Source organism: Malus domestica, chromosome 15, assembly GCF_042453785.1.
Source record: "Malus domestica chromosome 15, GDT2T_hap1".
In the NCBI taxonomy this organism is placed as follows: Eukaryota; Viridiplantae; Streptophyta; class Magnoliopsida; order Rosales; family Rosaceae; genus Malus; species Malus domestica.
Window position 1 is genome coordinate 14,544,029 of NC_091675.1, and position 60,948 is coordinate 14,604,976.

General features: G+C 39.4%; 2 protein-coding genes and 1 pseudogene across 2 annotated transcripts; 1 reads left to right on the plus strand and 2 right to left on the minus strand.

Moving 5' to 3' along the window:
- Nucleotides 1-35,573: 35,573 nt before the first annotated feature.
- On the minus strand, nt 35,574-36,938 carry LOC103415780 (heat stress transcription factor C-1-like). The gene is made up of 2 exons (XM_008354066.4): nt 36,614-36,938; nt 35,574-36,514 (listed from the first exon to the last, which is right to left on the minus strand). The coding sequence occupies exons 1-2, from the start codon at nt 36,824-36,826 to the stop codon at nt 35,699-35,701; spliced, it is 1,029 nt and encodes a 342-aa protein (XP_008352288.3). The 5' UTR covers nt 36,827-36,938; the 3' UTR covers nt 35,574-35,698.
- A 10,884-nt stretch (nt 36,939-47,822) lies between these two features.
- LOC103400586 (kinesin-like protein KIN-13B) lies at nt 47,823-51,690 on the minus strand (annotated as a pseudogene).
- Nucleotides 51,691-54,904: 3,214 nt separating this feature from the next.
- Nucleotides 54,905-57,771, plus strand: LOC103400552 (uncharacterized). Its single transcript, XM_008339202.4, has 6 exons — nt 54,905-55,113; nt 55,226-55,295; nt 55,397-55,502; nt 55,895-55,993; nt 56,240-56,377; nt 56,481-57,771. The coding sequence occupies exons 1-6, from the start codon at nt 54,987-54,989 to the stop codon at nt 57,642-57,644; spliced, it is 1,704 nt and encodes a 567-aa protein (XP_008337424.3). The 5' UTR covers nt 54,905-54,986; the 3' UTR covers nt 57,645-57,771.
- Nucleotides 57,772-60,948: the final 3,177 nt, after the last annotated feature.

Genomic DNA, 60,948 nt, shown 5'->3' on the forward strand with positions numbered 1-60,948 from the left:
TAAAACACTAAAACAAACCAAAAGACTCAAAACTGCCCAGAAGCACTCAAAACTGCCTTAAAAACACAATCTGGGCAGTTTTGAACACAAAACACAATTTGGACGAAAATAGGTTATAACTTGACTCAAGACACTTAAAAACACAAACTAAATTGATTTCTAACTAAGACGACTCAACAAAATAAAGGGGGATTTGGTTTTGACGAAAATTGAAAACAAACATAAACTTTGTAAACTAAACAGATTTTAAAACGAATTTGATAAAAGTGAATGGATGGAAAGCTAGCTAAGGGGTTCTTCTCCACACATGTCACACTTGCATACAAAACGATTTCCAATTGCTTCTCAATAAACCATGAATTCCCAACGCCCCAGATTAACCGTGAATGCACTAATTAACCCTCAGATTTTCCTAAAGTTATCGAATTGGATGAATTGCATACGACAACCCAAAGCATTCCTCACAAGTTCCCTGCATGAATTGCATAACAAAGATACAAGCAAAGATCATTAAGTTTTATGAAAATCATAAGCATTGGCGAGACACTTGTTACTATGAATTGCATGAAATTTATGCCAAGAATTTAGTTAACACGATTGTGATCAACAACCTTTATTACTTTTGAATATAAGTTCGTAACGATTAGGTGAAATTCCCTTATATCCTAGCATCAAACTTATGCATAAAAATTAAGTGTGCATTCTCAACCAACACACACAAATCAGTTTTAATTCATATAGATAAGTAAATTGAATTCACAACTTATGAAACGCAATTAGAAGTAATCAAATCATATAGCAAGCATAAACATGGTTTCGAATCCCCCCCTAGCCAAGGGGGGTTTAGTTTCTCATACGCACAAAGCAAAGATAAATAAGTTTAAACATTGAAATCCAAGGAAAGAAAACACCTAGATACTCCAACTTGGACAACAAGTGCATCCACGAAGTTCCTCCTTCCTCCTTGCTGCGGCAGAGAGTTTGTGGACAGGTTTTGGGTTATTAAATGGTCTAGAATGGATGGGGAAGAGTGTGGTAGTGGTTTGGGTTGATGGTTGGTGCGGCAAGGGATGATTTTTGGCTGGAATTAGAGAGAATGGTGGTGGAAGGCTGCGGCAAAGAGTGGGTGTCTGTTTCTGGCGTGAATGATGTATATGGGAGGTGGTAATTCAGCCAAGGGGTGAATGAGAGTATATATAGGCACTTAAAACCCTAGGGTAATCAGATATGGACTTGGATAACCCAAATCCACAAGGAAAAAGGCTTAGAAATCAGAATTCACAAGGAAAAAGGCCTAGGGGGTGCGGCAGATAAGGATAGGGTAGGATAAAGCTTCTAGAAAGCCTTGCAAGGCAAGAAAATAGGTTCTAGAAAGGGGGAAGTGCGGCAAGGATTAGGGGGAAAAGGATAAGGCTTCTAGAAACCCAAAACCAAGAGGAAATAAACCCTAACCCACGGCAAGGATAAGGAAATGCTCTCCAACCTTTCTTTGTGTCTTCCAGCGCTTAGGAACCTTCTAATGTCGTTGAAACTTAAGGCCATTTAGGTTTAGGAAAGATCAACCCAAAATAGCAACTTTTAGGCTTAAATTTCCTACTTCAAGTAGGAAACCTAGTTTGAGTAGGAATCTTCATTCTTCTAGGAATCCATCTTCAACTAGGAATCCCTTGTTAATTAGGAATCCTTCTTCAATTAGGACTCCTTCTTCAATTAGGACTCCTTAGACTAGGAATCCTCAAATCTTCAAATCTTCAATTTCGTCCAAACCTTTTGTTCCAAGCATGTGCTATTCAATCCAAGCTCACTTTTGCTCCAAAAAGCTCCAATTTGCATCTTTTTGTATAATATGCCCTTAAAACCTGAAAACACATGAAAATAGCTTAAAAGACTACTTTAACTAAGAAAACATAACGAAAATGCATAAGAACTAGCTAACTAAGGCGCATAAATATGCTTCTATCATGAAGATCCAAGTTGGCTTCGTCTAGGCTGGTCTTTATGACTTTGTCATGTATAGAAAGGGTTTCCTTGGGCACATGCAGGTGTTGTTGCTTGACCGAAGTGTTGTAACATGATCGTGCACTAAGTTGATCTCTTCTGATGTAACCATTGCCATAGAGGGTTGGAAATTTCATCAACAACATATGGGTGGATACCATAGCCTTGAGATCATTGATGCCTGTGCATCCGAAGATGACATTGTATGCCATTGGGCAATCAACCACCAGGAAGTTAGTGGTAATGGTAGTTGTGTAAGGGCATGTACCAATGGTGAAAGGTAAATGTATGCTCCCCAAAGGTTGCACGATATCACCGGAGAAGCTTATCAGAGGGGAAATTGAGCGGTTTAGCTACATTAAGTGCCCTGAAAGCTTCAGCAAACATGATATTGACCGAAGCCTCCATGTCTACCAGGATTTGTCATACTTCAAAGTTGGCTATGTGAGCTTCCACGATCAGTGGGTCGTTGTGAGGTTAGATGATACCTCTTTCTTCATCAGGGTAGAAACATATTGGATCCCAGTTAGGCTTTTGATACTTACCTTCCCTGATGTCTTCCACGTGAAACACTTGGTGGCCAGACCTTAAAGCTCGTTCACTATATTTCATGGCCCTGTTGGAAGATTTAGATATGGGTGTGCCACCACTTATGGAATATATCACATTTACCTGGCGTTGGTTACGGTTACCCCTTAGAGGGTGAAGGAGGAATTGATCAATTTTTCCTTCACGTGCCAAAGCTTCAATATGATCATGAAGGGTGATACACTTCTCGCCGTCATGGCCGGTATGCTAGTGATAGCAGCAAAACGTGCCCGTGTTCTTCGTGGGCTTGTAATCCGGGTGCCTCGGCTTTGGCTTTGGTATCAATTGTGCTATGCTGGGGTAAATGGCCAAGCATGTGGTGTTCCAATGTGTGTATGCCTCATACCTTGGGGTAGGGGTTGTCCTGACACGTGCTTGACCCACTATGTTGACTGCCTGGGGTCGGGGATTATCATGGCGATACTCTTGGTTATCACGGTAGTGTCCCTTACACTTTTTACTAAAATAAGACTAGTGAGGATGGAAATCTTTCCTTTTGCCCTGAGATTGATATGTCTGTTGACTTGGCAAAGTATTAAGTAAGGCAGGGGGAGGCACCGCTGCCGTTTGGAAGGTCGAGGTCTTCTCATTTGGTTGGATCTGGCTTCCACTCCCTACTTGCTAATAATGGGTGGTTGTGGGGGGTTTCCCTTAACATGTCCTTGCCTCGGCGGAGGCATGGTTGTAAGCATGTGCCATCACCTCAGAGTAAGTCTTCCAAGTCATCTGCAGAATGCAAGCGATCGGTCTGGAAGATGTGTTTAGAGACAAACAGTTTCCTTAGTTCTTCAAATGAGTCTACTGTCCCAGGTGGAAGATGGCAATACCAGTTTAGAGCTCCGCCAGAGAGGATGGAGGGGAAGAAAAGACATCACTCTTCGTCGGTGTGCATCCGATATGCCATGGTGGACTCAAAGAGGTTAAGGTGTTCAATTGGGTCCTCATTTCCAGTATAGAGTTGTAAACCAAGCTTTTGTTTTGTCTTCGCTTGAAGGGGGTGTCAAGGATCCTCCTTGTGAGAGGGCCAGGCCTGGGTTGGTTCCAGTCAGGTATCTCGGGCTGACGTTCGACCTTCAACTTGTTTACTTCCTCAATGAGCTGTAGGATAAGGGAGTTTTGAGTGGAGTCATGTACCACTAGGATTTTCTTTCGTAAGTCTCCATATGTACCTTCATGTTCCTCTAGGACATGTCGTTTCTTCCCTAGATTGGTAACTAGCCTGGGTCGTAGGAGGGAACCGAGTCTTTTAGAAACCCTTGGGTCATTGATCTTTGAGCATATGTGGAGGGGATTCTCTTGACGTTGCTTTAGGAAGTCTCTGCAGTCACGATAAACTGCTTTCGATCCTTCCAACCCTTCTGCAAGGAGGTGTCTTCCTCCACTTCTCCTGCTTCGGGTCGAAGCAGCTGGGTTGAGACAAGTCTCATGTTGATCAATGTTTTGATGATTAGCTCGCTCCTCATCAGGGATACCCATGTCGAATGAAGGTGACCTTCCGTGTTGGGGGGCACACAGATGATGGTTGATATCCACAAGGGCAACAAGCTCGCGTGTTTGAGTACGCATAGTTTCGTGGAGCGTCTCAAAGAGCTTCTCATACTGCTCTTGGAGGACCTCATTCTTCATTGCTATTTTTTTGTTTTGAGCTTCTAGCTCGTCGACTTTAGCTTGAAGAGCAACCCTATTTCCTTCATTCTTTCGTTGCTTCACACTAGGTGCAAGAGGGGTGTCATTCTGTGTGCTGTGGCTTCCTTCGCTCCCCATGTTGGAGAGGGATGCCTAGTTAAAAGAGAGTGTACGAATGGTGGAAACCAGCTTGACAAAGCTGAAAAGAGTGGGAATAAGTGTCGTTCCCACAGACGACGCCAAATGTTGATGCACAAAATCAGTGGGGACTTTGGTACAACAGAAAGTGTTAAGTTTGTGACCTTCGCTAGATTGCTCCAGTCATTAGTGTGGATAAGTATGTAAATGGATAGAGACATGGAAGCAAACACAAGATGTATGTGGTTCACCCAGATTGGCTACGTCCACGGAGTAAAGGAATTCTCATTAATTGTGAAGGGCACACACAAGTACATAGGTTCAAGCTCTCCTTTAGTGAGTACTAGTGAATGATTTAGTACAAATGATATTAAGAAATATTGTGAGAGAATGATCTCTATTTATAGAAGAGAGTTCAAGTTTCATTCTGACATTGACACGTGTCGTGTTATGATTGGCTTCTGATGTTAACACGTGTCGCGCTATGATTGACTTCTGATGTCGACACGTGTCGTGCTGTGATTGGCCTCCTGGTTGGAGGGAAACTCTTCTGGGTCCTTGACGGTATAATGCTGACCGGTGCTCAGTAGTTTCGGGATTGGTCAAGTATGGTAAAAAACATCTTTCATTATCGTGGCGTAATAATTAAAGAGAAATGTTTTATATACTGAACAATTCATCACATGCAATTTTTTTTATTTTTTTATTTTTTTATCAATACAACAACATCAACATTCAAATATAAAAAACAAAGCTCACTAGCAAGTAAGAAAAATTGTAATACTAAGGGCATCTCTAAAAGAGATGTTAAAACTGCCACATAAACATATAATAGTAAAAAATGGCAATAAACTCTCTCTAACGATCCTTCAATTTCTTACGTGGACTTGAGTCAATTGAAGACAAAGTCTTCTACCGTCAAATTAGTTTATTCTTTATTAATAAGTGTGATGCAATTCATAATAAATGTTGTTTTGTGTTCTAAGTATTTGATAGGTTGTCCTAATAATTGATGACACACCCCGACCGAGGTTGAGACGTGTTGGCCGTCATGTGAGAGTGACGTAGCCAAAATGCGCAACAAAAGTGATAATAAAAGAAATGCGAATAAATAAAACCTAAAACCAAACTTATCTAAACTAAGATCATATAAGTGGGTGCAGGTGACCAAGCAAGTTATACAAATATCAAAGCATAGGTAAACGAAAGTGCAGTCAAACCAACTAAGTACTAATTATAGAAACAGGGAAAAGATCCCTACTTATTTATAGAGATGTCAGAACCACCGTGAATGTCCTCGTGAGCCACCAAAGATGACCAACTACCTAAAACCTGGAGGGGCGCAAAACAGAAAACGTGAGCGGGTAAAAACAAAGCTTTTGAAAACACAGTTGTCTTTATGAACATACTAACCTCTCACTGTAAAACCCGTATAATTTCCCAGAAAATAATAACACATAGGTGCATAAAGGTAATGCTTAGAAGCAGTGAAAATAGAAGTATGCCATCTCAAGATGTTTAACCATAAAATGTGTAAGCCAGGTGATACGAATCAATGTAAAATAATATGCCAACCAAAGTCAAGTAATGTTACTTGCACGGTTGAATCTATAGCTCATCAAATATGCCTGCACACGAGTCGAAACCACATATTATGGTTTGTACGACAGGGTTGGGTGTAGATAAGTACGCTCAAGTGCTACGATTACGTAAAGGATATGTGAATAATCGCGGGTCACCTATAAGTCGAAACCACCTATTATGGTATGTACCACAGGGTTGTGCACCAAACTTGGATCCAAGGTGAGCGTGCAGTGCAGAAGGTGAACATCACGTGAAGGACTGTGCCCTGGCCACTAGCGGGAGCACTAACATCGAGGTGTAGGATAATGAGCTCAAAATGCATCAACGTATAACCACACATAACGCAACCAATACCATCATGATGTACTCACCTGAAGCTTACCTGAGCCTTCGCAGTCTCATCCAATACTATGCATAACTATACTAGTGCAATACTAACACATAATGCACACATGACATGGCATTTAAAACATACGTTCATTTAAAATAGTTTCTGGGAATCATAAGCATATATATATATATATATATATATATATATATATATATATATATATAACAAAAGCTCACTCACTGGTAAGTAGCAGGATCGTAGCCCCTAAGTCTCGCCTGACCACGCTCGTCCTCTGGATACGTCTCACCTATATGCGAAATAACTAATTTTATATTAATTTTAAAGCACATACACAAACCCTAGGAATAACTTCTCATAGGTTGCTCAGATGAGGTGTTTGAATATACCAACGTGACCTACTCAACAACATGAACACCCCCGATATTTTTAGATTAATTTCTTGACGTCTCTTGCACCCTCATGTGCCGGCCAAGGCACGGCCACACGCGCCGGCCACGAATCCCTAATGGCGTTAGAGAATATTTCGTTAAATAGTATAATATTCCGTTTAAAACTAACGGAGTTGCCTGATGCTGCCAGTATATTCCGTCAAAGTTGACGAAATATTCTTCTTCTTCTCCAATGGCTTCGCAGGAATCCGCCGCCGCCCGCCGTCTATGTCGACAGTTTCTGGAAAAAATCTTAAAACTTTTATATGGATTTGAAGCTCTCAACTAGAAGAACACAATCTTACCTACTTGAGATCCTAAAACTGATGGAAAATGGTCGGAATAAGGGTTGGAATAACCGGCCAACTTGCAACTCCACGTTCAAACTGCTCCAAAACTAATCTAGGGTCCCTATAAAGTTGATTAGGACCCACCTTGAGCCTTTAAACCTTAGAAAAAGACTACGATCATGATGTAGAAAAATACACCTCGCCGAAGCTCACGAGTTCTCGAATTCCTGACGTTTATTCCTTGACCTAAGAGTGCCAATGAGTTCGTGGGGTCGAGGTGAGTGCGATGGTAGTGATTTCCAGTTCGATCCGTGATGTTTTGATGATGATTGTGAGGTAAGGGTGGCTCAGGTGTACATAATGAGAAGAAAGAAGAAGAAGAAGGTCCGAGAGAAGAGAGAGAGTGAGGGTGTGTGCGTGCGTGCGTGATTGGGCAAAAGGAAAAAGGAGAGAGATTTTTAATTTAATTGGGCCAAAGAAATTAGGAACTAAGGTAATTGTTGGGTAAGGTATAGCCAACCCATAAAAATATATTTCTACCCATTTACATACTCGTTTGTTCGTAACTTCTTCGTTATGAATCTGATTCGGCCTTAGGTCACATTAACACACTCATGGCGTCGAGTACGATTTAACTATAACGGTAGAAATAATAATTTAAAACTACATATGTACATCCACGTCACTAAACCACGAGGGCATTGCCCTTACTTTACACACTCGGGTAGAAAAATATATAATAATTTGGGACGGTCATCACAATCTACCCCTTTAAGAAAATTTTGTCCTCAAAATTTCTACACATCAACAACTATAAAATAGACGTGGATACAAATATCGCATACGCTCCTCAGTTTCCCAAGTGGATTCCTCGACTGAATGATTCCTCTAGAAAACTTTCACCATGCGCACAGTCTTATTCTGAAGGACCTTATCTTTCCAATCCAAGATCGTCACTAGTTCCTCATCATAAGTCAAATCTGGGTTTATTTCTAGTGGTTGAGGAGGGATCACATGCGATGGATCAGAGACATAGTGATGAAGCATAGATATGTGAAAAACGTCATGCACCTTTGATAGCTCTGGAGGTAGCTCAAGCCTGTAGGCAACTTCACCAACTCACTCAGTGATCTGATACGATCTAATATATCGAGGACTCAACTTACCTTTCTTATCGAGCCGTACCACACCTTTCCAGTGTGATAGCTTCAAGAATACCTAATATCCAACTTTATATACTCTATCAGTGGCATGCTTATCGGCAATACTCTTCTGTCGATCTTGGGCCGCTTTCTGATAAGCTCATATTTATATATTTTTTACATAAAATTCACTTGTCTTTTCTTAGTTAGTTCCTTATATTTTTGAGCTATTTACTATGTTTTTGTGTTTTGTGTGATTTATCAAGCAAAGAAAAGAAAAGTAGCACAAGTGAATTATTAAGTAACAAATTCGTCAAAACTGCCTGTTCAGATTAGCTGACTTTGAAAGCATGTTACGAACAGCTTAGAATGAATGAGAAAATGTGCCTTATATGCGTGGAAAGCTACAGATGTCTACTTTCTGGAGCAATTTACGGATTGTTACTATCATTTTTCAAGAAGAAGTTATGGGCATTGTAACACTAAAAGGTTCAGAAACATGGACAGCACATACACAAAGAGAAAGGCAAGGCATGGACAGTTTGATATGGGCAGAAAATGGGTTGTTTTGTGGTTGAAATGATGAAGCATGTGTGTGTGTAAATGTAAAGGAGAAACATGGCAGAAAATGTGTGTGTTTTGTGGTTGAAATGATGCAAAGAACATGTGTGTGTTCAAGTGTAATGGCAAAGCAAAGAAACATGGCAGCAAACCCACATGCAAAGTGGAAGAAAAGCACAAGGCATGGGCATAAAATTGGTGTGTTTTGTGGTTGAAATGATGAAGCATGTGTGTATAAATGTAAAGGGGAAACATGACAACTCATACCCACACAAGCTGCACATGCAAAGGAAATGGAGTGGTCCTCTCTCAAGCCTATAAATACCACCTCCCATATTCATCAAAGAGAACAGATTTTCTCCTTGCTTTGGCCGAAACTTCCCACCACCATTCTCTCTAATTTCAGCCAAAAACCACCCCTAGCCACACCACCCATCAATCCTAAACCTTTCCATACCATTCCCCATCCATTCTACACCATAAAAACCACCTAAAACCGTCCAAAACCTCTAGTGCCGCTGCTTGAAAGGAAGGAAAGAGAAGGAACATCTTGTGCCATGCCTATGCCCAAGACTTGGGAGTGTTGGAGCGTTTCTAGGTGTTTTCTATCTTTGATTTCAATGTTTAAATTAAGTTATCTTTGTGTAATTGCAAGTATGAGGAACTAAACCCCCCCTTGGCTAGGGGGGATTCAAAACCATGTTTATGCTTGCTATATGATTTGATTACTTCCAATTGCGTTTCATGAATTGTGAATTTAATTTACTTATCTCTATGAATTAAAACTAATTTGTGTATGTTGGTTGAGAGTGCACGCTTAATTTTCATGCATAAGTTTGATGCTAGGATATAAGGAAGTTTCACCTAATCGTTATGAACTTATATTCATAAGTAGTAAAGGTTGTTGATCACAATCGTGTTAAGTAAATTCTTGGCATAAGTTTCATGCAATTCATAGTAACGAGTGCCTCGTCAATGCTTATGTTTTTCATAGAACTTAATGATTATTGCGTGTATCTCTATTATGCAATTCATGTAGGGAACTTGTAGGGAATGTTTTGGGTTGTCGTATGCAATCATCCAACCTAATAACTTGTGGAAAAACTGAGGGTTAATTAGTGCAATTCACGGTTAATTTGGGGCGTTGAGTATTCATGGTTTGTCGAAGAGCAATTGGAAATCATTTTGTATGCAAGTATAACATGTGTGGAGAAGAACCCCTTAGCTAGCTTCTCATCCATTCAATTTGATCAATCTCGTTTTAAAACCTATTTTGTTTTACAAAGTTCTTATTTTGTTTTCAAATTCGTCTAAAATCAATCCCCCTTTATTTTGTTGAGTCATATTAGTTAGAAATCAATTTAGTTTGTGTTTTTAAGTGTCTTGAGTCAAGTTATAACATATTTTCGTTCAAATTCTTCCTTAGTGTTCAAAACTGCCCAGATTGTGTTTTTAAGGCAGTTTTGAGTGTTTAGGTGCTGTTTTGAGTCTTTTGGTTTGTTTTAGTGTTTTAAAGTATAGTTTTGCATTCTTTGAGTCTAGTTTAGTGTTTTAAACTTTGTTTTTACGTTTTCAAGTCAGTTTCCAAGTGATTTAGCAATCCCTCCTAATCCCCGGCCTAGAACGATCCCTACTTACATACTTTACTACAATTGATAAAAGAGGGTTTAATTTGTGTGCTTATATATTTCGCATCACTTTCAGATTAGCTTTAATCATCTGAATATTTTAAGTAGTCTTATCCACAATCTCAGGGCCCATTAGCACTCTCTCGCCAACTTCAAACCAACATAAAGGAGTACGACATGGTTTACCATAGAGTGTCTCAAAATGTGACATGCCAATGCTAGAATGATAGTTGTTATTATAAGCAAATTCGATCAAAGCTAAACGCTTATGCCAAGCATCTCCAAATTGCAAAACCGAAGATCTCAGCATATCTTCTAGCGTCTGAATATTTCTCTCAGATTGCCCATCCGTCTGAGGGTGATAAGATGTGCTGTAAAGCAATCTCGAACCGAGAGCTTCATGGAAAACTACTCAAAATTTAGAAGTGAACCTAGGGTCTCGATCAGAAACGATACTCACTAGGACACCATGATATTTAACAATTTCTAAAATAAACCGTTCTGCCAACTGATGCAATGAATATTTTTCTCGAACAGGTATGAAGTATGCTAACTTGGTGAGTCGATCCACTATCACCCAAATACCATCATAACCATTCTGTGTACGTGGTAACTTGTACACGAAATCCATAGTAATATCTTCCCAGTTCCACTGTGGTACGGGAAGTGGCTGTAATAACCCAAAAGGTTTCTTCCTCTCTACCTTGACTTGTTGACAAACTACAAAGTAACTCACATATTCATCAATCTTTCTTTTCATACCAAGCCAGTAATAGAAAGGTCGAATAGTGTGATACATCTTGGTACTTCCAGGATGCATCGCATATGCTGAAATATGCGCCTCATCAAGAATATCTTTTTTTAATTCTTTGACATTAGGCACATACATTTGGTCGCCCTGCATCAGCATACTATCGGAATTCGGTATCCTGAGGTCTTTCTTTTTCCCTTTCTGAAACTGCCTGAATTAATTCCTGTGATTCCTCATAATTCATCTGAGCCTCGAGCACACGATCTATCAAGATTGGTTTTGACTCGAAAACTAGCAAGTAGGGCTTTTTCCTGATCTTCCACTTCTAAATAAAATCTAGTAGATCTCAATTCAGTGAGGAGAGGAATACGACATGCATGAAAAGCATTAATTTGCCCGTGTGATTTTCTGCTAAGTGCATCTGTCACTGTGTTTGCACGACCGGGATGATATTCAATCGTGCAATTGTAATCACTAAGCAATTTTATCCATCTCCATTGTCAAAGGTTAAGATCTTTCTGGGTGAAAAGGTACTTGAGGCATTTATGATCGATAAAAATCTTGCACTTTTCCCCATAAAGATAATGCCTCCAAATCTTCAAAGCAAAAACAATGGTTGCCAACTCAAGATCATGAGTAGGATAATTCATCTCATGGGGCTTCAATTGTCGCAAAGCATAAGCAATCACCCTGCCATGATGCATTAACACACAACCCAATCCATTCAAGGATGCATCACTATAAATCTCAAAATTGCCACTATCATCTGGAAATGTCAAAACAGGTGCATGAGTGAGACAATACTTCATCCCAGTCAAACTTAACTTCCTTCCTAGTTAACCTTGTTAATGGTAGAGCTATAACTGAGAAATCTTTCACAAAACGTCGATAATAACTGGCTAGGCCTAGAAAACTCCGTACTTCCGTGATAGTACGAAGTTGTTGCCAGTTCTCTACTGCAGCTTCCTTCTAAGGGTCCACAAGAATACCTTGAGCTGAAATCACATGTCCTAAAAAATGACACTTGATCCAACCAGAATTGACATTTACTAAATTTAGCATATAGTCGATGCTCCCTTAACTTCTTCAGAACCAAAGTGAGATGTCTAGTATGCTCCGCCCTAGATTTAGAATATACCAAAATATCGTTGATGAAAACAATAACGAACATGTTGAGATATGGGCGAAATACTCGATTCATCAGGTCCATAAAGGCTGCTGGAGCATTCGTTAACCCGAATGGCATTACAAGAAACTCGTAATGACCGTAACGAGTCCGAAACACTATCTTTGGAACATCCTTAAACTTAATCTTCAACTGATAATACCCAGATCTCAAATCAATCTTTGAAAACACACAAGCACCCTGAAACTGATCAAACAGGTCATCAATGCGAGGTAACGGATAATGGTTTTTAATCGTTACTCGGTTCAACTATCAATAATCAATACACAGCCTCAAAGTTTCGTCTTTCTTTCACATAAAAAGAACTGGAGCTCCCCATGGTGAAGTACTAGATTGAATGAAACCATTATCAACAAGTTCTTGTAACTGAGTTTTCAACTCTCTCAATTCTGCATAAGCCATTTGATAAGAGGTTAAAGAAATAGGATAAGTACCTAAAATCAAATCTATAGTGAATTCCATATCATGATCTGGTGGTAGTCCAGGTAAATCATCTGGAAAAACATCAAGGAAATGTCTAACTACCCTAACATCCTCCACACGAGTAGAAGTATCCTGGTTCAGCACCACATGAGCTAGAGAGCCCTGAGATCATTTCCTCAACAGTTTATTTGCTCTCACGGTCGAGATAACACCATGTCTCAATCCATAACGTTCGCCTACAAAAGTAACCACATGTAAGCTGGGCTGATGGAAAGTGACAACCTTCTCATAACAGTCCAACTTGGCACAATTGTAATGTAACCAATCCATGCCCAGAATAACATCAAAATCAACTATATTTAGAGGAACAAGATTAGCTGGCATGATGACATCCTCAACGATAACAGGACATCCTTAATACTCCCAACTAACATAATAAGTCTCGCCTCTAGGCATCGAAACTCCAATTCATAACCGAGGGGTGTGAGGTGTGGTTGAGTCATTTGAGCACACATATAAGAAATAATAAATGCGTGGCACCTGAATCAATTAATATTCTAGCAAAATAACCAAGAATATTTAACGTACCCATAATCAAATCAGGGTTGCTCTGAGCATCTTGCAGAGTGATATGATGAACACGGCCATGTGCTTGTTATCGGCCTTCACGACCTATGTTTCCTTGATTACCTCGTCCCTGACTAGGCTGATTAGGTTGCATTGACAAACCAGCATTACTAGAAGCAACATCAAGGTTATGAGATGGTCCTCCAGCGTACCACTGTGATCCATCGCCCTGATACAGTGTATATGGTGCATAACCCCCCTGATATAGTAGATAACCACCCTGGTAATATGGATCTGTTGGATATGGATAGGCTCCCCCAGAATACGAAGCTACATCCCTTTGATAGTGGTAAAGACCACCTCAACCTATCGAAGTATAGCTACTAGTCCCCTAAATCTGCTGAAGAAGTACAGCTGGTGGTAAAACAGGAGCCTGGGGCTTTTGTTGATTTTGCGGACACTCGTGAGCTTGATGCCCCATCTGGCCACAAGTGAAACATCCACTGTTACCTCGTCTACATTCCCCAAAATGATGATTATTACACATACGGCAAAGTGGAGCACCATAACTATTAGGATTCCTCTACCTCTGAAATTGGGAACTTCCTGTGAACCTACCGCCCCTCTGCGGCGTAGCAGAATTCGAACCACCACTGGATGAACTATAACTAGCACCACCTCGCTTAAAGTTCTGTGTTTTACGAGGACCGTATGATGACTGGCCTTTATCTTTACTAGTATTATTTTTCTTCCTCTTCATCACTATCATCTAGAGCATTCTCGGAGTCCTCAACCCTAAGTAGAACCTCGATGAACTCCTGATATGTAGAACAAGGAATCGTAGGCTCTATAGAACGCCACTTCTTCGAGTACCCCACTTAAAACGTCGAAGCATCTCAACAGGATTTACAACAATCTCTAGACAATATCGGGACAAATCAGTGAACCTCCGATGATACTCAGTAGCTAACCTATTCCCTCGCTTCAGATGCGAGAATTCTTCCCTCTTACGATCCAAATACTCCGGAGGTATAAATCTCTTCTAAAATAAATGCTTAAAAACCTCCCAATTTGCGGCATCGTCCGCTAACAACTAGAAAGATTCCTGTCTCCACCATAATGCAGCCTCCTCACCCAAAAACCAAGTGGTCGTATCGACCCATCTGTCCTCATGAAGGTTTCACTATCGCTGCATCACTCAAAAGGTTTTCTCAACATGATTGATCCAATGCTCAGCTCCATCGGACCCCTCAGTACTGATGAAATTATTCAACTTTAAGTTATATGCAGTCTTCAAGAGGGGTCATCTGGGGTGGATGAAGTGAGGGCTGAATAGCATTAGCAATAGCTTCACCAAGTGGTGCAATATCTGGAAAATTAGACTCAGATGAAGTATGTGGTTCTCTACTAGACGGCATGGTTCTGACGTCAAAGATCAAAATGATTAGAACACCAATAAAAGACATAGGACTGCCAAACCTTAGCTCTTATACCAAACTAACGCACCCTGACCGAAGTCGAGACGTGATAGCCGACATGTGAGAGTGACGTAGCCAAAATGCACAACAGAAGTGATAATAAAAGAAATGCGAATAAATAAAACCTAAAACCAAACTTATCTAAACTAAGATAATATAAGTGAGTGAAGGTGACCAAGCAAGTTATACAAATATTAGAGCATAGGTAAACGAAAGTGCAGTCAAACCAACTAAGTACTAATTATAGAAACAGGGAAAAGATCCCTACTTATTTATAGAGATGTCAAAACTGCCGTGAATGTCCTCGTGAGCCACCAAAGATGACCAATTACCTAGACAATGGAGGGACGCAAAATAGAAAACGTGAGTGGGCAAAAACAAAGTTTTTGAAAACACAGTTATCTTTATGAACATACTAACCCCTCATAGTAAAACCCATATAATTTTCCAAAAAATAATAACACATAGGTACATAAAGGTAATGATTAGAAGTAGTGAAAACAGAGGTATGCCATGTCAAGATGTTCAACCATAAAATGTGTAAGCCAGGTGATACGAATCAATGTAAAATAGTAAGCCAGCGGGAGTCACCTACTGTGACAAGTACGGCTGAATCTATAGCTCATCAAGTATGCCTGCACACGAGTCGAAGCCACCTATTATGGTCTCTACGACAAGGCTGGGTGTAGATAAGTACGATCACGTGAAGGCTATGTGAATAATTACGGGTCACCTACAAGTTGGAACCACCTATTGTGGTATGTACGACAAGGATGTGCACCAAACTTGGATCTAAGGTGAGCGTGCGGTGCGGGAGGTGAACATCACGTGAGAGACTATGCCCTGGCCACGGGCGGAAGCACTAACACCAGGGTGCAGGATAATGAGCTCAAAATGCATCAACGTATAACCACACACAACGCAACCAATACCATCATGATATACTCACCTGAAGTTTACCTGAACCTCCGCAGTCTCATCCAATACTATGCATAGCTATACTAATGCAATACTAACACATAATGCACAAATGACATGGCATTTAAAACTTACATTCATTTAAAATAGTTTCTGGGAATCATAAGCATATATACATATATATATGTTTGCACCATACTTGACCAACCCCGAAACTACTAAGCACCAGTCAACATTATACGTCCAAGGACCCACAAGAGTCTCCCTCCAACTAGGAGGCCAATCACAACGCGACACATGTCAACATAGAGGTCAATCATAACGTAACATGTGTCGACATCAGAGGCCAATCACAGTACGACACGTGTCAATGTCAGAATGAAACTCGAAACTTTCTTTTATAAATAGAGATCATTCTTTCACAATATTTCCTAATGTCATTTGTACTAAATCATTCACTAGTACTCACTAGAGGAGAGCTTGAACCTATGTACTTGTGTAAACCCTTCATAATTAATGAGAACTCCTCTACTCCGTGGGCGTAGCCAATCTGGGTGAACCACGTATATCTTATGTTTGCTTTCCTGTCCCTATCCATTTACATACTTATCCACACTAGTGACCAAAGCAATCTAGCGAAGGTCGCAAACTTAACACTTTCTATTGTACCAAAATCCTCATCGATTTTATGCATCAACAATTGGCGTCGTCTGTGGGATCGACACTTATTCCCACTCTCTTCAGCTTTGTTAAGCTAGTTTCCACCATTCATACACTCTTTTTTGGCCAGGCATCCCTTTCCAACATGGGGGGCGAAGGAAGCCACAACACACAGAATGACACCCATCTTGCACCTAGTGCAAATCAACGAAAAAAAGAACAAAAGAAGTTTGCTCTTCAGGCTAAAGTCGATGAGCTGGAGGCTAAGAACAACAAGATAGCGATGAACAATGAGATCCTCTAAGAGCAATATGAAAAGGTCTTCGAGATGCTCCACGAGGCTAGGTATACTAAAACACACGAGCTCATCACCCTTGTGGAAGTCAACCATCAACTGGGTGCACCCCAACACGGAGGGTCATTTGCCCTCGACATGGGTATTCCTGTTGAGGAGCGAGCTACTCATCGAAATGGTGACCAACATGAGACTTCTCTCAACCCAGCTGCTTCGACCCGAAGTAGAAGGAGTGGAGGAAAGCACCTCCTTCCAGAAGGAGTGGAAGGATCGAAAGCCGTCTTTCGCGATTGTCGAGACTTCCTCAAGCAACGTCGAGACAATCCCATCCATGTAAGCTCGAAGATCAATGAAGGGTCTCTGAAAGACTCGGTCCCCTTCCATGTCCCAGACCGACTACCAATTTGGGGAAGGGGCAACAAATCCTAGAGAAACACGAAGGTATAGGGGACTCAGAGATCTTCCAACAGACATACCTTAAAAGTCAGTACGGCGAGTCTAGAGAAAAATCACATGCTCTTGATCAAACCTTCATACTTCCAAGAGGAGATGGAGATTTACGAAAGAAAGCTCCAGTGGTACAGGACTCTACTTAGGACCCTCTTGTCCTACAGCTCCTTAAGGAAGTAAACAAGTTGAAGGCCGAATGACAAGCTGAGATACCTGATTGGAACCAACTTAGGCCTGGCCCTTTTACAAGGAGGATCCTTGATATCCCCTCCAAGTAAAGACAAATCAGAAGCTTGGCTTGTAACTCTATACTGGAAAGGAGGACCCGATTGAACACCTTAACCTCTTTGAGTCCACCATGGCATACCGGATGCACACCGATGAAGGGCGATGTCTTCTCTTCCCATCCACCTTCTCTGGCGGAGCTCTAAACTGGTATTGTCGTCTTCCACCTAAGACGGTAAAATCATTTGAGGAATTAAGGAAACTGTTTGTTTCTCAACACATTTTCCAGACTGATCGCTTACACTCTGCGGATAACTTGTACAGTATTCGCCAAAAGCCAGACAAGTCATTACGTATGTATGCTAGCCGTTTCAGCAATGAGTATTCCCGATGTGCCGAGGTAGACGACAAGACTGCCCTCAAAGCCTTCACGGCAAGCCTACGTGATTGTTTCTTCAAGTACATGATCAATGCCAACACTTGAAAGACTTACTCTGAGGTGATGGCACAGGCTTACAACCATGCCTCCGCTGAGGCAATGACATATCAAGGGAAACCCCCCACAGCCACCCCTTATCAGCAAGTAGGGAGTGGAAGCCAGATCCAACCAAATGAGAAGACCTCAACCTTCCAAACGGCAGCGGTGCCTCCCCCTGCCTTACTTAATACTTCGCCAAGTCAACAGACATATCAATCTCAGGGCAAAAGGAAAGATTTCCATCCTCACCAGTCTTATTTTAGTAAAAGGAGCAAGGGACACTATCGCGATAACCAAGGGTATCACCAGAATAATGCTCGCCCCTAGGCAGTCAACACAGTAGGCCAAGCACGTGTCAGGACAGGCCCTACCCCAAGGTATGAAACATACACACCTTTGAACGCCACATGCGTGGCCATTTACCCAAGCATAACACACCTAATACCAAAGCCAATGCCGAGGCAGTCGGGTTACAAGCCTATGAAGAACACGGGCACGTTTTGTTGCTACCACGAGTACAACGGCCATGACGGCGAGAAGTGTATCACCCTTCGTGATCATATTGAAGCTTTGGCGCGTGAAGGAAAAATTGATCGATTCCTCATTCACCCTTCAAGGGATAACCGTAACCAATGCCAAGTGAATGTGATATATTTTATAAGCGGCGGCACACCCATATCTGAATCTTCCAATAGGGCCATGAAAAACAACGAACGAGCTTTAAGACATCAGAGGAGGCAAGTATCAAAAGCCTAATTGGGATCCAATATGTTTCTACCCTGAGAAAGAAATAGGTATCATCTACCCTCACAACGACCCACTGATCGTAGAGTCTCACATAGCCAACTTTGAAGTACGACAAATCCTAGTAAACACGGGGGCTTCGGTCAATATCATGTTTGCTGAAGCTTTTAGGGCACTTAATGTAGCTGAACATTTGCTTGATCGCTCGATTTCTCCTCTAATAAGCTTATCCGGTGATATCGTGCAACCTATAGGGAGCATACACTTACCTTTCACCATTGGTACATGGGCGCTTACACAGCTACCATTACCACTAACTTCCTGGTAGTTGATTGCCCAACGGCAAACAATGTCATCTTTGGACGCATAAGCATCAATGATCTCAAGGCAATGGTATCCACACATATGTTGTTGATGAAATTTCCAACCCCTTATGGCAATGGTTACATCAGAAGAGATCAACTTAGTGAACGGTCATGTTACAACACTTCGGTCAAGCAACAACACATGCATGTGCCCAAGGAAACCTTTTCTATACATGACCAAGTCATAAAGACCAGCATGGACGAAGCCAACTTGGATCTTCACTGTGGCAATAGTCAACCCGACGATCCTCGTGATGACTCTTTCACCCAGCAAGCACAACCCGCTGAAGATTGGCACCACCCATTCAGTTGGCATTGATCTTTTTTTTGCAAGAGAACACTGAGGTCTTCGTCTAGTCATACGAGGACATGTCAAACATCTCTCCCGATATCATATGTCATCGCTTGAGTATTGACCCCAAGACCAAGCCGATGAGACAGAAGCAAAGATCTTATGATGCTGAATGATACGAATCAATGAAGGCAGAAGTTGAAAAACTCAAAGGCATAGACTTCGTCCGCGAAGTCAATTACTCAACATGGGTAGCAAATGTGGTCCTTGTTAAGAAAAAGCTGACCAAAGAAAGTCTCTTGCTCTAAAAGGTCTTGTGAAGAATGTGTGTCGACTACACCGACCTAAACAAATGATGCCCGAAGGATAGCTTTCCTCTTTCTCTCATTGACAGACTTATAGACTCTACTGCAAGGTGTGAACTCCTGAGCTTCATGGATGCTTACTCAGGATACAATCAAATCCTCATGAACCCTCCGAACCAAGAACACACAGCCTTCACTACTGACAGGGGACTATATTGCTATAAAGTCATACTATTCGACCTAAAGAATGCAGGAGCGACTTATCAGAGACTAGTCAATTCAATGTTCGCCAAACAGATTGGGAAGAGCATGGAAGTTTACGTTGATGATATGCTAGTCAAGAGAAAACATGCTAACCAACACATCGCTAACCTATCTGAAACTTTCACCATTCTGAAGAGGTATCGAATGAGGTTGAACCCCAATAAATGTGCTTTCGACTTAGGCTCTGGCAAATTCTTAGGCTTCATGATAAGCCAACGAGGCATTAAGGCTAATCCTGAGAAGAACAAAGCAATCATCGACATGAAAGAACCGGTAACTTCAAAAGACATCTAGAACCTTATTGGCAAGGTGGCAGCCTTAACTAGGTTCATCTGTAAGGCCACAGACAGATGTGCTACTTTTTTCAAAACACTTAAGGGAAGTAAGAAGTACATTACATGGACTGATAAATGTGCCGAGGCATTCAAGAACCTCAAATACTACATGAGTAAAGCCCATCTGTTTTCCAAACCTGAGGTTGGTGACACTCTCATTATCTATCTGTCAGTATCGGCTTCAGCAGTAAGTTTCGTTCTCATTCGAAAGGATGGTAATGTCGAACGGCCTGTCTACTACGCTAACAAAGCCTTACAAGATGCAGAGACATGATACTCCAACATTGAGAAATTGGCTATAGCATTGGTTATGTCTGCTCGAAAACTTCGCCATTACTTCCAAGCACATTCCATCATCGTGCTTACCAATCATCTTCTTCGACAAATCCTCTAAAGTCCTGACACTTCAGGGTGAATGATAAAATGGGTGATAGCATTGGGTGAGTTTGACATCTCCTACCAACCAAAGCCAGCTGAGAAGGGCCAAGCAGTGGCAGACTTCATCGCCGACTTCACATATCTTGTTGACATTGTTTCTACGCCTAAAGAAGTGGTTTCATTACCCTCGAAAGCTCAGAAAATAGAACCAACAGCCCCAACATGGAGTCTATATGTTTATGGCTCATCCAACCAACATGGTTGTGGAGCAGGACTAGTCCTTACGACCCCTGACAAAGTGGCGATGGAGTATGCCCTTCGTTTCAAATTCAAGGCGTCGAACAATGAGGCCGAATATGAAGCCCTCCTAGTAGGCTTACGTTTGGCCAAACACCTTGGGGTTAAACGAATTGATATCTTGAGTGACTCCCAATTGGTGGTTAACCAGGTCACCAACAACTTTGACGCTAAGGATAGCTTCATGGCACATATCTGACACAAACACAATTATTGCTCAAGCACTTCCACTACCAGATCACCCAAATTCCTTGAGCGGCAAACAATCATGCAGATGCTTTGGCTCGCCTCGCCTCAACAGTGGAATACAAGATTGGGAGAAAAATTAAGGTCGAATTGTTGGCAGCCAAGCACCATGGCTGCGAAAGTGTGCAACTTACAACAGGAGGATAGTTAGATTATCCCGATTTATAGATTCCTTGCCCATGGCATCCTTCCAAATGACAAAGTCCAAGCTAAGCAGATTCGATACAAGGCTACTCATTACTTGATCATTAATGATCAACTCTACAAGCGGGGTTTTAACCTACCATACCTAAGATGCCTTACGCCCGCAGATGCAGAAATTGTCCTTCAAGAAATACATGAAGGAGTCTACAGAGATCATGCTGGATCTCGATCCCTAGCACACAAGGCTTTTTGCCAAGGATATTACTGGCCAATACTCCACCAAGATGCCATCAGAATATCTCGCTCATGTGATAAGTGTCAACGCTACGTAACTATTCCTTACTCCCCTCTCCAGCCGCTCACTCCTATGATTAGCCCTTGGCCCTTCGCCCAATGGGGACTTGATTTGATCAACCCAATGCCTGCAGGGAAGGGTAAGGTCCGCTATGCAATCGTTGCAGTTGACTACTTTACAAAGTGGACTGAAGTAGAACCCTTGGCAACCATTACTGAGGCAAAAATAGAAGACTTCGTATGGAAGAACATCCATTGTAGATTCGGCATTCCCAATGCCATAGTCACTGACAACGGGCGACAGTTCAACAACAATAAGTTCAGGATGTTCTGCTCTAAGTTCAACATCAACTTATGTTTTGCCACCCCAGCTCATCCCCAGTCTAATGGACAAGTCGAAGCTATCAACAAAATAATCAAGCGAACTTTGAAAACCAGCTTGGACAAGGCTAATGGTTGTTGGCCAGAATTTGTACCCCAAGTTCTTTGGTCATACCGCACTTCGTATCGGACATCAACAGGAGAAACCTCATTCTCACTTGCCTTTGGTACAGAGACAGTTGTCCCAGTTGAGCTTGAGCAAGCAACGTTCCGAGTCTAAAACTACGTGTAAAGCGAAAATGACAAACAACTTACCCTTAACTTAGATCTAGTCGAGGAACATAGAAACCAGGCTCACTTGAGGAATGTCACCTACAAGCAGCGCATCTCTAACTACTATAATTCAAGGGTCAAACCTTGTTCTTTCAAAGTGGGGGACTGGGTATTGAAGAAAAGATTACTCTGCGACAAAGTCCCGAGTGAAGGAACACTTAGTCCAAACTAGGATGGACCGTTTGAAGTTGTTGGCATCAGTCACCCTGGCTCCTACAAGCTTAGAAGCTCCGATGGTAAGATCATTGGCCATCCATGGAACACTAATCACTTGAAGTACTATTACAAGTAAACTCACATTGTACAAGTGTTAAGTTTCAATCGTTCGGCATCTTATGTAACGAAGACTATTTGGCATGAATTCAATAAAGAGGTGATTTAGACAACTCAGTCCTAATCCTCTTACATTCCTAGCAATGAAACACTCGGGTTAAAAGCTTCAACATGAATGCTTTTAACATGAAACAAAGTCTATGTCAACAAGACTATACAAATAAACGAATAGCTTCACAGTATATTCGTTCAATCATACATTCCAACATATTCATACATAAGCCAATTGTACTTCAAAATGGTTCAACATACTTTGTGTCATTCGACACTTGCTACAATATGCTTCGACACCTTGCCCTTATTCTCACCAACCAGGTGATGAAATGTGAAGAAGGAACTCATCTTCATGCCACCAACCAGGTGATGAAATGTACAACCTGTACTCTCCTTCATGCCACCAACCAAGTGATGAAATGTACAACCCGTACTCTAATATCATTTGGCAACTTGCCACTCATGCCACCAACCAGGTAAAGAAGAAACTCATCTTCATGCCACCAACCAGGTGATGAAATGTACAACCCGTACTCCCCTTCATGCCACCAACCAGGTGATGAAATGTACAACCCGTACTCTAGTATCATTTGGCAACTTGCCATTCATGTCACTAACCAGGTGATGAAATGTGCAACCCGTACTCTCCTTCATGCTACTAACCAAGTGATGAAATGTACAACCCGTACTCTAATATCATTTGGCAACTTGCCACTAATGCCACCAACCAGGTGAAGAAGGAACTCATCTTCATGCCACTAACCAGGTGATGAAATGTACAACCTGTACTCTCCTTCATGCCACCAACTAGGTGATGAAATGTACAACCCGTATTCTAATATCATTTGGCAACTTGCCACTCATGCCACCAACCAGGTGAAGAAGGAACTCATCTTCATGCCACCAACCAGGTGATGAAATGTACAACCCGTACTCTCCTTCATGCCACCAACCAGGTGACAAAATGTATAACCCGTACTCTAATATCATTTGGCAACTTGCCACTCATGCCACCAACCAGGTGAAGAAGGAACTCATCTTCATGCCACCAACTAAGTGATGAAATGTACAACCTGTACTCTCCTTCATGCCACCAACCAGGTGATGAAATGTACAACCCGTACTCTAATATCATTTGGCAACTTGTTATTCATGCCACCAACCAGGTGATGAAATATGATGAAATGTGATGAAGGAACTCATCTTCATGCCACCAACTAGGTGATGAAATGTACAACCTGTACTCTCCTTCATGCCACCAACCAGGTGATGAAATGTACAACCTGTACTCTAATATCATTTGGCAACTTGCTATTCATGCCACCAACCAGGTGATGAAATGTGATGAAATGTGATGAAGGAACTCACCTTCGTACCACCAACCAAGTGATGAAAGCAACTCACCATTTATTCCACCTACCAGAAGACGAGTGGTACAACTTGTACATGTGAACTCCAAGCATTCACAAATAATCAAAAACCCTCAAGCTTAACAACTCAACTAGGGGAGCACTTATGGCCAACAAGAGTTCTAGTCACCAACAAAGTCTTATTGCAAGCCAACAACAACTTCAATGCATGGTATACGAAAATCAAGCTATTCAGCCCTTTTGCATCTGTTTCAAACATTTTCCCTCTGTAACAATGCAAACACTACAACTCGTAGAAAGCTTCACACACTTTTGATCAAGACATTGTGAAGCAAAACCAATTTATGGTGCCAACAAGAGCTTCAGCAAAGGAGGGCAACCACAATTCTCAAAAGCTTCACACACTCTTGATCAAGACAGTGTGAAGCAAAACCAATTTATGGTGCCAACAAAAGCTTCATCCATAAAGGGCAACTACAACTCGTAGAAAGCTTCACACACTCTTGATCAAGACTGTTCGAAGCAAATTCAATTTATATGGTTCGTCCAAACCTTCGACTACTACAAGGTGTGGCTTGCATCACAATCTCTTGCTTAACAGTGTGGAAGAAAAATTTGTATATGTTATCTCTCCCACATTTTCAAATTTCTAGTTTCCCAAAAAAAAAAGGGAAATTCAACAAATTTTTAGTTTTCCAAAAAAAATAAAAAAATAAAATTAGGAAATTCAACAAAGCTTCATCAATGAAGGACAACTACAAATTCTCAAAAGCTTCACACTATCTTGACCAAGATAGCGCGAAGGAAAATCAATTCATGGTACCCAACAAAGCTTCACCAACAAAAGCTTCATCAATGGATGACAACTACAAATTCTCAAAAGCTTCACACTATCTTGATCAAGCTAGTGTGAAGCAAAATCAATTCATGGTACCTAACAAAAGCTTCAACTCCAAAGCTTCACCTACAAAGCTTCAACTCCAAAGCTTCACCTATAAAAGCTTCAACACAAAAGCTTCACCTACAAAGCTTCAACTTCAAAGCTTCACCTACAAAAGCTTCAACACAAAAGTTTCACCTACAAAGCTTCAACTCCAAAGCTTCACCTACAAAACTTCACCTACAAAACTTCACTTACAAAGCTTTAACACAAAAGCTTCATCCACAAAAGCTTCACCCATAAAAGCTTCACCCATAAAAGCTTCACCCGCAAAAACTTCACCCATAAAAGCTTCACCCACAAAAACTTCACCCATAAAAGCTTCACCCACAAAAGCTTCACCCACCACAAAAGTTTCACCTACAAAAGCTTCACCAACAAAAGCTTCACCCACAAAAGCTTCACCCACCACAAAAGCTTCACTCACCACAAAAGCTTCACCCATAAAAGCTTCACCAACAAAAGCTTCACCTACAAAGCTTCAACACAAAAGCTTCACCTGCAAAAACTTCACCTACAAAAGCTTCACATTATCTTGATCAAGACAGTGCGAAGCAAAATCAATTCATGGTACCCAACAAAGCTTCAACCTTAAATCTTCACCTACAAAGCTTCAACACCAAAGCTTCACCTACAAAGCTTAAATATATATATATTCGGAAATTCAAAAATTCAAAAATTCAAAAATTCAAAAATTCAAAAATTCAAAAATTCAAAAACAAAAATTGCCTAGGCCTCCTCTTCTTTTGGCCTAACAACTTTCATAACAAATATATATGAAGGAGGAGTTTTAGGCTACCACTTAGAAAGGAAATGCCTTATTCGTCAACTCCCTCGACCGGAGACTTGGAGGACTCCTACCATATGCTACTGCACCTTGATACTCGAAAGTCTCACGACCACTCAGTGACTTGTATTTTTCAAGTCTCAAACTAAGAAGTTTTCCTCACTCGGGAAATTAAGGGAGCATTACCTCAACATACATGATTCACTCACAAAGCTTCAACATACAAGCTTTAACAAAAATAAAAACTCAAAGAACTTAGTGAAGAAGGCCTTGGTGTATTTAACACAATACGTTGAAATGAAGCAAAGCTTGTTTATTGATATCTCCGCTAAGTTACAAATATGTACATATGCATGAATCAAAATAAACAAATAAGAGGCAGATTTCACAAAGGTTGCTCAGAAGAAGTCTCAACAGTCTGCAGAGTCCCAAAAAGAGGAGGCATCAGAGGGTGATTATTCGGAGCCTCAGTACTAGGCAGAACCCCAGAATGATGAGGCACCGAAGGTTGATCATTTGGAGCTTCATTACACGGTACTGCCCCAGAAGACGAAGGCAATAAATGCCTTTGGAACAAACCCACAAACCTCTGATGATCAAGTAAAATCTGACCATCAGATTCCTGCAGCTAGTCGAGCTTCCTCTTCATGTTTGTAGCCTAGTCATGTGTGAGCCTGTGCAACTATTTATTCTCATGCTTGAGCTCTCTGATCTCCTGTTTGAGACTTATCACTTTAGCCGCCAATGATTCAACTTGGCTGGTACGAGCAAATAAGCGTTGGGTCATATTAGACACAGAACCTGCACATTGAACACTGAGAGCCAGAGAATCCTTAACAGCCAACTCATCAGATCATTTTGAAAGTAGTCTGTTATCTTTAGAAGTGAGAAGGTTTATGGCCACCATCACAACTATCATATTATTCTTCATCACAAAGTCCCCAACGATAAGAAGACCAGTAGGGGATAAGAATGATGGGCGCCATATGTTGTCTTGAGAGGGCATCGCTGCCTCTTCACCAAAGTTCAAGTTAAAACGACGGTCGGATGGGCCAGACATTCTCAGAAATGATAAAGGAGAAATGAGGTGCAATAAATCTCTGAAGTACAAAAATAAGGGGAAAATTCCTACAAGCAATAACTCTCTAAACGTACTTCTTGCACACAATTGGTGCCCCTATAAAAGAAAGAGCAACAGGGTTGTTGGTTCAAAAATCGAAGAGGCACCACTCTCCGGATTTCGAGAAGCATATTTTCCTAAGTAAAATATGTCGACAATCCCCACACGCAACATCAGCTCCTCGGGTACCACAGATAACTTTGCTAAAGATCTCTGACAAAGTTTAGACACATAAATTTTGAAGGTCCAGCTACCCTACTATTACCCACAAGGGTAAATGAACAGCACCACTGCTTGATAACTGGAAAGTCCATATGTGTGTCAACCTCCGTGCTCCATGGCAAGGCAGGCTGGCAAAAATGTCTAACCTTTACTCACATTTAAGAAAACACTCCCAACAAGATTGCTTGCTCAAAAATCGAAGAGACACAGCTCTCCGAATCTCAAAAGCCAGACTCCCAACAGGATTACTTACTCAAAAATCAAAGAGGCATCGACTTCTGAATCTTGAGAGCCAGACTCCCAATAGGATTACTTGCTCAAAAATCGAAGAGGCACATCTCTTTGAATCTCGAGAGCCAGACTCTCAACAGGATTACTTGCTCAAAAATCGAAGAGATACCGCTCTCCGAAACTCAAGAGCCAGACTCCCAACATGATTGCTTTCTCAAAAATCTAAGAGGCACTGTTCTCCGAATCTTAAGAGTCAGATCCCCGACAGGATTGCTTGTTCGAAAACCGAAGAGGCACCGCTCTCCGAACTTCAAGAGCTAGATTTTTTTGGATAAAACTTGTCTGCAATCTTCACACGCAACATCAGCTTTTCAGATACCACATACCACTTTTTCAAAGTGCTCTGACAAAGTTAAAACACATGAATATTGCAGCTTCCACTACATTGCTATGACCGAGAAAGGTAAATGAACAGCGTTACCACTCGTTGTTGGGACAATTCTTATATATGTCGACCTTCATCCTCCACAGCCAGGCAGACCTGCAAATAAAAAAAATGCTCAACTTTTCTTCACATTCGAGAGGGCACTCTCAGCAGAGTCTCTCAAAATACTTAGCTTATTTTCCCCCCGATAATACCTCTGCAAACAAGCCACACTAGAGCAAGAGTATCTCATATCATCAGGATTAAAAGCAAGAGTATCCCATATCATGCTTTTTTCTTGTCTTTTCTTGTGGTCTTGTTCTTACCTGTAAGACAATGAGAAAGAGAGCAATCAGTCAGCACTTGGAATCAAGCTTCCAGTCAGGAACTGACTGCCTGGAACCTCTTGCCTGATTACTTACCTGGCATTGCTCTCAAGTACTCATCTTCAACATCTTATGCTTCCAGAGAAGATACCACATCTGCCTAAGGAACAAATAGGGCAAGTGAGAAGGATACAAGGAAGCATGTGGAGACAAGCGTAACAGAACATGTGCCGATACATCCACTACTTTGTCAACAGTAAAAGTATCCCATATCATCAGGGTCGAACATACTCTAAATTTGATGAACTTGTTTTGACCCTCAAATTCTTAAGTCGGCCTTATACTCTGGAGGAAACCAGAAAACCCTCCAGCCCAGTTCAAGAATAAGCATGTGGAAAGTTACTTCTTCAAAAGCAAAAGTATCTCATATCATTTCTTCTCCATTTGTTTCTCATTATCCTTATTGCCGTTTACGACACAAGAAGAAGGAGAACAATCAACCGGAAACCGAAGTCGAACCTCCGATCCAGGTTACTTGCTTGGAAGTCTGATTGCTTACCTTGTTTGTTACCTCCTTCAGCAAATCTCCTAGCTCGGCGACTTGGGGGACTCCTACTATAGGGTTTGTATCGCACTTGACCAAGCCCGAAACTACAAGTAAGCTTCAAGTGAAATTGATACATTACCTTGTGCATCTTCATAGGTTAAAGATACCACCCCTGGATGAAGGAAAAGTACTTCCAGAGAAGATGCCACATCTACATATGAGACAGATAAGGAAAGTGAAAATGATATCACACTTCGGTACTTAGAAGTTTCGTGATTACTCAATAGCTTGGATCTTGCAAGTCCCCAACCAAAGAGCTTTCCTCACTCGGGAACTTAGGCGAGCACTATTTGTACCATACTTGACCAACCCCGAAACTACTAAGCACCGGTCAACATTATACCGCCAAGGACCCAGAAAAGTCTCCTTCCAACCAGGAGACCAATCACAACGCGACACATGTCAACATCAGAGGTCAATCATAACGCGACACGTGTCGACATCAAAGGCCAATCACAGCACGACACATGTCAATGTCAGAATGAAACTAGAAACTATCTTTTATAAATATAGATCATTCTCTCACAATATTTCCTAATGTCATTTGTACTAAATCATTCACTAGTACTCACTAGAGGAGAGCTTGAACCTATGTACTTGTGTAAACCCTTCACAATTAATGAGAACCCCTCTACTCCGTGGACGTAGCCAATCTGGGTGAATCACGTACATCTTGTGTTTGCTTCCCTGTCCCTATCCATTTACATACTTATCCACACTAGTGACCGAAGCAATCTAGCGAAGGTCACAAACTTAACACTTTATGTTGTACCAAAAGTCCTCACTGATTTTGTGCATCAACAATATATATAAAACAAAAGCTCACTCACTGGTAAGTAGTAGGATCGTAGCCCCCAAGTCTCGCCTGACCACGCTCGTCCTCCGGGTACGTCTCACCTATATGCGACATAACTAATTTTACATTAATTTTAAAGCACATACACAAACCTTAGGAATAATTCTCATACGTTGCTTAGATGGGGTGTTTGAATATACCAACGTGACCTACTCAACAACAAAAACACCCCGATAATTTTAGATTAACTTCCTGACGTCTCACGCGCCGGCCACGCACAGGCACGTGCCTGGCATGCTGACGGAATCCCTAACGGCATTAAAGAATATTCCGTTTAAAAACTAACGGAGTTACCTGATGCCGTCAGTATATTCCGTCAAAGTTTACGAAATATTCTCCTCATTCTCCGGTGGCTTCGCCTAAATCCGCCGTCTGTGTCCCTGGTTTCTGAAAAATCTTAAAACTTTAATATCTTCATCATTTTTCAACCAAATTCCACGAATTTTATATGGATTTGAAGCTCTCAACTAGAAGAACACAATCTTACCTATTTGAGGTCCTAAAACCTACGTAAAATGGTCAGAATAAGGCATGGAACAACCGGCCAACTTGCAACTTCAGGTTCTTGCCTATTCCAACATTCAAACTGCTCCAAAACTAATCTAGGGTCCTTATAAAGTTGATTAGGACCCACCTCGAGCCCTTAAACTTTAGAAAAAAACCACGATCACGACGTAGAAAAATACACCTCGCCGAAGCTCGGGAGTTCTCGAATTCCCAACATCTATTCCTCTACCTAAGGGTACCAATAAGTTCGTGGGGCCGAGGTGAGCGCGATGGTAGTGATTTCCAATTCGATCCGTGATGTTTTGATGATGATTGTGAAGTAAGGGTGGCTCGGGTGTAAGGAATGAGAAGAAAGAATAAGAAGGTCCGAGAGAAGAGAGAGAGTGAAGGTGTGTGCGTGCGTGATTGGGCAGAAGGAAAAATGAGAGAGATTTTTAATAATTGGGCCAAAGAAATCAGGAACTAAGGTAATTGGTGGGTAAGGTATAGCCAACAACAACAACAACAACAACAAAACCTGGTCGGCTATATGAATCCTAGAACACCATTGCGCGCGGTTTTGTGTCATATCCTCCGTTAGATCCAAGTACTCTAAGTCTTTTCTTAGGGTCTCTTCCAAAGTTTTCCTAGGTCTACCTCTACCCCTTCGGCCCTGAACCTCTATCCCGTAGTCCCATCTTCGAACCGGAGCGTCAGTAAGCCTTCTTTGTACATGTCCAAACCCATTTTGTGTACGTGTTGATACTTCACCGCCCAACATTCTGTGCCATACAGCATAAAAATATATTTCTACCCATTTACACACTCATTTGTTCGTAACTTCTTTGTTATGAATCCGATTTGGCCCTAGATCACATCAACACACTCATGGCATCGAGTACGATTTAACTACGACGGTAGAAATAATAATTTAAAACACCTATGTACATCCACGTCACTAAACCACGAGAGCATTACGGTCACTTTACACACTCAAGAAGAAAAATATATAATAATTCAGGACGGGTCGTCACAACTGAACCCAACAAAGAGATGAAAGAAGTTATAATATTTCTATTTAACATAATGACATATCAATTTAGTAAAAAAATTATACAAAATGTCACGTAAATTATAAAATATTATTTTAATATTTACATTTGACATCTCCTTAATTACTAACAAACGATATAGTATCATTTATTTGAGAAAAAAAAAGGTTAAAAATTGGTATTGGTAGTATTGGTAGAAAATACACCCATGCTAGATGGTTGCTGAACTTGGATATAAACACGTGGGGGACCCTACTTAGTCATGGGTTCAACGTCCACCAAGATAGTGTGCGCCAGAGCACCACCACATTGCGCTCTCCTGGCGTCTCGACTCTCATTTGAACGCGTGAGGAGGAGGATCAAAAGTGAAGCACTGGGAAGCAACCACGTGTTTCTTCCTTTTACTGTCCCCATGTGGTCTCACGAGTCGATGGGCTTGCTCCCTTAACCCCAAAAGCCGAAGGAAAATACTTGGCTGAGATAACAGAGACCCCCTTGTCCCACGACGCTCGGGGCCCACAGCCTTAATTAAGAACTTTAACAAAAAAAACTCATAGTACTGTTCATTTTAACGAAAAATCATATTTTTACACTAAAAGTCAATCATTGTACTATTCAATTTACTCTTTATTTTGTCCTTATCGTGAAAATTCAAAGTTTTCAAGTCTTTTTCATTAGTTTTTCTTTTTTTGAATTGATTTTTGAAAGCTTTAACGAAAAATTTCCCGTACTATTCATTTTTATTATAAAAAGTTAATTCTGGTATTATTCACTTACAACACATTGTTGTTATTTTTGTTGAAACTCAAAGTTTTCAAACCATTTTTATTAATTTTCCTATGATTTTTCAATGTCTCGTGGAGTTACAAATTCACACATGTGCCGTATTTTTTGCAAAAAATTAGCAACCTTCTTATTGATCATTCTCCTAGTCCTATCTTTTTAACTTTCTTGCGAGCATGCAAAGTACTTCGATGATAAGATACAGTCTAATTTTCAGAACACTCATTAAAAATTCATTTACGAAAAATTAACTAAACTAATATTCGTTTATTGTTTAATATTAATTTTTATAATTTAATAGTTAACTAAAAAATATGGTTACTTTATTATTTGAATAACTGTTGATGAGTAAACAGTTACAAATTTAAGATTACGTCTCACATAAGGTTCATACAAATGAATTGAAAATATCACGCGATGAATCCTAAAACTTTCCTCGCTCTTCTGTCGCAAAGGTCCGTGGCCCAATTCATCATGCAGTTTGGTTTCTCTCAGCGCACGACACGAGTCTCAAACGGCCCAATCACGCTTCAACCTCGGGTGGACCCCATAAGGTGAGCCTCTGAGGGCAAATCCCTACGTCAACTTCGGAGCCTGGCCCCCCATAGATGGAAGCGTAATTAAGCACGAGTCTGACTTTGACATGGATCTTTGGCACATCATTGGCTATTGGCTATCTTGTTTGACTAAAGACTAATCTCAATGGGAACATTTTTGCTTGGAGTATGATTCTCTCTCAATTGATTCTCATCTCCTTTCCTCTTTTTTTTTCTTACATTTTGCTTTTTATTTTTTTATCTTTATAAAAAATTAATATGTCTTTATAAAAAAATTAATATAAAATATCAACGTAACTTAATCGTAACCGTTCAAGTAAAAGGAGAAATATTAGGAGAAGAGAGAATCTTCTTCCTTTTTGCTCACTATCATAACTATTATATGTTCATTATACATCTCATCATCTATCAAGTGTCATTTAACCCAATTTTAGTTAACTTTTATATTTTTTTAATTTTTAATTTTTAATTCTTTTAAACATGAGATATTATCTTACAGACGAGGGAGGGGAATAGGCTTAGCCTTACAAAGGATTCCAATAATGTGGTTCAAATTTGTCTTTGACGAGAATTGAACCTAAGACCTCTCACTTATAATTGAAAATGAATACCACTAGACCGTAATACTAAGTGACATTTATCTTTCACATTAAATGTTACATTTTTTTTTCAATTTGAAAAATAATTAACTAAGTTTAAGTGAAAGTGAAAAAACATATGATAGATGATTAAGTGTATAGTAAGCATACACTATAATTTAGGGTGGTAGCAAAAAAGCATCATCCAGCAGCAATCGAGAGTCGAAGGTCTGATTCCACCTAGTGGCCAATTCAACCAACAGATAAAGCAACCCTAACCCTTAGCGCAAGCACTAAGAAAGTAAACAACCTTTGTGAACGTCACGATCTCAATTACTTGATTAAGTTTATAAAAATTAGAGTAAATTGAAGCAATAGCCCTTAACTTTAACTCAATTAGAGTAAGGATCCATCAACTAAAAATCCATTACCGTTGGTCCCTCGACTCATCAAAACGTGCAACTATGGTCTCTCAACTAAAAATTCATTACAATTGGTCCCTCAACTTTAATACAACTAGAGAAATGGTCCCTCAACCTTAACCAAATTTGAGCAATGGTTCCTCAACTACAACTCAATTGTAGTAATGATCATTCCAACATAACTCATTTTGACAAAATTCTAACAAAGTTGACGAAAATGACCATATCTACACATTTTAATGAGTTGAGGGAGCCCAATTGTAACAATAGTCATTTCAGCATAACTTATTTTGACAAAATTCTAACGAACTTGACGAAAATAATCATAACTACACATTTTGATGAGTTAAGGTACCAATAGTAATGGATGTTTAGTTGAAAGATAATTACTCCAATTTAATTAAAGTTGAAAGATCATTACTAAAATTTACTCTAAAAATTAGGAAAACTAATGAAAACTAATGAAAAGAGATTGAAAACTTTGAGTTTTAATGATAGGGACAAAATAAAGGAAAGTGAATAGTACCATGATTGACTTTTTAGTGTAAAAATATGATTTTTCATTAAAATGAACAGTACTAGGTGTTTTTCGTTAAAATTCTCCTAAAAATTAGGTTTACACTACAATGTGTACTTGGCATGTCCATGTCACGTGCTTAGAGATTGTATGACATGGGCACCAAGGCGTGCAAATGTGGCACAAAAAGGCAGGGCATGTTTGCAGAGAGGTGATGGCCTATAGGCCCTGCCTTATAAATGAAGGGTACCCCTCGTGCCTCATGTAAGTTTACTGTGCCCCTCAGGGGTTGTCGATCGAAAATGTTGGGTGGAGCCGTCTTATGCGTCAATCAGCATTTTGATGGACCATTTACGCTAACAGGATCCTCTCTGGATCTTTTTGAGGAGGATGCTGAGAATTCGTAATATGTTTGTTTATTGTATATTGTGTGGTCAGTTTTTGTTAAGTACTATTTGTGTTTAATTTTAAATAAAAATATTTAAAATAATTTCTAATCACACGATTTATGATGAACAGACACGATTCATAGATTTCCATTTATGTGTGTGTTGTCTCATGAATCAAAACCACCCAACATTTTCTCCGTAAATTGAATATTTTCTTTTTTAATAAATGATATTATTTAGGAGAAGAAATTAAGTTTTATAATAAACTAGTAATAATGTGACTCAAATTTATTTTTAACAAGAACCAACCGTAGAATCTCTCAATTATAAGTAAAAAGTAACACTATTAAATTGTAGTAGTAAGTGCGAGTTTAATACTCTTATGAATGTGAACACTTCCTAATAGCATTGTAGTCTGCCACTGGCGGTAGGGTCTGCCACAGTGTGTATTGGTAGCTGCAATTAGGACAAGCTAATGTGGCAATTCGTAATGGGTCCAGAGTATATTAAAAATGTGTTACTTCTCATAAATCATGTGAAATTAGGTTGAATGTGAATCAAATTACTAAAAGTCATTGAGAATTAGTGCCTCGATGAATAAAATACAATAAAAATAAAAATAATAAAATGGTCATTGACTTGAGGACTTGGTTCCGCTTTTCATCCTCCTTCCTTAAGCACTTTTTATGGACAAAGTATTCATATTCTTCGTGTGTCTATGTAACTTTTTAATATTTATTCATATCTTGCCAACTTTATTACCTAAATAATCATATCAAGTTTTACCACACGTGTAAATAGAGGTGAAACGAACGCATAAATTGAGGAGGATCCTCTTCGAATTCTTTTTTGTGAAGATCTTTAAATCATGATCGTTCATCGTATATCGTACGGTTAGTTTTCGTCAGATACTATTTATATTTATTTTAAATAAAATTATTTAAAATGATTTATAGCTGTACGATTTGAGGATCCTCAAAATCCACACAAAAATGATCCAGAGAGGATACTCATTTCACATAAATGAACGGACTACATCTTTAATGATATATGATTTAAAATTACGGCTCATTATTGCGAACTTAATAATTCAATAAATGTAGTTATGAAGCTATGTCAAGACCAGGTGAAGGAGAACAACTTGGCTCACATTCATTTAGCGAGAGAATCTTTTGAGATGTAGTTTTAGAACGTTTCATTCTTTAAATTAGAAATGGTGACAAAGTGATTCATCAATAATGTTCTTTTTTTAATCTAATTAAAATGATATTTATAATGTAGCATTGCAACCATTGAAGGTCGAATATATAACTGAAGAAAAAATGATTGACGATAATAGCTAAAATCGCTTATAAGTTTTCATTTATCGGCTCATTAGTTTTAATAACGAGAACTAATTTCATGTTACTACAAACTTGTGGAAATCTATTACTTACACATAAACAAGTATTGCTAAATGGTAACACATAATTGTATTTTTTGCGTACGAATTAAGTTTGATAAAGGCACATCAATTAAAATAAAAGAAAATAACACAAATATAGAATCCAAGAAAAATCTTGTTAAATTCGACCGAAAAATGAAACATATAAATTGTTAAAGCACCAAAAACACCTGCATCTAAAAGCCTCCCTCCAATAGCGAAAATGGATAAGGTGGTGGCGGACTCGCTTCCACCTCCGTAAAGTATCCCACTTCCCCGTCAGGGCCGCCACCATTTCCATTCCCATACCCGTACCCGGAACTACTACTATTCCGGATATTCTCCGCCCCATGACCCGACGCTGTCGGATTCATATTATTCGGGTTTTGAATAGCGCGAACTTGATCCACAAACCGCATCTGCCTTAACCAATCCGACGCCGTCTGGACCTCCGGTGACGTGGGATACTGATTAAAACTCTCCATCTCAAAACCTGCTTCGGGAGATGACGAAATTACCCCTACGGTTCCATCATCTTCGTCCTCAGTCCTAACGGAAGTGGTGGCCCCCATCCCCGATGACGACGACGACGTCGATGCTATCATCATAACCCGCCGTTTCTTCTCCCCCAACTGCGCCGTCGTCGCGCGGTCCTTCTCGAGCATCATACGTGGCAGAATCTCCGGGTCCTCCGCCACTTTGTGTAGAAACGCCATCATTTGCTGCGGCCGTCGCTCCGTCGTCTCCAGCCGCCGGTTCATATTCCCGATTTCTTCCTCCAGCGCCTTCTGCTCCTGCTTCAACCGCGAAATCTCCATGATTACATCTTCGTCGTTGAGCTCCTCGTGCTTCGTTGGTAAGAAATTCGAATTCGAATTCGAAAAAAGCGAATTCAAGTTAGAACTCTTGCCCATTTGTTTTCTCCTCGCCACGTTTCTCAGCAAATGCGTCTGTCCTCGTAGAAACCACTCGTTCGCGAACTCCCACTTATCTGGATCGACCTTTCGAAATCCCTGCAAAATCAATCAAAATTACGAACTGGGTTTTTCAATTCCCTACTTAATTAACAAAACCCATTAATTAATTTACTAATTTCATGATTAATTGCTCACATAGGTGTTGAGCTGGCGGACGAAGCTGGAGAAATTGTTGTGCTTGAAGTAAGCGGGTAACAGTCTCTGAGAGAAGACCAGAGGGTCGACGACGATGAAGCTGTTGTTGGCTCCTCCCCATGTGATTAGATTGTCCGTCGTTGGATCGTTAACCATCTGGTAAGTCTTCAAAACGAACGGTGCGATGACGTTGTTGCTCTCCTCCATCATCATCCCATATAACTATTCTCTGCAACTCTCTGTTTTCTGTGTGTCTTCCCAGAGCCTTATCTACCGCTGCCTTTTTTTCGAATAATGGTGAAGGAGCACCGTAAATATATAACAGTCGCGCGCACAGTAGCACGGAGCTAACGTGGCACGCGGCGATAGGTATCTGATATTTCATTGGCGGGAGCGATGTGGGACCTGCCTTTCTTCCGCTTTTTGCACACGTCATTGTGACTCGTGAGATATTTTCCTGGAGAGTGATGTTCCACGCGCGTAAAAGGGGCGTGGAATTGAATGCGGGTTTTTTTTTTATTATTTAGTGACGTGGTCCCCCTAGGTAGTTGACAACTGTAGTTATACCTAGACGACAGGATGGGTATCAGTCGAGATTCAATGAGATTAAGTAGGGCTGGTTGGATATGAGATACCGAACCGAAAATAGCATATCAAATTCCAAACTGAAAATTTTCGCAACGAGAATTCGATGATTGATCCGTTATTGAAATTTCGGGATTCCAGAAATCTTTTCGGTATTTCGGGATTTCCCGAAACTAAACCTACATCAAAATCCAAATCATCCAGATTAAAATTGAAATCATCTTAACCTACATTAAAAACCTAAATTGAAATCAGAAAGTGACAATGAATCGGTGGTCGAGGGAGAGACATAGTGACGAGATAGTCAGACAGACATGTGTCCTTCTTCTGACCCGAGCCCCCAATTCGAAACCCTAAGCCCAAATTTGAAACCCTAACCTTAATTCAAAACCCCACACACATAGAGACTGGAGAGAATCGGTGTTGAGGATGAAGTCGTGAGGTGTGGTGGTGGCCGGAGCGGAGAGAGTTCGTCAAAGTCAGATTATGAAAGGGTAGGTGGTTGTTGAGCTTCGAATTTAAGAATGAGCAACATAGAGATAGAGAGAGTCTCAGACTGAGTGAACTTAAGGCTTGAAGGTCTGAGTCCTTCAAACAAAGCCAAACTCTTGGTGAGGATCGACGATGATATCACCTGAGCTGCTGCTATTCCTTCAACGTGTTTTTCAGTGAGGGATGAGAAGTCGAGAGAGAGATCAGAGAGATAAGAGAGGTCAATCAAGAGAGAGGTGAATCACTTGTGTAATGTGGTCGGATTCGAAGACGACAAATAAGGATGAGGAGAGAGATCGAGAGAAATTGGCGAAGATGAAAGAGTATGGTGAGGTCGAGAGAGAGTGTGTGTGATTGAGTGATGGTTTTATTTGGATTCAACGATTGAGATTAAATCTCAACCAAATCTAACAGCTGTTACAATTTCAATTATATATTTAAAATTAAATCATATATATATATATATTAGGCTTTAGGTTCGGGATTGGGTACCGAAAATTTTCGAGATTTTCGATTTGGGATTTTTTTTGTTCGGTTTCAGGATTTTTTCGGTTCGATTTGGAATTTTCGGTATTTTTTCGACCCCTAGGATTGAGTTTGCATGTTCTCATTTAAAATATCAATATAGGTGCCACTTATTTCTAGGATTTAGTGATATTCCTCTTCAATTGTAAGTGAGAAGTCTTAGGTTCGATTCTCACCAAAGGTAAATTTGAACTACATTATTGCTAGCCCATTGTAAGGCTTAACCCACTCTCTACCTCTTAGTGTAGACAATATTGTTTGTTAAAAAAATATATATCGACATAAGTAAAAATATTGATATATGATCTATTTAACTAAAAGGGAACAAAAGGTGCAGCAAGAGAGAGTATGAAAAAGTGTAGAGATTTTATATGTTTATGTTATTCTCTCTACACAGTGCCTTTATTTATAGTAGAGAATAAAGAGTTGATTAACTTGTTCTCCAAGTAAAAACAATCCTATAGAAAAAGAATAGATTGTAACCAAATCTATCTAGGATTTGCACAATCACACTCCAAGAATATCTATAACACTTCCCAGCGTGTAAATACTCAAGTAGATTCGTCATCGTGTAAATTTAAGGAAGTTGACTCATTGGCACTAAACTTGGAATACGCTAGTCTGAAGGAGAAAGAACTTGCAAATGGAAATAAGGCTCACAAAACCCGGCTTGGGTAAAACCTAATATGGGATAAAAACCCATAGTAAAAGGAGAACTGTGAGTTAATCCAAAGCCAATTTAAACGTCTACGGGATGTACACAAGTGTATGACCACCTTAGAATGGGTGCTTCTTTAAAACCTCGTTAATCAGCAAAAGCCTAGAGGAAAAAATGTTTCTAGTCATAAGGAAATGCGTACATTAAGTTCAAGTGATTATACTTCTGGATACTCATCATGAGTTTCACATAATTCCAAAGCCTAAATGGTACCGTGGAGGCCAAGCCCAAAAATTGGGTTGGTATCAGGTCATGTTGAGCTAGGTGAAGGCTGCAGGAAGCAAGCTCATACGAAGCAGCAAACTAGAGGCCCACTAGAGGAGCGATTCAATGCTTCACATGTAAAATGACCTAAAGCCCTACGGGTTGGTGTCATATAAGTTGAGCAAAAAGCAGTAAGCCGTTGCAGGTGAGCCCATAAACGAAATAAAGGTTCAATTTCTACTGCGGGCGAGAGTGGTCCAGGTCCAAAAGCCCTGGATTAGACCAGAGAAAAGCCCTAGCATCACTGGGTGTGCATAACGGAGAGGGTGACCGACACCGTTACTTCTGGCAACCGTGTCTTTGTCGGGAAACCTCGGGGCGAGTTCATGGTTCGACAATGACCATGATTAACAAAGAAGGGTAAGAATCTCGACTTTCAAAACCAAAACCCTAGAAATTTGAATTGGGCTTATGAAAATTTTAATGAGATTGGAAGGAATCTCAGTTAAAACTTGTCGGGGATGAACTTATGGTCATCAGGGACGATGACCTATGTGGCGTGGCTGCAGGCCAAGCCCTACGGTGGTTTAATAAAGGCGATGCCATCTTGGCATAGAGTTTTTTTTTTGAGGTTGCATGCTTGGATCCATTGACTTCGTGGCTTAGGTTTTCTTGAGGCTCAGTTCTTTCAGTAGATCCAGATTACTCACCTATTGTTGGTGGCTTGCTCGGCAGTGCAGCTTGAAGTCAATGGTTGCGTGTAGGGTTTTCAAAAACCCTAATTTAGTTTTTTTTCAGTTCAAATATATTTAAATGCATATTCACAATATCAATTCACAATAATTCAACAATTATGAATATAATGCATAAACAATTTATGTAGAATCTAAAATTCGTAAAACGTAAAATTGGACTATGCATTATGGTGAAGGTTCATGCAAATATGGCTGAAAAATATCGAGTATAAAATCGTTGTTTTGGAAGAACCTGATTGCATGATGATATTGATGAACTAGTTTGTAATAAAAAACTCCCTGTCAGATTCTTTAGCGTAGTAGAGGAGCATACTAATAACGTGTTGTGGCCTATTTAACTAAAAGGGAATAAGAGGTACGACAAGAGAGAGTATGGAGAAAGTGTAGGGATTTCTTATGTGTATGTTATCTATTGTAGATAGTGTCTGTATTTATAGTAGAGAAGAAGGAGAGGATTAACTTGTCCTCCAAGTAAATACAATCCTATAGGGAAAGAAAAACTAGTAACCAAATCTATTTAGCATTTACACAATCACAATCCAAGAGTATATGTAACATATGCAAATTTATTAAAAGATGGGTGTATATATCAATATCGATGTCAGTTGCCTTCGATGATAATTGTGAAAATTTATAAAGAGATGAGTATATTCAAATTAGTTTAAATTAAAGAAAATTTTCTGTAAAAAAAATTCACAAGTTCAATCTGCAATGGGCTCCGGTAAAACTTATGTAGTGAATCGGTAAATATCATCAATATTAATTGATTTTGTTATATTTGGCCTATATAGTGTGAAGTTTGCATTTCACCTCTCTTCCCATATCGATCTTGATAATTTCGTGTATGTATTTAAACAGTGGTCACATGTTAATTAGAGGAATTAATTATTAGTTTCATGGCGTTAAGGCTAATTACAATAGGCTCAACGGGTAATAGATCTTAGACCATCTCCAAATGAGATGTCAAATATGCCAGATAGGATTAAAAGACATTCAAGTGTTCTTCAATGGATATGTCATATATGATGTGGCATGTGAGTCATTTAATTTAATTTTTTAATGTATGGATCCCATTAACAACCAATACAATACAGACTACAACTAATTTTGATTATTTTTAATAGTTAATGTAACTCTAGGCCCAATAAAATAATGAAATAAATATTTGACACATCAATTGGAAAAGAAGAAGATTTAGCCCTTGTATTCAATTTGTCACATCAACCATCAAATAAAATTTTGACATACTATATTTGACATATCCTTTGGAGATGCTCTTAGCCGTCTTAGGCTATAATTTTTTTTATTAGTTAATTAATGGCCAACAATTCGTCGTCCACATCTTTTCTTTTAAAAAAGGCTTAAATGTCAAAATAGCATTGTTGTTATAGCCATATGACAAATTTAGTCCTCATGTTTTTTATATGGCTAATTTAGTCCTCGTGTTTGTTTATGTTAGCCAATTAAGAACATTTCATTCAATCTCCTTTTAAAAATTCATAAGAAAAATCATATGAGAAATAACTACCCTTTATCTTTATAGAAAAATACAAATCAATGAGAAATAACACATATAAGAAATAAAACTTCCAATCTGAAAAAATGAATAAGGTTGTGACATAGAAAAGAGAGGGGTAATATTAGGGAGGAGGTCAGAGAGTTGGAAGGAGAATTTTTTTTTTAATTTTTAATTTTATTTCATTTTAAATATTTTAAATCAAATAAATTATAATTTAACAAATAAGTTTTATAGTAATTTACAAATTATTTACAGAAATAAGATGAAAATGTTATTAATTTGATAACAGAGATAAACACAATAATCAAATTGACCCAATTGAAAACACATGAACTAAATTGACCTAATGAGTAAAACACAAAGACCATTATAACATTAAGCCTTTGAAAAAACTATGAACTCAGCGAGCTCTGGATGGTATTGCAGTTCATAAACAATTGAGAAGGTAAAGGCAGCATGTGGCTTATTTCTTAGACCTAATTCAAAAGGAGGTGGTGGTTCTTATTCGTGTATATATACGAGACTATTGAAAATCTCACCTCGGAAATTTGACAAAATAAATAATTATTTATGTATAATTATTCTATTTCTAATTACACCAATATCTTTTAAGATTACACACAACAATTTTTTGGCTACACGTTGTTAATATGGAGACATCGGTTCATCTCTATGAAACTTTGACACACTATGACATATCTCAAAATAATAACATAAACTTATGTGCTTTAACCCTGACACATTAATTCATTCTTAGTTTAAAATATCATTATCGCGGCGTCTTTGAATGTAAATAAGTTTGTCTCCTTACTATTCTTACAAGTAAAGAGTGAAATATGTTGTACATAAACAGGAATTCTCGAATTTGTAATGCACAATTCAACTAATGTCAAACGATGGGTGAGCATAGAATTCGATCTATTTCTCTCCTAATCTTAGTGGGCAGATTGAGTTAGTAAAAAGAAAACCCACACGTGAAGTACATCATCAAGGTTGAATGGAAAGATATAAATATTGTATTAGCTAGCTTTGATAGGAACAAGTGACCCAATGAAAAATGATGCTTAGCCAAAAAGAGAGTATTATGTGGTGCTTAATTTTTGTCTATAACTTAGTTTTGACAACGATCCATGACCATAGATGATGGGAAAGTCATAGTAAAATTAATAACCCTTACACTCCTACAAAGATTGTTAAAAAGGAGAGAGTATCATGTGGTGCTTAATTTTTGTCCATAACTTAGTTTCCAAGATGATCCATGACCACATTCTGAGAAAGTCAGAGTGAAATTAAGAACTCTTACACTCATACAAAGATTGTTACAAAACAAAATAAAAATTTAAGCACTCGTTCAGTCTAGATCATAGAATATGACGGTATTTGAGATTTTTCACATCCAATCCAAACTCACCAATTCATATCAAATAAATTTAACAGGTCCACGTATATTACTAATCAGTTGTATCATCACGCGAAATAATTTAGGGAGTTTTAACGAAACATCCTCGGTACTGTTCATTTTTAACAAAAAACCATATTTTTACCTTTCTCTGTTACTATTCACTACACCTTTATTTGTCATTTTTCATTAAAACTAAAGTATTTTTGAACTTTTCGTTAGTTTCCTAATAATTTATCGTGCAAGCACTATTTCATATGCAGTTTCTCGCTTACGCTTTTACAAGTTATAAGTGTACGTCGACTTCTTATGAATGTTGATAAGAACTTTTTACCCTCGAGCTAATACTAAAAGACATGTTTACTTATCAAGAATGAATTTGCTGTAGTATTACTACTGACAAGAAATATAGAGGCAGATGAGTCCTACATTAAAATTAGGTATGATATACTTGTTTGACCATGAGATCATAAAGTATAATTGAACGACCAAACATTATTACCGTTCATAACTTTTCCCCGTTTCAAGTAAACATGATGATAAGGCAGTGAATATGAATAGAAAAACCCATCAAATCAAACAACAGATCATCGTGGGATGCCCAGGAAGTGGGACTGTGCGTGCATGAAGCTCCAATCAAACAAGCACGCGCTTATTTGGGGAGAGTGTGGTGCTCCAACATCTCTCAAATTTTTATTGCAAAAATCAGGAAACGTAAGAGGCTATTAGCCAATAGGAGGATGGAAAATGTGAAGCGAAAAGCCAAACGCAAAAGTAGTGGGCTTATTAGATTCGGTCGCTAGGAATCCGATCTGCTTTTGCCTTTAGCTTTTGGGCAGCTAATTAGAATTTGCTGCTGCCTCGTGCGTTGGCGCATAAAGGGTGGTGCGCACGTGTCTAGTTCCTACTCGGCCACGTCTAGGGTTCCAAGGTCCAAGCTCTTGAAAGTAGGAAAATATTCCGTGATCGTGACCGTTCATCGTACATCGTACGGTCAATTTTCGTTATATACTATTTCTATTTAATTTTATATTTTATATTTTATATTTTAAAATTATTTCTGACCGCATAATATACAATGAATGATCACTACCGGATCCTTTTCCTTAAAAATATGTTATGGTATTTTTGGAGTGGTGTTAGTGTTAGGGCCATGGGGAGCACATCCTATTGCGTGTCTCCATCCTATTGACACCTTGTCGGTTCATTTTATGAAATGAAATTGTGTTTTTTTTCATAAATTAATATTGGGTTAATTTGGACTAACAGTCAATTAATAGAAGTTAATCTACATGCCTGCTCACAAGTATTTGGAATAGATAGTATTAGATTAGACCCTTCAATTGATCTGATTCTTAATTGTCTAAGCATTAGATAACTGATTAACATATCATTAATCAAGAATAATAAACTAACACATGTATTAAAGAAGATTAAATTAGATTATTGGTTTTTATGGTCATAAGATATTCAGAAGATAACTTATGAGATAAAAAAAAAAAAGAGTTTGAACCTTGTAATCAAACCAGTTAGCAAATTTAATCCAAAAGTGAAAGTTCTGTCAAATTTCCATTAGATACAGAGATAGAAATGTCTATTTCCACTACTTCTCTCTAACCATTGTCTTACCATTAGTTTGGGAAGTGGTGCTGAAGCTTCTAAGGAAGCTCGATCTGAATGCAGCTTGTCCATTAGGTTCTTTGTCCCGTGCAAAGCTGGACTTACGACCTGGTTATGTGTCCCATGAGTTATTTTTTATCTCAAACGAAGATGACATTGGTTGAAGAGAGAGTGTCGAAGATGGTGGAGGTACAATTAGAGAGAGAGTTGAAGGTAAAAACAACAGGAAGAGGATTCTCTTCGGATCCACTTTGTGGGATCCTAGGAATTCTCACATTATAACCGTTAATCGTACATCGTTGTGTCAGTTTTTGTCAGATATTATTTGTGTTTAATTTTAAATAAAAAATTTAAATAATTTATAACAATACAATACATGATGAATGACTAATATGTGATGATCCTTAAGATTCTCACAATGGATGGCATCCAATTCCAAAACAACATAAAGTGTATGTACATGTGTTAAATTGTGGTTGATCCATAAGGAGCCACGTATTTGTTTTATTAAAAGTACAAGAAACTTATTTGTTTTATTAAAAGTACAAGAAACTTATTTGTTTAGTACAATAATTTAAGGTTAATGGGAAACAATTTCCTCTAATTTTTTGGGAATTGAATTTTTATTTATTTATTTTTAATAAATGATATAGAGGAAGGGGGTGGGCTAATTTTTTGGGAATTGAATTTTTAGTACAAGAAACTTATTTGTTTTATTGAAAGTACAAGAAAATTATTTGTTTTATTAAAAGTACAAGAAACTTATTTGTTTAGTACAATAATTTAAAGTTAATGGGAAACAATTTCCTCTAATTTTTTGGGAATTGAATTTTTTAAATTTATTTTTAATAAATGATATAGAGGAAGGGGGTGAGTTAATCTTCACAATGGACTAACAATAATATGGTTTAATTTTTTCATTGACGAGAATCAAACCTAAAATTTCTCACTAACAAGTGTGAAAAAAAATATCACTAGATTATAATACTAAGCAACTTCAAGAATAGATTTTAAAATAAAACATTGTCAAGCATGTCAGGTGGTCAGTCAATCAAAATATTTGATGCCTTATATTAAATAATGATTGTGAATTAATGTAATGCACTATAGCTTTCCTATCCATCATTGTTGGGCCTATAATGTTTGTTAAATAAGTGCATTATTGCACTTACAAAAATATAAAATTCATTATATATCATGATGATGGTGACTCCTGTACTGTTGAGCATATGATAAAAATAAATAATGGGATTGCTAACGAGGGTTGACTCAGCTGATAAGGTTTATGTCTAGTGTGTCGCTTCACTAAAGTTTGAGTTTCGCTGCCAACAATTTTCTTTCGTGCCTCGGTTTGTAAAATCTTAAGTAAATTCATACAGGCGATAGTTGGTAATAGATGCCACGTGTAGTCCTTCTAACTCAAGGTTGTAGGTATGTCCTGACACTGATGGTGAAAGTAACCGATCTTCCTCCAAACTTTTGTTCACAAGAAAAAATAATAATAATGGAAATAAAAATTATTGAAAAAAAAAAAACTCAAGTAAAAAATTACGAGGAGGATGATTATGATATACTAAGTTTTTATTTTTTATTTAGTTTTAATTTCCTGTTAAGCAAAGATAGATGCAGAAATGCTTGAGATGGGTGCTAATCATAGTTTTTAATATTATTTGTGTTTGATTTGTTTGAATAAAGATATCATTATTTAAGAGTGTGGCATCAAGAACCCTAGACCCCACGGCAGATGTTATGACATATTCAAAGTAATTCGTGTGTTTACTTAAGCCGGTTTTTGTAGCCAATCAATTTATAGAGATTAGTATTCAATCAGTTGCGCAAATTGTACCAGACTGAGCTAATCACGACTTATTGAAAACTTATACAAGGAGTGGTTGGACAGTCGCCCACTTTCGCAACGATGATTTTCAAGTGGCACTAGACGACATTTGCATTAAATATTGAAAAGTATTCACACACAAGTGAACGATTGTTTCAAATAAATAAAACGCAATATTTTTTCTTTTTCATTTCATCCGATCCGAAGGTCGAAAATTAAAAAGGTGTGTGAGAAGTAAAATGAGGTGTGTGAATATCACATCTCTAAATAAAACGTAATATTTTTTATTTTTCATTTCATCCGACGGGTAATATTTTTTACAAATTTTGAAGAAAACGAGACTGCGGATATGAATTTATTGTAGGGTTGAGTAATGCATATTTTTGAGGTAATGAAGTTTGATAAACAACTCCAAAACAACCTAGGGAATTCTTAAGTAAACAAAAAACAAAAACAAAAACAAAAAAAAAAAAACCAGAAAACCCCTAGAAAGCCCACCAATAATTTCATTTTCTTGTTTGTCTTCCGAGTCTGAAAGCGATCCCCCTTGAAACAAACAGTTTTATGGATGTGATTGATTTATGAATGAAGACGACCACCACCATAGAAATAATTTTATTAAACTATTTTCATATTATTTGACAACCGACTCACAAGTGATGGATTGCTTTGGTACTGAACGCTCTTTTTCCAATCACTTAATCCCTTAATCCCAAGTGATGGATTGCTTTGGTACAGGACGTTCTTGTTCCAGTCGCTTCATCCCGGGTTTAAATTTTTCTACCTCTCTCTAGTAGTAAAGGAAAGGAAGTGTCACGAAAGTCTGAAAGAGAAGGAAAGGGAGGGAAAAGGGGACACAAAAAGGATCAAAGATTTTGAGCAAAAAATAGATGATAGTGACTTCAGGTGAGACAAGATTTTATCACAAAGATTGCAATCTCTAGTCAAGCAAATGTAATGACCATGCCGTCCTTTCAGTCTTATAAGCCGACTTAGAAGAAGATGCGAGAGGTAACCGGAAAATATTTTAATTTGGAATCTCTTTCGAACGGCTCTAATTTCGCTAACCCTACTCTGCTACATGAAACATCGACCGACATACCATCTATAATGTTCTACTACAAAACATAGGGATGGTAAAATTGGAAATGAGGCTGAGTCTCCATAAAAATTTCCCATCCCCATCTACGCGCATACCCTCCGATAGGGATGGTGAATAGGTAACCATGTATACTTTCATCATCACTGTCGCCACCACAACTTACACTAGTCACCACCCAAACTAAAACAAAGCTAACACGCACTGTGCACCGGTTGGGAAACAGATTCCCCACAGGAGGAGGAGGTTGCGTTCCCTCTACTCTCCGAATATCCAGTCGAAATGAAGTTAAAAGTAAAATATATAGAGCAAATAAGAACAAGGGTTTTCATAATTTACTTTGATAAATTGCACTCCCATAGATCTTTATAAAACATGCATATAATTGCATGTATGTCTCTCATTCCTCAATGATCACAATTTGAAACGATATGAAGAACTGTTAAGACGAAAAAAGGCAAGAACTAACCATTTACCTGAAACAAGCTGTTTTTGGTATGTGGTTTTCATATATTTATAGAAATTTTAGCAACTCAAACAAAAGCTTTATCAATAATCACACACTGCTCGAAGTATTATGAAGAGCCAACAACGCTAGACATGCAGAACAAATAAATCAAGAAACAAGGGCCGAAAGCAAATTGGATCAGTTACTTGAAGAAGAAGATACGAAAATGATGTGATCATTCAGATGCCACAGGAATTGAGCCAACTGAGTCTGCAGTTGAAGAATTCCTGAAGCCTTCTGAGAAAGTATGGCATTCAATTTGCATATATAATCGTCAATCGGGTTGCCTGGTTGATCAGCTTGAACTATCAGATTCATCTCCTGCATCAGTAAACACAGTTAAGCCATGTCCAAACATATACAGCTTAAAATAGAACTGAGGTCAAAGTAGATTATAAAGCTATACTGACCTCCCAAACAATGTCTATCATATGCTGTACTTGTCTTCGTTGAGCAGTTCCGAGGTCTTCCTCCTCCTAAAAACAAGCAAATGAGAGTATGATAACTGAATGGCTGATATGAAATATAGAACTGAAAATCTAGAATACCTTTACCTGTAAGACGACATTAAGATCATCCTCCAAATGAAAGTTCATAGCCTTAAAATCAGGCATATCTTTCCATTTCATCTGACTACCAATTTTTCTCTTTTCTTCGAGGTCTGACTGATGCTAGGTTTCAACGTTTTTAGTACTCCCTCTTGATGGTTTTGCTTGTTCATAGGTCTGCTCAGGGTAGTCGAAAGCATCTTTGCCTATGCCATTTCTACTTCCTATTGGAGCCTAGTAATAATTTGATACAGATGTTGCAAAATTCCTTCTGCGCGAGCTAGGCAATATTTGGAGAGGGTTCTCTCTCAATCTGTTTGGACCAACCAGAGCTGCTCTGTTCGTTAGGGACATAAGTCATGTCATCTTCAAAGGTTGTGTCATTTGGCAAAGACGAAAGACAAGGGCATTGTGGTTGAGTCTCGAAGGTTTGACAACGAAGAAAATTGATACCTTTTGAAGCCGCTCCCTTTTGATAAACTCTTCACCCTGGAAGCATAAAGTTCATGATAAATGCAAAAGCAATAATAAAATCCACTTCCCCGCTTTTTTTTTCCGTACTCAACTATACACCTGTCAGCATATCTTAGCGTGTTGAGAGTCTGCTCACATGATCCCGAGCTTGGTGAAATGCATGATATCATAACGGTGCATGAATCACTGACAAATGAATCTCTAAGAACTTCTGTCAACTTACTCCCTCTGAAAGGAATGTGGCCTTGGTCACTGTCAAGAGCTCTGATGCATTCTTTCAAAGCAAGTAAGCTTTTATTAATTTCAGCACCTTCCATTCTGCAAGAAGAAAGTCAATATGAATCCGAAAGGAATAAGGTTATGCTAATTGCTCATAATTCCACACAACAAAATCCCTACCTTGTCTGTTTATAACTATCTGTAGTATCTGCACTGTGTTCACTTCCAGCAAGGTCAATGAAAGATAGCTTGCCTACAAGCCAGGCGGGGCATTGTTTCAGTTCCATAAGCTGATCTCTTTACACAAAGCTGAAGTACAGCATGTGATCGGGAAGATTCCTCATTCGCACCAGTTGTATCGGTACTTCTGGTGGAATTTCCTTTCTCATTAAACTCCCTGACCATCTCGACATTTGAAACCCTGTACTCTTGCAGACACACTTGCTGCTTACCATCCTCCCTAATGCAAAGCTTTCTGCAGAAGTGGACTACTTTCAGGATAATGAGCCAGAAAATCTTTTCTTTCCTAAAGGCTGAAATAACTTACTTTCGGTCATTAGGAGATCAAAAAGTATCCCTCCATATATCTTGAAGAAACTCACGAATAACTTAAAACCTTGGTTTCGGTATGTATCAAGCATTAATCTTAGAATATCTTGGGATGCTTTAAGGGGCAGTTGCATAGTATAAGTCTTCCCGCTACCTGAACAGCCAATTTAGAACAAATGACAAACGGAACATAAATTCTTAATTTCTTACATATAATGAAGAAGCTAAGTCGTTATTAAGGCTATAATACTTGCCAGTTTGCCCGTATGCAAAGCAAGTCACTTTTGTTCGTTGGAAAATCAATGGAACTATTGGCTCCACCTTTTCAAAGTATACCTAAAACAACAAAATGAAAGATATTGTAACATCAATTGATTGAAAGTGGCAAAGCGAAACCAGCTTCGGATAAACTAACACCTCATCATTTGAAACATCTTCGTTCAGCACAGCATAAAAAAAAATTGTGTCTCTCAAGTCTCAACATATTCGGTTAAGTCCACCTGCAGAGAAAAGAGAAAACTTTCTGATAAATCACAAAGTAACCACATGTCATATAATGGTCTGCTAGTGCGGCAAAGCTAAAACAGTCATTTTATATAATCTAGAAATTCAGAAACTCTACATCACTTTCCAGTTCCTCTTCCTAAAGACAAGTTCAGTTACCATTATCCTTCTCGCACCTCACATGCCTTCACTTCGAAGTGAAGGCATGTGGGAGGTGGCAAGCGCATTGACATGCGACTCTTGACAATTGCTCACCTGAAGTTTGGTTTCATGAACTGTGAGAGCATTAGAATGTGGTTCAATTGTGATAATGTCTACCTCTTTCTTCGCGAATTCCTTTTTATTTAGCGGACTCTTGCGTACCTGCAGAATCATTTTTCGAAAAACCAAGTTCTACCAAATGAGACATACCACAACTTTGCTCTTAGCTACACTTAGTATTGCCCCCTTCTTTTTCTGCAGAGAAACTCTTTGAGGAGATTATTATTCTCAGGCAAACCTCGCGATCTGCTCGTAGGCTGCTTCATGGAAATAAACAGAATATTATTTGTTGTACAGTTATTATTTATCAGTAAAGCTCAAGCGCTAAACGGTTAAAAAGTTTATACAGCGCTACACACTAGTGTATATTCTATATGGAGCACTAACCTGTTAAAAAATTAGTACGGCGTTACACCATAGTTTGTGCTAACTCCACAATTTAATCTCATGATCCGAACTATTCCTTTTTTCTACTGAAACACTTGTTCGTGAGATTAAATTGTGGAGTTGCCCAAATTATTTGTTAGCGCGGTGTTAACTTGTATTCTAAATATTTGATAATTATTGAAGGAAAGCAGAGAAATGTAAGGGCTACCGAAAACAAAGCAAATTTTTCTGATCAGCAAAAAAAACAAATGAAACGGAAAAATGTATTAAGTAATTTGACAAACCTCAGGTAATAACTCAGTATCAAAGGAGTGGATATCAAGCAATCCAGGGCTGAGCTCACTAGGCGAAACTCGATCGTCGCCGTTCCTTCTCATGCTCGACGATCGCGATGCAATCGGCGGCGGAGTCCTAGACTCCGGCGGCGATTGGTCACTGCCGTTTCTATGACTCTGCCTGCTCATTCTCGTCGCGTACAGCTTGAAGTCCTGCAAAATATTCAAAACACTGAGCTTCGCATTATCAGGGACCCGGCATGCAATTTCGAGTTGACGAGGGGCGAGTTTGAAAATATAATCAAATTAATAGAGGACTTGTGAATGACTAGAGGACTGCAGCCACTTGGACGGCGCGTCCGTGAAGTGGTCGAGTACTGACGGTGAAGGTGGTGCATTGACGAACCAGATCTGGACGTCTGTCTCCCCACCGCATTCATCTTCGTCGACTCTAGGTCTGTAACTGTATCGACTCGAATGTACGGGCAGCTATCGAGAAGGCGCAGGGGGAAGGAGGAAAAGAATGATGAGTGGCGGGGACACGTGGTCGGTTGCCTCGGGCGGGGTTTGGTTGTCTTCACGTCATTGATGCATGGTCCGATCCACTACATCGCGGGTCTATGCTTTATAGCCTCGTATGACGGTCAGGATTAGCTTGATTCAATCCTTGGCTTGGCAGTAAAATAAAAACCGGGATTGCTTACTTGCATTTTGGATGAAATTTATTATGTTATGGTGTATTTTATGCACTGTTGTAAAAATTTCTGCCTAGCACCGCTGTCCAGATTAATGCCTAGTCATTTGAAAATTAAGAAATGGCGCCTAGACCTGCTAAGGCGTCTGCCAAGATCGTCTAAGCACCCGCTTAGGTTACGACTCACTTAGACAGAAAATAGATAACTTTCATTTTGCATTTTATTTTTTTCAATAAATTGTAAGGGACTTGTTGAATACTTAAATGAATACATATTATAAACACCCCACCAGAATGATGTGATTTACCTTTTTTTTTCTTTTTTTTTTACAGATGTATAATGTAATTTATTTTTCTTATCTCTCGGAGACATCTGTATAAACCACATTAGAGGGTAATAATACCAAAAAAAAAAATGGCAAAGCCCAAAGTAAATGGGCGGGAATATTGTGTGGAAGACGAAGGCCCATAAGTCCAAAATAGCACCAACCAGGTGATCAAAAGTACGCCCAGTACTCCAAAATTATTCGGCAACCTGCCGCTATTACCACCAACCAGGTGATGAAATGTACAACCCGTAACCAGGTGATGAAATGTACAACCCGTACTCTAAAATCATTTGGCAACTAGTCATTCATGCCACCAACCAGGTGATGACATGTACAACCCGTACTCTCATTCATACCACCAACAGGTGATCAAAAATACGTGACCATTACTCATGTCATTCATACATAAACATTCATGAGCATTACTCATGACAATCATACATAAACATTCATGACCATCATTCATGTCAACATTCATGAGCATCACTCATGTTAACATTCATGAGCATCACTCATGACAACATCCATGAGCATCACTCATGACAACATCCATGAGCATCACTCATGTCAATAAACATAAATATTCATGAGCATCGCTCATGTCAATCAGCTTCAAAAGCTTAGCTCTAGCTTCAAAGCTTCACTTGCAAAGCTTCACCTACAAAGCTTTAGTGCAAAGTATACAAATACCGCATCCGAACAACCGCTACTTCGGCCCATACATGGATTTAATTTGAAGTCTCCAGCCAACATACTCTATTGACCGAAGACTTGGGGGACTACATTATGTACCATATATTGGGCCTCAACTGGGCCTCATAAAAAATACTTGGGGGACTTAGCCAATATTCATGTACTGAGGAACGATCCCTTATTTTATAAAAGGGACTCCCTCACCTTCGTTAGAGAGCATCGCCGCTAGCTGAGCAACCGCCTCGCCGCGAGCATCACTCCTAACCCATCATTTATGTATTGAGGAGCGAGCCCTTATTCTATAAAAGGGACTCTTTCACTTTCATTAGAAAGCACCTATTATTCATGTACTGAGGAGCAAGCCCTTATTTTATAAAAGGGACTCCCTCACCTTCATTAGAGAGCAACGCCACCAGTTGAGCAACCGCATTGCCACGAGCATCACTCCTAACCCAGTATTCATGTACTGAGGAGCGAGCCCTTATTTTATAAAAGGGACTCTCTCACATTCGTTAGAGAGCATCACCGCGAGCTGAGCAATCGCATCGCCGCGAGCATCACTCCTAACCCATCATTTATGTATTGAGGAGCGATCCCTTATTATATAAAAGGGACTCCCTCACCATTATTAGAGAGCATCAACTCTAGCCCATCATTCATGTATTGAAGAGTGAGCCCTTATTCTATAAAAGGGATTTCATCACCTTCAACGCCACAAGCCGAGCCAACCAAGGCAACATAAGCCACGAGCCTCATAGCCTCGCAGCATGTGCTACTTCTAGTTGAGTATCATTTCAGATTGAGCACCACCTCATATCGAACATCAGTTCAAGACAACATCTAGTTACTTTGGCCCACACATGGACTGAATTTCAAGTTTCCAGCCAAAAAACTCTCTTGACTGAAGACTTGGAGGACTACTGTTTATATCATATTTAGGGCCTCCGTATTTAGATCTCGTACAAATACTCAGAGGACTTAAATGTAATTATGTAATAAAGGAATGGGCAAATATGTAATAAGTGAGGAGCCCTTATTCTATAAATGGACTCATCACCCTCACAATTAGGGGAGGCCAATTCCTAAGGCTCCTCACCCCCTCTCAAAGCTCTCACTCTCATAGCTCTCTCTCCCTCAGATAAATACAATAATCAGTGTAGACATAGCAAAAACCTTGGGGTGAACCACGATACATTTTGTGTTATTTACATTTCTTGCAGATTCATGGTCGGATTTACGTTGTTCCAAGACCTCCGGTTTTGTGCATCAACAGAATCATTAACGTGAAAATTAAACTACAAATAGTCAATGTTATTCCTTCAGTCAAATTCTAATTTTCTATCCAAAATCAGTCCAATCCTAATCACCCAAACATAACTTATATGTTATAATACACCATGATCATAAATTGGTCTTTTATTTGAAATTTGGGGACATATAAAAGTGGACTCCTACATAAATGTTGTGCCATTATACTTAATACTGGTTTGGTACTGATGTGCTTTTATAAAAAAATGGGTATAAAAAAAGTTAAGCTCAAAAATGTATTTGGTAAACGCTAAAAAACAGCTTATTTTCATAGTTTTGGATGAAAAAAAAACTGAAAAAACGTGAAGCAGCAAAAATGAGCTTATTTTCACAGTATAGCAAAAACAATTATTTTTCAAAAGACAACAATAACAAACCAACCCTAATTCTATACAAGTTGCATTTCTCTTCAACGTGGAGCCACTTTCAAGTTTTAAAGTAAGGCAAAAATCTCACTATTCACTATCACTTAACCGTGTCAAATGTTTGTAGACTTATAATATCGTATTTTTTTCATATTTATGTGTAGCTTTTTAAGAAAGCTTGCTTAAATTATACTTACTTTGCAACCTGTTGATCTAATTTAATCCTTTCCATTCCTCCTGCAAGTTCAAATTTCAAACACCAAATTCCAAAGCACATGCCGGTGGTGGAATATTGTGTATAAATTAACTTTCTGTGAAAAATGCTAGGATCAAGTTGAGATGGCCGAGTCATAGCCGTCCATATTTACACTTTCAAAAACTGAAATCTGAACGGTCCGGATCAAATATCGCCTCCCCAAAATTTCCCCTGCCCGCGCTTTTCCCCCCAAACCCCTCCATTTTCCACCGTACCCAAAATTCGCAGAGAAGCCAAAGCAACCGCAGCAATGGCTCAAGCCGCGCGGCTTAACCTCCGACTGCAGAAGGAGCTCAAGCTCCTCCTCACTGATCCTCCGCCGGGCGCCTCTTTCCCTCTCCTCGCTTCCTCCTCCTCCCTCACCACCATCGACGCCCGTAAAGCTTCCGAGTTCCTCCCCTTTTCGGATTTTTCTAACGCCGCGTTTGGTTTCCGAGGAAAAAAAAGGGATTCAATAACGAAAATGTTTTTTGTTTTTTGTTTTTGCAGAGATCAAAGGTCCAGAAGGAACCGTGTACGCCGAAGGGTTCTTCAACATTAAGATTCAGATACCCGAGAGGTCGGTTCAAAATTGCCAATTTTTAATTTTTTTTTTTGTTACAAAATTTGGGAATTTTATGAAATTTTTTTTGGGGTCTGACAAAATTTTATGATTTTCAGGTACCCGTTTCAGCCTCCGAGTGTGACATTTGCGACGCCAATTTACCACCCGAATATCGACACCGGAGGCCGGATTTGCCTCGACATTCTCAATCTTCCTCCGAAGGTGAGTGAATACTTGAGTAACCCCAATGAAAATGTTCATGTATGCTGCTCATTGGGAAATTTTTAGCCGTCAATTTTTAGGTTGTGAAGTGAAATTTTCTGTTTTGTTCATCCATCAATTTATATGAAGCTTAGGGGTTAGTTACGATACTCAATTAGCATAGTCCCGACAACTATTAATGTTAGGAGGAACACTTCAATGATTGAACTATAGAAACATACCGCTCGTTTATCAACTCTTAATGTCGGTGGAACAACAGTCAGTTGCAATCACAGTTGGATGCAAAAGGGTTTTTTTTTTTTCTTTAACACAATGATTTAAGTGTTTTTAACTATGAAATGGAGATTTGAGAAGCTTATTTGCGAAACCATAATTAATATCGTTTTAAGCAGGGGGCATGGCAACCATCATTGAACATTTCAACTGTGCTTACAAGCATTGGGTTGTTATTGAGTGAACCCAATCCAGATGATGGCCTCATGCGTGAAGCGGTGAGTATCTAAAGTGATGATTATGTTATATGCTGTCATGTGTATGTATTTGGACTGTCAAATGCATCCGTAATGTGTTGATATCATTTAAAACAAACCAAAACATGTTATCGATACATTTCCAACAAGTCCTGCTATTATAATTTCTGGATGAACATATATGGTTGGGATCCCTGGGAGTTGGGACATTGGGGGGTACCAACATTATTGTTCAACTCATTTCTTCTTGTTTTTTTGCATGCGCAGAGTAGGGAATTCAAATACAACAGGCAAGCTTTCGACCAGAAAGCTCGATCTATGACTCAGAAATATGCCCAGTCTTCCGCTTCTGGGAGTGTTTGTGACTCTCAATCTCAACCTCAAAGCAGTGCAAATCCACTCACAGTATTATCAATTTATCTTAAGACTTATTTGGTTGAAAAGTTTACTGTTCGGATAGGATCCATTAGAACCGTAACCTTTTTCTGGTTTGTTTTTCCCTCCTCAGGTGCTGCTGGAGGTTAAAGCTTCAATCCATGAGTCAAAACATGAAGCAGAGGAGTCTGCTGTGAGTACTCATAAGAAGGTAATTGGGGGTAGCAGGAAGCTGTCACTGGAGTCTTCAGGCCAAACCCAGAAAAGGGATGTTTGCGGGAAAGGAAATGAAGTGCCAAAAGTGCAACTCTTTGCCTCTGATTTCGGAAACAAGATGGAAGTCAAAGGAACAGAAAAGTTGCTGGAAGATAAGTGCAGTCAGAGTCAGGAGAAGATATGTGGGAGCAGAAGAAAATTATCGCTAGAAGCCCTCAGCCAACCCGAGAAGAAAAGTGATGGTATGGAGAATGTGGTGCCAAATCACCGTTCATCACTTAAACTACAAAACCTTCCTGTGCCATCTTCAGGATCGGTCGTGCTGCAATCTGGAAACAGTTACAAGCAAGGACTTCATCAGAGTCAAGATGGTAAATTGATAGATGACAACACAGGAGTGAGATCAAAGAGGCTGCGTCAATTCGAAAACAAGCAGTCATTGGCTTCTTTAAACACATCCCAAATATTTGATGAAAACAACGATAAAAAGTTCATTACCCCTCAACTGCCGCCCTCAGTGTCCCATTCTGATGCGTTATCGGAGCCTTTGTCAGCGGCACCAGCTCTTGACAGCATCAACTCACAACCACATAAAGATTTGATTGATGGAATGGGAAATGGCTCCGTTGGTATAAGTTGCAAGAAGCTTTGCTTAGCTGGCAAGAAGCTTTCGTTGGGATCTAGAGGCTCATCAGAGGCACATGGAAAGGCTAACAAGGAGAATGTGGCGCCAAAGTTGACTGAGAATCATACAGAATGTGAGATGGCTCATTTGCAAGAGAACAACAATAATAACACGCTTCCGCAGGCCCGGAGTATCTCTTCATATCCATCCAAGGCCTTTCCTAAGCAACAACAGAATCTGAAGCGGGATGAGAAGCAACAGTCTGATGAAGATTACAATTGTGGGATTGCTGCAGGGATTAATAAGCAAAAGGAAGGGAAAAAATTGGCAATGTGTGAGGCTGAGGCAGTGATTGTGTTGGATAGTGAAAGTAGTGATGAGGAAAGGAGTAGACCTGCGATGACCCTATCAGTGCTAGCAAGAAAGCGAATGGGAAAGTGGAGAGTAAGAACTTGACAGTCTTTGGACTCCAAATCAATCAAGCCGTATGTTTGTCCTTACCAAATTTTGTGCTCTTACTTGCTACTCAGAATGCTAATTGTTCCAATTCACCTGAAAACAGCTGGACATTTTACCCACAAAATTGGCAAACGTTCCCTTGTTTGTAGACAAAAACATCTTTTCGTTTTTAGTAAATTTTGTCACTGATAAAAATTCATACGAAAAAGAAAAAGAAAAAAAAAACTTATCTTTTCCAGTGATATGTCACGGACCTGCAATGGCACACAACCCAGACCTGCAATGGTCTCAACCTGCGATGGCAGCTGTAACGACAGTGGTGAAGGGATAGAGTAGAGAGGAAAAGGAAAGGATATTCTATTCAGTAAATCAAATCTGCCCTTACAAATTCCTCTGGCCACCATTTAACCACGCAACAATGAAAGTTCTCCCCACTACAATTGCCAGCTGGACATCACTCACTAATTAACTAGACTCTCAAAAGGACTTAGGTAAATACAATTGAACCTGGTTACAAAACCCTTACACTTTTTAACCCAAAATCCCTCACAAAACAGTCCTATATAACCACTACTTGTTTATTTCCTCGACTGAGTAACCCTTTCTTACAGTTCATAACAATGCTCTCCCCTTCAAACAACCTTGTCCTCAAGGTTCTAGAGTGGAAAATCTGGATATTTGCTCTGAAACTCATCAGAATCCTCCCAAGTTGAGCTTGCTTCTTCTTGATCCTTCCATTGCACCAACACTTGCACCCCTGCAGAATCTCCTTTTTTATATATCCTCCTAGCAAGTATGGCCTGTGGTATATTGTGAATCAACCCATCATCAGTGACTTGGGGTAGCTCAGTCTGTGGAATGTTAGTTGGTCCAAGTTGCTTTTTGAGACAGCTCATATGGAAAACAGGATGGATTCTTGTCTCTGGGGGTAGTTTGAGTTTATAAGCAACCGGTCCAATCTTCTCCAAAATTTCATAGGGTCCATAGTACCTTTGTTGTAACTTGTGGTAGCTATGTGGAGATAAGGCCTGCAAGTGATAGGGTATCAATTTCAAGTAAACCAAGTCACCCACTTCGAAATACCTTTCAGTCCTCTTCCTATCAGTATATTGCTTCATCCGATTTTGCGCCACCACCAAATTGTTCTTCAATATTGACAACACCTTATCTCTGTTCATTAACTCTTGTTCCACAGTTTCCATCTTTGTAGTGCCCATCTCATAAGGAATTACTTGTGGTGGAGGGTATCCATATACTATCTCAAAGGGAGTGTGTTTCGATGAAGTGTGAAATGAGGTGTTGAAGCACCATTCTGCCCATGGTAGCCATTGAACCCATTTCCTAGGCTGTCCTCCTACAAAACACCTCAAATAAGTCTCCAAACATCTGTTCATTACTTCAGATTGCCCATCACTTTGAGGGTGGTACCCCGAACTCATGCACAACTTAGAATCCTGTAACTTAAAGAGTTCCTTCCAGAAAGCACTTGTAAAAACTGGGTCTCTATCACTCACAATAGAGTTGGGCATCCCATGAAGCTTGAAGATGTGCTCCACAAAGAGTTGTGCTACGGAGGAGGCAGTGTAGGGGTGTGACATAGCAATGAAATGGGCGTATTTAGAGAGCCTGTCCACTATCACCCATATAACCGATTTGCCCTTGCAATTAGGTAGACCAACAATGAAGTCCATACTGATATCACTCCAAATTCTCTGTGGTATTGGGAGGGGTTGTAACAATCCAGGGGGTGAAATATTCTCAATTTTATTTTGTTGGCAAGTAGGACACTCAGTTATGAACTGCCGAATATCATGTTTCATTCCCTTCCAATAAAACCCTCTTTTGATTCTTTGGTATGTTTTAAGCACTCCCTGATGACCTGAGGATGGAGTTGAATGATATTCTGCAATAATCTTGACCTTCCAATCAGAAGTGGGGCCTAGCACAATTCTCTTCTTATAACAAAGGAAACCATTGTCAATAGAATAATGGCTCAGTTTTGAACTTTCCACGCCATTATGTGTAGCTTGTAGTAACATTTGCTTTTTCTCCCTAACCCAGGCATCATGCTCACTGCTCCTTCTCAACTCATCCAACCAACCTGCATAGGGATAAGAGATGGCAACACACTCACTGTTCTCACCATTGTCAGTGACAGGTGTTTTTTCCCAAGGTGTATTATGCAGCCTGGACAGTGCATCAGCTACCATATTTTGTGCCCCTTGTTTATATTGAATTTCGTAGTCATACCCCATGAGCTTAGAAACCCATTTTTGTTGAAAATGAGTACTGGCCCTTTGACTTAAGAAGTACTTAAGGCTATTGTGGTCAGTTTTGATAACAAAATGTCTGCCCTGCAAGTAATTTTGCCATTTTTTCACTGCATACACTATAGCAATCAACTCTCTCTCATAAGTAGAGAGAGCTTGGTTCCGAGGACCGAGAGTTTGACTAGCGAATGCGATAGGTCGTCCCCTTTGTTGAAGAACAGCCCCAATGCCAATTCCAGAGGCGTCACACTCCAGTTCAAAGGGTTGAGAAAAGTTTGGGAAAGTCAAAACTTGGGGTGAAATCATGATGGATTTAAGATGGTCAAATGCTTGTGCTGCTTCAGGACCCCAATGAAATCCATCCTTTCGAGTCAACTGATAGAGAGGATGACATATCTTGCCATAATTCGGCACAAATTTGCGATAATATCCAGTTAACCCGAGGAACCCTCTTAACTCTTTGACAGATTTTGGAGTTGGCCAATCTTGTATGGCAGATAACTTAGAAGGATCGGCTGCTACCCCGTTTTGAGAAATGATGTGCCCAAGATATTCAATATTTGACTGTCCAAAGGAGCATTTAGATTTCTTAAGATACAACTGATTGTCCCTTAGAACTTCAAACACAGTTTGTAAATGTTGTAAATGCTCATTCCAGCTCTTGCTGTAGATCAAAATATCATCGAAAAATACCAACACAAACTTTCTGAGATATGGCTTGAATATATCATTCATCAAGCTTTGGAAAGTGGCTGGAGCGTTGGTAAGTCCAAAAGGCATCACTAAAAATTCGTAGTGACCCTCATGAGTTCGAAACGCCGTCTTTTCAACATCACTAGCTGCCATTCTAATCTGGTGGTAACCAGATCGCAAATCAAGCTTAGTAAAGTACTTGGCACCATATAACTCATCCAATAGATCATCAATAAGGGGTATGGGGTATTTATCCTTGATGGTCAAGGCATTAAGTTCCCTGTAATCTATACACATTCTCCAGCTGCCCTCCTTCTTCTTAACCAACAGCACAGGGA

Excerpts from the sequence above, each read along its gene's own strand:
- LOC103415780 (XM_008354066.4), bottom strand. The coding sequence starts at position 36,826 with ATGATGATGGAGGAGAGCAACAACGTCATCGCACCGTTCGTTTTGAAG. Across the intron at positions 36,515-36,613 it reads TCCGCCAGCTCAACACCTAT|GGATTTCGAAAGGTCGATCC; the intron begins GTGAGCAATTAA and ends TTGATTTTGCAG.
- LOC103400552 (XM_008339202.4), top strand. The coding sequence starts at position 54,987 with ATGGCTCAAGCCGCGCGGCTTAACCTCCGACTGCAGAAGGAGCTCAAG. Across the intron at positions 55,114-55,225 it reads CCTCACCACCATCGACGCCC|AGATCAAAGGTCCAGAAGGA; the intron begins GTAAAGCTTCCG and ends TTGTTTTTGCAG. Across the intron at positions 55,503-55,894 it reads TTCTCAATCTTCCTCCGAAG|GGGGCATGGCAACCATCATT; the intron begins GTGAGTGAATAC and ends CGTTTTAAGCAG.